At 44.7% G+C, this 71,431-nt stretch overlaps 4 protein-coding genes and 2 non-coding genes across 7 annotated transcripts in view; 2 read left to right on the top strand and 4 right to left on the bottom strand.

The window, feature by feature from the left end:
• Nucleotides 1–1,048, bottom strand: part of LOC131272028 (alpha-tocopherol transfer protein-like) — an 8,798-nt gene extending 7,750 nt beyond the window's left edge. Inside the window, exon 1 of the mRNA XM_058273636.1 lies at nt 992–1,048. Within this exon, the coding sequence (XP_058129619.1) occupies nt 992–1,048 (57 nt within the window). The remainder of the gene's footprint in view (nt 1–991) is intronic.
• Nucleotides 1,049–11,327: 10,279 nt separating this feature from the next.
• LOC131259302 (odorant receptor coreceptor) lies at nt 11,328–20,144 on the bottom strand. The gene is made up of 8 exons (XM_058260759.1): nt 19,700–20,144; nt 19,266–19,426; nt 18,021–18,119; nt 17,699–17,816; nt 16,023–16,230; nt 11,986–12,190; nt 11,643–11,798; nt 11,328–11,378 (listed from the first exon to the last, which is right to left on the bottom strand). Exons 1-8 carry the CDS (start codon nt 20,142–20,144, stop codon nt 11,328–11,330), a joined length of 1,443 nt encoding a protein of 480 aa, XP_058116742.1.
• Nucleotides 16,425–16,497, bottom strand: Trnaa-agc (transfer RNA alanine (anticodon AGC)). Its single transcript has one exon. It is a non-coding gene; the product is annotated as a tRNA-Ala (tRNA).
• Nucleotides 20,145–30,115: 9,971 nt separating the features above from the next.
• Nucleotides 30,116–30,188, bottom strand: Trnaa-agc (transfer RNA alanine (anticodon AGC)). The gene has a single exon. It is a non-coding gene; the product is annotated as a tRNA-Ala (tRNA).
• A 2,433-nt stretch (nt 30,189–32,621) lies between these two features.
• LOC131259343 (ras-like protein family member 10B) lies at nt 32,622–33,605 on the top strand. Its single transcript, XM_058260812.1, has 5 exons — nt 32,622–32,768; nt 32,861–33,097; nt 33,174–33,281; nt 33,343–33,410; nt 33,485–33,605. The coding sequence occupies exons 1-5, from the start codon at nt 32,703–32,705 to the stop codon at nt 33,603–33,605; spliced, it is 600 nt and encodes a 199-aa protein (XP_058116795.1). The 5' UTR covers nt 32,622–32,702.
• A 2,230-nt stretch (nt 33,606–35,835) lies between these two features.
• On the top strand, nt 35,836–55,176 carry LOC131261228 (fructose-bisphosphate aldolase). Of its 2 annotated transcripts, XM_058263201.1 has the most exons (7): nt 35,836–35,936; nt 38,766–38,931; nt 39,011–39,254; nt 41,829–42,019; nt 42,102–42,530; nt 45,193–45,285; nt 54,151–55,176. In XM_058263201.1, the coding sequence occupies exons 2-7, from the start codon at nt 38,797–38,799 to the stop codon at nt 54,241–54,243; spliced, it is 1,185 nt and encodes a 394-aa protein (XP_058119184.1). In that variant the 5' UTR covers nt 35,836–35,936; nt 38,766–38,796; the 3' UTR covers nt 54,244–55,176. The 2 variants fall into 2 exon arrangements, with proteins under 2 accessions (XP_058119184.1, XP_058119185.1); XM_058263202.1 differs by lacking the exon at nt 54,151–55,176 and having other exon boundaries at nt 45,193–46,387.
• The last annotated feature ends 16,255 nt before the right edge of the window (nt 55,177–71,431 follow it).

The following is a 71,431-nucleotide window of genomic DNA, read 5'->3' as shown; positions in this document are numbered from 1 at the left end:
AAAATCGGCCCGATCGATCAAACACCACGCTGACTGGGCGGGCAGTTAATTTTTCCCTCCCTGTTACGAACCCGCCCGAATTTTCTTTTCCGCGGTGAAAGGCGTTGGGAAATGGGCGATCGCCTGACTCCAGTGGTGATCGTGGTAGAAGGGAAGGTGTGCTGAATGATGGGAGTAGGTGGGGGGGGGGGGCAAATCCGGTGGCCTTTTTCCTCGCCAAAAAAACGCTTTTGCAAACCGTGAAAACCACGGAATCGAAAATTAGCGCGCAGAAACGGAGGCTCGGGGAAGCTATTTTGATTGATTATCGGTGGAAAGCTGTCTGCGGCTGACGCTTCGCCGAGTTTCCACGGGCCGAGATGGAGCACGCGGGCTTTCTTCGGGAGATGGCTGCTGCAGCTGCTTTCTCTGCTTCGTTTTCTGCCGCCGCTGCAGCGGATGCTTGCCATGCCGCTTGCAACCGTTGCGATGAAGCGAAGTGAGCGTGATTTTCTTTTACATTCCATCAAACAAATCTGTAGGACACTTCAGCAATTTTTCCGGAGAGAAACATTTATCTATTGGAGATCATTATTAGAATAAATCAGGGGTTGAACGGGGTTAGCTGAACGAGCGTGGCAGATTATGAGTCAACAGAAGCGTATGGTTGGGTTTTACAGTTTCTAAGCGGCTGTCAAGAGGTTAGCACTGCAGTTTTCGTTAGGTTTAGTTAGCAACAACGAACTATTTTCTGCTACCTATAATAATTCGGACTAGGTACTCGTAAATAAATCCCGTATAATATGCCCTCAGCTCATTTTCCCACCTGATTGTTAGGCTCGGACACCTTCGGCGGACGGTATTAGTTTCGTTAATCATAACATAAAAACCACGGATGGCCCCGAATGCTGTTTCCCCCATCGAGCGAACCAATTAGCGAACCGACCATGCGCAACCGACATGCCATATATGCTGCAGCCGTCCGCACGGGACGGACGGCTGTCGAACGTACCTTCCACTTCAGGTCGGTGGTGGAGAAATTGGTCTCCTTATGGACGGTGGGTGGCATCTTTACTACAAATTTTACGCTTTCGACTACGGTCGGAGTGTGTGTGTGAAGTGGAAGAAGAGAAGAATCAATAGATTAGATCGTGAATGATTGAACGGTGGTGGAGAAAACTAAAGCAGTGCGACTGAAGGAAAGACCTAGAAAAAGATATAAGTAAAGTTGGCAACAAAGGCGAGAAGAGTCAAATGCATGGAGGAAGGGAACTGGAAACGTTGAAACGCCTTTGTATGATTTATCAAAGTGTTTTTAAAAATAAAATTAATTTCCAACAAAAATGCTACAATTGACAAATAGAAAAATTGAACAGAATGTTTGATGTCAAATATTTGATATTTAAGACAGAACTAAAATGAAAGGAAAAGAAACGATGATCATGTGAAAAGCGTTGTAAAAGAAAGCAGAAAAAAACTATCTCTCTTTATTGCGGTGAAAAATATTTTCCACTGCTGTGTTGGTTTTCCTGTCCTCGCTCAAACAATCTCTCATCTTTTACCGTTTGTGCGCACCATAAAACTAGTTCATCGGTACGGTATCGTCTCGGCATTCGCAGCCCGCCTCAAAGTGAGCAAATAAAAATCGATCATCAAACGGTGAAGCGTTTTCGTCCGTTCAATCCAGCGTCAACCGGGGACGGGTGTTGAAAGTGAACGGAAAAGCACTTTCATTTCCGAAAAATGAGCGAAGCAGAAAAAATCGTCGTCTCGATACCAGTTTGCCCGGTGGAAAACGGGCCCTCCTGGTTGGCCCCTGGGGTTGTATTTTGTTGTCGTCATCCAGGGGACACAGATTGTCAAAGAAAAACTGGTGGGAGGCTGCACGGTGCTGGCGAAAATTGGCCCACCACTGACAACAACGAGTAGCACCGTTTCAATCACCATTTCTGCAGCCGATGGCGAAATCCGCTACAAGCAACACCAAGCTCACACTGTTGCGCGATTCGTTCAAATATCGTTCGACGTCTAACGGCAGACAGTGGTGCACCGAATGCACCGCATGCCATGTTTCGGCTGCACCCGTCGGGATGCTGGAAGCAGTGCTGGATGGTGTCGCAATCGGTACAGTGAACCGGTTTTTCAACCAAGTAGGCGCTTTTGCCCGTGCTGGGGGGGGATCACTGGGAAAAGCAGTGGGAACTACTAACTAAGACGCTGCGGAGCAATGTGATTTCCGCGATTTTGTAAACCCGCTGCAACGAGCTGCATCGACGGCGATTGTGTAATGATGGGGGAAAAACTGTTTGTTCACTAGCTCCGAAATGTATCGGTTTCGAAGTCCCTGTATTCATTGTATCCTTCCGAGGCTAAAGTGGATCACTTGCGGTATGATTGTTCTGGTACAAAAGTCTTTTGCGGGTTTTAGAACTTCGAACTGCTACACAAAACAAGTTTCACTGCAAACGGAACCGGAATCGGGGCGGGCATACCTTGGTTTGGTTTTGGGGTTTTGTCGGTTTCACGAACACAACGGGCTATGCGCACTCTTTGGTTTTTTTTCCGGCTGCCGGATTTCTTTGGTCGGGACCCTGCCTGATCGCTCGAGGAAGGTGGCTCTGGCAGCAGCAAACGGAACGGGGCTCGATCGGATCGGAACGGTCTTTTGCGAGATCTTCACTGGCGAACCACTGGAACCACACTGAACGATGTCTTCGGTGGGCCGTGAGGGTAATATTTAAAGAACTGCGCACACCATCAAAGGCCGCTCGCACACAGCGCTGTCTCCAGTGTTGGTGGGGGGGGAACGCCATGAAGATCACGCATTCGCGTACACGGCTTACGCAGGTGGAGCATAGCGCCACGGCAACGGACGGGCCGGGGGTGAGGGGCCGGTTTTAGCGGTAGTTTTGCCTCCCTCCCTCCCTTTTGCCGCCCGCATTTCTCCGATCGCTCGCACGATGTGGGAAGTGGGCTTAGCGGAAGGCAGGTGATGCGCGAAAAATTCATGAAGACGCAACCAAGCAACACACCACGAAACATCGCGCGATACGCGATGGCCGGCTACCAGCACATCCGCAAACACTCCGGCAAACCAACACACACCACCGTGCCATGGTAGGTAGGAAGTTTTCCACCTTCGCCGAGGAAAAGCGCCGATGGCTCAACGCTCGCAGCATACAAAGGCCCGCACCTACACAGAGGCACACGGGCACGGGTACGGGCGTGTCGGGCGGTTGGATGCGCGTAACGCACCGCACGCGCGCCTCACTTGTACCTCGTGCCGTGTTGACGCGTGTTTTGTCTGCAAGGAAGCCCCCCCGTTTTTGCGCCAGGGACACGCGATCCGCTTGCAACAATGCGCCCTCGGTGCATGTCAGTGGCCAGAGGGCGCCAAAGGGCGAAACAGGTGTTTGTTTGTGTGGTGGTGGCGGGGTGAGGGAAGGGGGGAAACGCAACGCCAACAGGGAGTAGAAATAGTTTGTCGCTGTTGAAGGATGCTCGAAGCATCGATAAGGCTCCGGGAAGGGGCCTGCAGTGGCTTGTTGGAGTGATTGCACATGCGTTGGTGATTGCGGAATTTGGAAAATGGTAAACATGCGTAAACGGGCCTCCCGGTGGCCTTCAGTAGCATCTGGGCGTTTCGAATGCGGTTCACATTCAAGTACGGCGAGCTGTTATCCCCCTCTGCAATGACCCGTTGCAGAGTATTTAGGACGAAATCCGTGTGGTAGCCTGAAAAAACTGAAAAATCCATCATTTGCGTGCGAATGAGTTTTAATTAATTTTCGACGCTATGGTAACACATTATCCCCACGGTTGCTTTTGTTTGGTTTCGATTCTAGATTAATTATTGTTTTTAATGAGAAATGGGTCAGGTAAAAATCATTGCTAACAGTCAGACGCTTCCAATTAAACTCCAGCTACCCATCATAATATTTCCATCAAATAAATCGGATATAATCCTGTTTTAAAGTATGCTTTAAATATTAACTTACTATTTAAATTTAAATTAATTACTTTTCTACAAACATATTCGGGTTGGCTCACGTTAATATAAAAAAAAACCTTTGAATTTTCAATGTTGAACAATTTAAATGAAATAAAAATAAAATCCGCATTCACTATTTTTCTTTCAAAGTAATGAAAACATATGACTTGTTTTTTGGTACAATATTGTACTACAATTTTAACTTTGTTTCCATATTGACAATCATAAAAAATGCATGAATCGTCGGTCTATGAATATTGGAGAGGCAGGTATGGAACACATAAACTATTTTTTGGAAAAATATTTTGAAATTTTAATTTAGACAGCTACGAGAAGTGTAATACAGTTATTGCTGCAAACATTATTTTTATGTTTGGGAACAAGGCCCAATTTCAAAGTGGTCCTCCAATAATTACTAAAAAACTGAGACTATAAACTAAATTTTGTCATATTCTCACATGTTAAGCATTTTAAATTAATTATGGTACACTTGTAAAATCGTTTGTGTTTTTTATTGGAAAGTAATTAGTAGTTTCGAACTTCGTTCATCTCAAAGTACCCGTGCAATAATGGTTACTAACTTTCCGGGTACCGGTTCTTCGGCTAAAAGACAAAGCTACATTCTTCCTTTTCATTGGCGCAAAACTGGTTTTATTTCCACCGACGGTGCAATTAAGGGACCGGTGGAAATGCAGCCCACTTGTCCGTCGTTTTGTCGCTGACTTCCGAGCGCAAGTTGAAAACTTTTGCAAGTTCATTAAATCAGCCACACACCGTACGCCCACACCTTTCCGGGCGACAGAAAATGGAGAAGGCAGGACAAGCTGGAAAAACTTTTCCCAATGACACCCATACGCAAGCGTTAGAGGAAAAAGAAGGAAGCAAAAACGCATCGCTTGGTGCATCACAGCGTAGTGCAGCCCATTTGGTTTGTGCCGTTTGATCGAAATTTAATTGTTTTCGTCGGGGTGTCGCTGCTTTCGCTCGAAACTGCCAGGTCCGTCCGACAATTTGGCCGGGATCGGAGGTACAGGGTGCAGAATCATAAATGCCAATGATTAATTAATGCAGCTGATAAAGTTTGTTCGTGACCTGCGAGGCGTGTATGTTGGGTGTTCCTTCATGGCTGTGTTTTAGTTTTTCCATCCCAACGGTAGCCAGTGCCGAGCCGCAAACTACATTACGGTTTGATGAGCGCCCCGTGGCGCGCAGCTCGCCGGCTCTCGGCGTTATGCAGACAACATCTACCGTCTACCCTTTGCCGACTCGGTAAGGGAAAGCATTATAGCCACGGTCTCCCGCCGCACGAATGCTGATGCTCCTCATGCTTATGTATTGGTAGCTTACACCTGCTTGCTCCGCTGCCGGCACGCGCACGCACTGTTGGGCTATCAATTTTATTCCAAAAATGCACAACCTTTATCCATCCTTTTCGCAAGAGCCCTGATTTTCCCGGCCTCGTTCGGGCGGCTGCAGGCGCTCGTTAGCGCATCGTGAAATTTGGTTCAGTTGCTGAATTCGGTTTTATCAAAACGAATGATAAAATACCGACGAAATAAAGCACGCGCTTACAACGCGCGCAGCTGATTGAATCAGAAGCCTGGTGATGTGGCTTTATATTTTCATGCCGAGAGGGCTTTTCCGACGCTGGTCGCACGTTATGAATCATTCAACAGAAGTGTAAAATTCGTTGGAAACTGTACAGGTTATCATTTCAAATTATTTCTTTATTACGCAGAATTACGGTCGTCATAATTTTTAGGATGGAAAATACTTTCGTTTTTGTTTTTCACACATCCTGAATTACATTATCTCTTCTTGAGCGGGTATCAAGTCAACTGTCATGGAGTTTGTTAGAAAATTTACCCGTTTTTTAGTGGTAAGAGATGTTGTTGATAGCTTGGTAGAAATTAAGTGTCTGAAGTGAAGTGGAGAGAAACTCTTTTGGGCTTTCTGTTGTAAAACAACAATATAAGATCACTGTACTGAAATGCATAGTTTTGTGCATTGAGTTTTACAATCATATAATCATGTATATTAAATGGTTTTCGTGTTATGAGCCTGTTTGACACCACGATTTTCGATAGTAACAAAACATTTCTATATAAATTATCCCCTATATTAAAAAACACTACGTAACGTCTTCGATTGATCGAATTTGATTTCGTGCATCACTCGCCGTTCGCAAGTCATTAGTCACTTTTGATCGGTTTCATTGTCTGCGCCGCGGAAAAGGAAGCGGAAACCAGAGGAATTTACGAAACAATGGAAGAAGCGCGTTGACCTACGCCCACCTCGCGCCATGGGTTGAACTTTTTCCTTTTCCTCTCCGTTTCTGGCAAATGGCTGAAACACAAAGTGCAACCGTACCGTCGTAAGTGCCGTTACCGCTGGACGGCCTGTTACGGCCCGAAAAGATGGCGTACGGTTGGATGTGCGAACGGGTCCAAAAATTTCCACTGTTGGAAGAAACCATTTTGAACATTTTTCTTTTTCTTTACCCGCCGTTCCGAAGTGATTCCGAAGGAGAAAGTGACCCATGTTTCGTATGCGCGCCAAACGTCAACCCAACGTTGGTGTGCGTTGGTGGAAAATTGAAAAAAACGTGTTAAAAATTTTCGCCGTTGAATTTTGTGGAGCCTTCGAACGGAAGCATGGACCATGAAACGGATGGTTAGGTGCTTGGAAAATAAAATTATTATACACCTATTTTAGGAACATAAAAATTCGACTTTTCACATGCGCATGCGAAATAAATAAAACAGGACCGTCTCGTAACCGCAGTGGAAAACTGGTTGCAAATGTAACTGCTGGGAAAAGTAATGGCCTTACAAACACCCGAAAAAAGCTCCAAAGTCCCATCCGAACTGGATATCATTTCAAAGGAAAGCCGGAACGTTTGATGCTGTTGTTGAGGTGCGGGGCGATTTTTACGTGCTTTTCAACATTTGATTTTCAATTTCAACAATCGCCCACGCGTAATCCTATCTTTCCACCTCTCCCTCCAATCCGTCTCTTTCTCGCTCTTCTACCAATTTCATTCGTGCATCAAACCAATCCCCCGTTCTGGCACGCAACGCAGGTCGGAATTCGTTATTATTTGCCCTGTGGTGCGATCGGTATAATTACACCTGAAAGCTTTACGCTTTTTCACTATCAATTAAAATTCCAGTATCATTATCAACTATTGGTTGTTTTATTTTTTTTATTTTTCCTCCATCAATACCCACCCACTGCCACCGCTTGCGTGGGCTCACGAACCGCCAACGACACCGCGTTGATGTTTCATCAAATTTATTTATTTTTATTTTCAACTGTTTCATTCACCGCCACCTGCGAGCTTTCTTTCCGTTTTTCACCATCTCGTCCTCGTGGTGTGGTGAAGTTTTTGCAAACTTCATCCGGCTACCCAGCCGCGGTCGGTGAAATTGGGATTATTTATTCCGCACGGAGCCGGCACGTGCAGCGGCAGCGTCGATGCCCACTCGGACCGGGATTCGTCATGGATGCTTGAGCTTCTGCTGCCATTGCCTATTATTTTGCACGTCCCGTAGCTTCGCAATTAACGGCGGGAGGATTAACTTTTGGGCCATCGGTTTGATGAAGCTCAATTGAAAGAAAACGAACATCAATCAGAGGATGATTAAACGAAATCTTTGTGCGGTGTTACTCATTAGTGGAATGAAAATTTTATCTTTATGGGTAATTTACTAAAACCGATAGGAAAAATTGAAATGAAGTTGCCTAGAATGAAACAGAAGAGTTGATTGAATATAATTTATTTATCCAAATTGAGGTGGCTGTTGCATGCATGGAAAAAGAAGCGACCTGTGTGTTGTTCTAAGTATCATCTCAACCCCGACATGTTGCAACACACTTCTTGGATGCTCGTCTAGCAACTTACCTAGAACGAAACGATAACCTTACTAATAATATTGCTCAACAAAGATGTGTGTGCAGCGCCGAACGAACTTTGGGGAAATCGAGCAACTCACCTCGAAGGTCGCTGCTACATATCACTGAACCATGCTGCCCTTCCAAAGACGCCGCCAAGACGTTCGTATGTTCTATCGCTGGGTGGTTTTCTTTTTTCCGAATTGAATTTGCCAAGAAAATATAGAACCATGATGCGTAACCGTGCAATCGCAAGCGCGAGGAAGCAAATGGCATCAAAATCGACGTGAAGCCCTTGAAGAACTGTGTATAGAGAGAAAAAAGAGAGAGAGGTTGTGCTGGTACAGGTGCGGAAAGGTGTGTTCTCATAAAGTACGCTTAAATGTGCGATCAAACGCAAAAAGGGCGCGCATGAAAGAAAATCGCCCCACCCGGTGCTTAAAACCAAAAACAAAACAAGAAAGAAGCAAACTATTGCAACTTATCATTTCCTTCCCCTGGCAGTTGCATGTTGTACGGCGCTATGAGCCGATGGAAAATGGGTGTGCGTTGGTGTTGGGTTTTTTTCCTGCTTCAGTTTTCTTTGTTTCCTATCGTGTTATTAAAAAGTTCGTTGAGAAAACGCGAAGCCCAGCCAGTGCTTGATAGCCACGGCTCAGTCAGTCCATTTGGTTCGCGATGGCGATGGAGTGTTCGCGAAATAGAACACTCGCTCCGGGTTTTCTTCCATTAATCGATAATAAATTCTGTTTCGTTTGTTATTGTAACTTTCGTGACGGTTTGAGTTCACGCTTCTTGGGAGACATTTTCGGAAGGCAACACTCAGCACACATCAGCAGCACAACGCTCACTTCCCCCCAGGTTTTAGTGTGTGCGAGCCCACGCTTTGCTAACGAGATAATTATACCCCGATATATGCTGAAACATTGGTTACGGTCTGGCGGGTTTTTTCTTCTCCACCGCGCCGATATGTTTTAGTGGTGCACGATCGCAGCTTCCGGAGCGGCGATCTCATCGCCGAAATCACGGTCTGGCTGGCGAAGCATCCGACAAACGGTCTCGGGCTATCTTGCGGAGCATAAAATGTTCCCTCCATGACGTGAGCCATTACCAATCTTCCGCCCCCAGTGCGCCCCGGGCATCATAACACATGTTTATGATTTGTTCATCATATTCCGAAGCGGGTCCCGCGAGTATACTTTCGCGCGGATGTAGATGAATAAAACGGAAAAGAACGACTCACGGACACAAAAACGGCTCACGGACGGGGAGGTTTGGGATTTATGATGCAACGGACGAGCTTTACGTCATTGGTTACAATTTTTGGGTAGTCGAACGCGAAGATGGTTCGTTCGTATTTTCTTCACTTATGCAGCACGAGCTGATATAGCAGCAGCGAAATCAACTGGAAAAGAAAGCACACACAAAGAGCCGCTGCTTCGGTCGATAAAGCATTGATTTGCGATTGCGATCGCGATGAAAGGCGAAATGAAACCTTGAACAAAGGTATTGCCAGCAATTTTCCAGATATCATTCGATCTGGCGCTGAAATATGGTTTGAAGTGGTCTTGAGTTTATTTAAGCATGTTCTGTGTTGGAATATTCCGAATGCATTGAAATTTCCCGCTGGGTTTCATACTTTTTTTAAAGTTGAAGTAATAAAATATTCCGATTCGTAAAGCATTAACTCGAAACAAACTTTGATTTTGCTTTTTATTCCGTATTTTAAAATAGTTCGAATGGTTGTAATTACCTTTTTCACTGACTCCTGCAAAGTTATAACTACCAAAGTTTCCTCCAGCATCGTTGCAGAAATGGACTTACAGATTGACTTTTCTTTTTTGTTTCGCTGCCGAACATTCCAAATCGTTCGCCTATTTACAGTTTTCACTCAACTCGGACCCGTTTTCGAACGGATTACTGTCGATTGGAATTGATAGACGCAGAAATGGGAAGAAACAAAGAGCCATTAAAATTGTGGAAAATGAGTGCACTTACACTGCCAACCACGGAAACAACGACGGAAGGCTGCGATGCAACGCGTTTGCCGACATAGCGGCACACACACACACATACGCACACAAACATACAAGATTCGCTTCCGAAAGTTGCTCCACCACCGATTGCCGTTGCATTTTGCAATTATATTAGCCTCAGTTAGCAATTTTGCGCTAAAACGTCTTTTTTTCGCACTCTCCTTTTCCCCATTTTCCACCGCGCGTTGAGAAAGTTTTCATCCCGAACCATGGCAACGGGCCCGCGGGTGTAGCGGATTCTTTCGCCAAAAGGAAGTAACAACGAAGGAAGCAAAAAAAAAAAAAAAAAACCGCCCGTTCGTTGTCGGGCGTTTGCTTTTGGGTTCGCGAATTTTTGTTAATTTATGCATTTCTAATTTTTCTTGCGAACATCGCTGGATGTTTCTGTTTTTTCCAATTTTTTTTTCTTCTTTGCTCTCCTATGCCGAGCAACCAACTGCAATCTCAACAGATGCGCAGAGAGCAATAAATCCCCCCTGCTCTTCCATTTTCCCCTCCCAATCCATTACGGACCAGACAGGAAGAAAGCGGACAAGAGGAAATGGACAATTTTACAATTTGAATTCTTGGACCACTATCTTTTGGGTAACATGGCTTTGGCGTTCCGGGGCGTGGAAATTGATCTGCCTGCCAGTGTTAGTGTTCACCCATGTGATCATTAATTACCGGAGAGGTTACGCTGTCCGGATGCAGTACGTAAGCGTCTAACAGGCGAACTCACTGAAGATGGGGTGTTCCATTGCGTGCATAATAAAAAAATAGACTTTACTATACTTACACCTTGTTCTGTTTTGGTAATTTTTCAAAAATTATAATCAGCCAATTTTTTGTTGAATTATTTAAACTATCACACTTTACGGAATACAGTGCGTATCTAAACAAACCAAGTTTTCACATCATCCTTTCAACTCAATGCAAATTTGTTTAAAAACAAATAAAACAAATTTAATCGGTCTGAAAAGTTCAAATACTTCAAAGAAAACAGGAAAATAAATAAAGAGCAATCTTTATTCTTCACTGTTGTTTATTGTTTCGTAAATTTGTTTGAGTGCTTTAAAAAACTTGTACTTTTTCTTCACTTGTATCAGACTAGCAGGCACAGAGGCAACGCCACATTAAAGACCAAATTAAACAATTTTTGCTTTCTGAGAGTTTATGAAGTTAACAGGTCAATTGTAGTAATTTTGCTCTCTCACAAACAATCATCTTTCATTCCAACAGCAAATGCTTCAGCTTCAGAGAATCGGTTGCATATGCCGATGGTCGCTTCACTTTACCTTTCGATAACAGCTCCAAACGTGACCATCCCTTGTGTTCGGTAAAACGTCAGAAGAATGGGACAAAAGTGAGGGTGTACTAAATGTACTAAGGATGTCGGTGGGAGGTGCGTGTGCGTGTGGTTGGATGTTTTCCTCGCTTCGAATCGATTACTTCAGCTGCACCAACACCATGAAGTAGGTGACCACGGCTCCCAGGACCTATCACGACGTTCGGAAGAGAATGAAAAAAAGCAAACACAACACGCCACATCAAAGATCAGCAAGTGAGTTTTCGGCACCGCGACGTGACGAAGGCAAGTGTCCGAATGGTGCGAGTCAGATCCTTTGTCAAGGCGTTCGTCTCGCACTCGCCTTCGGGTGGGAAATCGTTTAAGGACGGATTATACACCCCCCCGGGGAGGAGGCTGGAGCATGGTCGTCCGAGCATTGACTTTCATTCTTCTTGCACCAAGCCAAACTTACCGATGCGAACAGATCCAGCGATACCGTGAAAAACTTCGCCCCGGAAATGGTCATCGCCTTCTGGCACTGCTGGCACACGATCTGGACGAAGGTTTTCGCCTCCTCGGAGCCATCGTACCAGTGGCACGAGTAGGCCGCTTCCATCACCGATGAGCTCTGGAGGCGAACGTCGAAAGAATGTAGTACGAGAACATCGAAAAATGAAAAGAGAAAAACGCAATGGAAACCCGTCAATGTGATGCTGAGTAGGTGGGAAAGTGGCGTGCTATTTTTTGGCAGCATCGAATGCAGAAGGAAAACATCGTTCTCCAGCGGACGATTTTCGAGGTTTCCCGGCACGTACCTCCTCGATGAGCCGATTGCCAAAGATGCAGAACAGGAAAACCTGGGCCAGGGCGTAGCACAAGTATCCGATGACGGTCAACCCGTACACGTTGACGCCGCCGATCTTGGTGGCCTGGTACGCGAGCAGCGTCAGCTTGATGGTGGAGGTCAGCATGTGCAGCAGGAGCGCAGGACCGTACGTATCTCCGATGGCCGACACGAGGCTAAAGCAGAAAGGAAAAAAACAACTAGGTCACAATCCTACGAAGTTTTTGTTCACACTTTCAGCTGAAGAAAATACTTTTAGCTGTTCGTTCAACAAAAATTATAACTTGTACTTTTTTTCCACTTCCTTCAACACGATGATTTGCTTTCCAACAAAAAAAAAAGAACAAGTAACATTCTGACAACAAGTCGCTTCCCCGCACTTGTGAATAATAAAAATATTTATCAATTCATGCATGATCGATATTAGGTCGGACTGTTTGGATTCATGAGAAAAATAACTCCCCTTCCGGTTGGCGTGTTCCGGTCGTCGCTTGGTAGCTCCATCCTCCATATTCATCCATCATTCAATCTGTCATGCAAAGTAAATAAGGGCAGCATTAGCTGATGGGACACCATCGTCTCCTGATGGGAGTGGTTTTGTTCAGCCTGTTTTTCCTGCTGTGAGCAATAAAACGGGCGCCCGAAGAATACTTCAATAAAATGATACCCTAAAGTGATATCGAAATGAAATTCAGTATCAATTGATCATAATCGAGCCTAACTAAACCCTCTATTTGACAAGTACAAATGATACGAGCACAATTCGGATCTGATGAGCTTTGCAAACGGAGAGAAGTAAACCGAATTAAGAATACCGAGTGGTTCCGGTTTTCTCTATCATCCTCAAGTCCTATTAGTGGTGAGAATCCATTTTAATTTCCATCATTAAAATCGTGCCCTGAGAAACTCTATAACTTGATTGGACTTCCCTTAGGAAACTTTTAAACATCTCTTTATGGTGCAATTGCGAGAAAGTTGTTCACTTAATGGCTTCAAATTGCTGCCATTGAAGCTGAACTGATTGCTTGCATGGACACTCCTTTTATGCCGAACTTTTGGGTGGGTATTCAGATTAAAAATTCACAACGCCGATGTTCAGAAAGTAAAACGATTTGAGACATAATTTAGTTAGCTAGAAACACACCCTTAAAGATTTTATGTCACATGCTTTGTGCTGCTCGGTTCGAAATCTCACGTGCTGTTAACACGTATCTCCAAAGTCATTTTACTGCTCTGCACATGGTCCAAAATAAATGAGCCTTGAACAACGTTGGCAGAAATGCTATCAAATAACATTTCCTCCAATGTGAAAACATTCGATTCCCCAATGCATTCGAGGCCCCAACTCCCAATTCAACGGAACGAACGAAACGCGCTGCTTGCTCGCCACCTCCCAGTGTGCGTCCTACGGGCGGGGAAATTTGAAACTTCGCGGGACGCAACCTCTGAGGAACACTCCTGAGGATCAGTGCCGTTGGAGGGAAAAAGTGAGACAAAAAAAAATCACAAACACACAAAGAAGAACCAAAATCACACATCCGCCGGCGAAACGCCATTCAAATCACGCCGTTGTCAGACGTCGCTGTGTTGTCGGGCGGAATCTTGTTTCTGTTAAATATCCCACGTGCCAACCGCCAAACCCCAACACACTCTGTTTGTCGAAGTGTCGTTTAAAAGTACGCGGAAAACCAGTCAGCACAGAAAATTGTCCCATCCACCGGCCGGCGGCCCCGAATTGAAACCCCCGAACTGTGCTGGGAAATGGTAGGCCAAACAAAAAGCTGGCCTCGGGGAAAACGACACAGGCTGAAATGATGTTCTGAGTTCTTCGGTGCACCGAGCGGCTCAGCGTTTGAATGAAAACGGCGTGTGTTTTTTTTTTTTTTTTGTCGCAATCGTGTGGACGGAACATTCGCAAAGCCGAGATCATTCCAGGACGTACGTTGGGGCGTATTGCGTCAAAGAGGGCACGTGAACTGGTGAGGGAACGTGGAGGCCATCGTGTCAACCTCCTTTAAGCAGATGAAGGAGGGCACTGGTGGCAGCCCGGAAAACAGCACCACTCGAGAAGGATTTTCTTTTCATTTGGCGCGTTCATTTTCCGACCCGTTTCGATTGCGTAATGCCACATGGCTTTGGGTTTCGTAGGTTCCGGGTGGGATATGGAGACGCGGCCGGCGGATACGAGACGGAGCGCAATAATAAAAGAACACGACCCTTAATTCCTTCGTATGGTTCATTTTGCATGCATCACCGATGACGGCTGTGCTTTAAGGGATCAGTTGGCCATAAAGAAAAGCTTGGTATAATTTGAGGAGGCGTCGCCGGGTTAACATATTTGCATAAAGCGCGAGCACCCTTTTGCGATCAAGCTTTTGAAAATAAGGAAATTTTAGTCGTGTCTTAAAATAAGTAAAACAATTCGAAAAAATGGAAGAAAAGGCAGAGGAAATTGATAAAAATAATACCAAATCCGTAATAAAAACTCCATCCGATCGATGCGTAAGCTTAACTCCAAGCTAAATCAAGCCAATTGCATATCGATTAGGCGCCAAATGCCGCCCGAAGATGCGGCAACAAACAAAGCGCCTACATCGCACACTGGAAACGCTAGGAAAAAGTTCGTTAAACGCTTGGCACTCGCTTGGTGCGTGTGGTTTTGGCACAAACCGGGCGTCGTAGCGCTGGGCCAAAGTTCTCGGTGGAAATTGGCAACGATTGGGATAACGATCGGCGAAAAAACAAAGTGTTCGACCCTCCAAGAAGCAGAAGTGGGTCATCGATAAGGACGCTAGGGAGCCCCGAGCGTTTGGTCTTAAATCAGGCACGAAGGCAGAATCAAAGAATAATACCATTACACCGGCGCCACTTCCTACAGCGGCGGCCTACCGATACATCGGCCTGGTATTACAAACATCAAGACGATGTCTAACGAAATTTACAGCTGTATTAGCCCGGCCAGATGTTGGAGCAGTTATCCTTCGACGCTCAAGCCCCACGCAAGTCATCGCGTCCAGATGATTCAATTTGCCCGAGTGGCATCTAAACGCTGTTCGCCTCTCCTTTTTCCCGCTACGATACCACGACGGGTAATGTGCTGCCGTCAGCGATTTATGGCAGTGTTACGGAGGAATCACAATTTCTATTTCCACAAGCCCGCAAATCCGGGATTTGAGCAACCGACATCTGCCCACCTCCGGTTTCGCTAACCGTTTATTCGATTTCGTGGGATTTGACCGCACGATGCTGGGCAAGCATTCAATATGTCGGGAAGGGTTTTTCCTTTCATTCGTACTGCGGTTAGGATGGGGAAGGATTTTACTTTTCACATTTTTACAAATATGTTTGGTGATGCTTCAAATTAGTTTAACAATAGTTGAGGACAAAAGAACCAATAGAAGAACCTCATGGAAAGTTGAAAGCTGCCGATAAAGTGTTTCCAAGTTTTCAAATTCTTCTTTCAATTCAATTTCACTTATGAAAAAGTCATGAAAAAAATCCAATTTTACAACGTCCTCAGAGACGTTTCATGGTTCGGTTGACATGAATTTGATGAGCAGTGCCACGACATCAAAGCTTTAAGGTGTGCTTCAGGCAGAGACAGGAAAATTGTATTCAACCTGTTGACGCCTGGAGAAATTGGTGCAATACTGACGCCCAGGATTCGCCCTCGTGCTTATCAGTCAAGTGGATGTGTTGCCATGGGCAACCTGAAAAGATACTTGGTCGCTTTCCTTTTGTCGTTCGGTGAAGCGTCTTTCATCTGAACCGAAGACGAAAGCACCGGCTGCTGCTCTTGAAGAATACTTAAGGTTTTCTTGAGCACATCCAGCTACCGTTGCTGATCGCGAAACCAGAAGGAACTGTCATGAGTTGGTTTTCGGGAAGTTTACCATATTAAATTCAGTGATGCAAAAAACACCTTTTGTCCGTTGAAGACGTACATCGGAGCATCCGGAGCTACGCATAATTCATCAACAGAATTTCTACAACATTCGAAACACCTACCGTACGACGTGCTTGTGCCGCTCAACCCAGTACTTGATGGCGCTGCGCACCATCATCTCCTGCTTGCGCGTAAGTCCGTTCGGGTTTCCGTTGCGGCCATTTTCATCGAACGTTTGCAGCGTCGACGGCGCCCGGAACTGGGCACCCCAATCCGCCTTCGAGCTGTAGATGCCGCTCAGATCGAAGTCCTTTACGTCCGGATTTTTTTCTGGGAAAAAACCAAGCGAAAGTTAACTTTTCAAACAAAAAATGTTGTCCGCGCAGAATAAGAGTTTTCTACATCTAGTAGTAAACAAATATATTGTGTCTCTACACACGGATAGCTAGGTATAAAATCTCTAAGATAAGCTAAGAGCATGGGTCAAGAGAAGTTTGTAATTTAAAAATATTAAAGAATATCCTTGGAGATGCCGGGTATCGATCCCGGTACCTCTCACATGCTAAGCGAGCGCTCTACCATTTGAGCTACACCCCCTTCGGTGAGTAGTTGCGGTTGACCGGCGTTCAAAAGCTCCACCGTGGCCCACTTCTTTTCCGGACGGCGTTGCGAGTAAATCCTTGGCGATCGACATAAGCCCCATAAATTACATTTAGCTGCTATTGCCCCCCTCCCCTCGCAAGGTGGGGATAAACGCCAAAGCTGATAATAAACCGGCGCGGCCAAGTTCACCGAAGCATACGTAACTGTATCGCTTTGTAAAAAAAAAAATAAAAATGGAAAAAGTAAAAACCAAACCAAAGACCCCCACTTAGTTCAAAGGGATGAAATGGAAGCGAGCTAAAAATGGATACGCTAGTACAGCAACTAGCTGTTGGTGAAAGGTACGGTGAAACCTTGGCGGGGGATTTTAATATGCATTTCGCGTACCAGCCTGACAAACCGAGCCACGCCCGTGGCAGTTCGTTGGAATTGACTCTCGAAAGTTGAGTGATTTTACAGGGCAGCCCATATTTATGTGTAAGACGAGAAATATTTCTATTTTGTATTTTAAAATTGTGGAATATTGCCACAGATTTAAACGCAATCGCTTTCTTGTGTTTTCAGAAGTGACGTATCAGTAGAACATAAGTGAAATTAGTAAAACTTTTTCAAGTTGACATAAAATGCTTGTAAATGTAATTTACAGATGCACTCTGGATTAATGTTTAATGAATGAATTAATGTTCAATTACTGTTTAACGAATTAATGTTTAATTACTTGAATTAATGTTTGATTACTCTTCGTTGTCATGTCATTAATGTTGACTTTCTTCTAAACATTTTGACACTAGTGTAGCCGCATATGAACTGGTGGACTGTGAGTTTTCCAACCAAACTCCCACCCAGTGCCACAACGGTCGGCGAACATTGAAAGCTATTTTTAAAGTTCAATTTATAGGATGTTTTTTACGCCAAAGTCTAGTCCACCGGTGTCGCACGTTGTTTTATCTGTCCCTTTTCGTGCACCCTTGTTTTTTCCTCGCTTTTCATTTTGATCCACTCAGGGGGTTTGGTTTCGGGATGTGGGTTTTTTTTTCGTGCTTCATTTCATTTGTCTCATCGTGCCAGCTTTAGCGTCGAGGAAAGGTCAAACGAGAACGATGAAGACGCGACCATTCCATCAGTATTCGATGAATACAGCAGGTTGGTCCTCGATTTCGGACCCGGCTTCATTCCTGCCCCGCACACCACCTACCTTCGTTGATGATAAGCTCCGATTTGGAGCCGGCTGAAATTGCTCGGAACAGAGCGGCCGAGTTGGGCCGATAGGTATCCAGCGAGGCAGACAGCTCCATTAGGGGTCGCATGATTCCCTGCGCGAAACGTTGCGAAACGGCCGGTGGGACAACGGAGCGTCCGCCAACAATTTAGGGCACATTGTGGTGTTGTGAGCAGCATGGTGGTCGGAACGAGAAAGGAAGGAAAGTTGTGGTAAGTGAGTGAAATTGAAGAAAAATCAAATGCCCCACGTTCTACCTCAAATGCCTCCGACCGTCTTCCTGCAGCTGGCCACCTACCTTCAAGTGTTGCAGCTGCTCGCAGGCCAACAGCAACCAGGAGCAGAACATAACATCCGCGAGATTGCTCTGGACCATCGAGAACAGCAGGAAGTAAATCTGTGGAGCGTTAAATTGCGCGCGGAAAATGAAGGAAAAAATCAAAAATACATCAGAATTGCACCCGTCGGAGGGGGAGGGGAACGGTCCCGTAAGACAGACTGGGAACCCGATCGGCAACCGGGCAGCTTAGCCTGTCCCGACGGATTCGGGAAGAAATCACTCAACCCTCGGGCAGCGTTCGGGGCGAGTTGACTGCAAGTCTACCCGAGCATGAAAAGTCCATTAGTCGCTTACGAGCGGAAATAAAATTAAAAACAACCCATCAAAGTTTATGAGAATGGGAGCGCTGGGGCAGGTTTCCGGCTGGAGCAATTCTTGAGGCCCCGCGGAGCCATTTTGCGATGGCAGTTTTGTGTGTTTTTCGCGCCAGCTGGAAACAATTCAACTCCATTATGCACTAGGTTTTAATTGTCCGTTTGTTTATTGCGCCAATTGAAATGGACAAATAGTTCAATTAGACAAAAAGGATATACGTCTTTCTTATTTGTTGCTACTTTCGTTACTTCGTTACGAATATCCTAAATAAGTTGATTGAATAATGCATGAATGCTGTTCACATTTAATAACGTGGCATGAGAATCAAGCTTACCTATTTATTTAATGAATATAAAATGAATTGTTCTCATGGCTCTCGTCTAATTCAATTGTGCTACCGATCGTCCAGTGAAAGTTAATGGCGCATCGTAAGATTTACTGAGTGTTCAACATCATTATTCAATCGCGTAGGTGACCCCGACTGCGCCATATTGAACGTAATTGCTTCGGCTTACCTCCAATCAACCGTTGTCCATTAGTAATGGAACCTGGCAAAAAGGATGTCCACCTTCCTCTCCAAAACCTCCCCCCGAGATCCCTCCCAAGGACCAACAATGGTCGCAGGGCTATCGACCCACCAACTGGCCACGGATAATACTTCGGACGAGAAAATGGGTCGGACATTTCCATAATCGTCTTTTTCCCTCCCATTTAATGCCATTCCAGGGTCTGGCACGTTATCTTTCCACCGTGCTGGTCGCGGGAAAAATCGCGCACCCCTCGTGGTCATAATTTAACCAGCGCCTCTTGTGATACCTTGCGACCACGACAAGGACGACGATGATGATGAAGATGCTGGACTCGCGGCGGACGGTTCTACGTACGTACCTGGTAGATGAAGGAGAAGATGTACGCCGGTCCGCTCATGGCATTCCAGGGATACCAGGACTTGATGGGCAGCCGGGGGATTTCCACCGTGTACGTCTCGTTCGTTTCCTTATCGAACACGTTTATCACGCTTTCGCCGAAAAACGTTATCGTTACCCAGGCTGCAGCGTTGGCAAGCGGAGGAAGAAATAGCAATGGCGTACGGTGCCGAAAATTAGCTTCGCACTTCCACACGGGAGTTTGTCGAAAAGAAGGGCCGAAAGAACGATTAATCAACCGCAAGTTGGAAGCCACGGATTTTCGGACTCGCGTTCCCGATGGCCCAGCAGGAAGCACCAACCATCGGCGCTAACCTTCACGGAACCACATTTTGGCACGTACGGCATCGACTTTCGGGCCCCTCCTTCGCGGAAGGACACGCTCACGATACTCACCGACGACCGAGAGCACGGTGGTGGCCATCACCAGCACGAGCAGCTTCCGCATCTTGGCCAGCGCAATCGAGTGATAGCGCGCGTCGGACTCGGCGAACAGCGGATGGGAGTTGGTCTGGTTCCAGATGCCGAGCGTGCGGTAGAAGTTCTCCGAGTTGAGCGCAAAGTAGATGAACTTCGTGACCGAGTGCGTGAAGAACAGCGTCGTGATGGTGTTGGCCGTCAGCTCGTTCACGTCGTCCGCGTTGGTGGCCAGGTTGCCGAGGATGGCGAAGAACTGCAGCAGCACCATGGCGAGCGTCCACCAGGAGTACACCTTCCGGATCAGTATCGGGCCGGTGACGTAGCGAAATAGGAAGTGACCGCTGGCCTGCATGAGCCGAATGTTCGGCATCAGGTCCGCGACCAGCCCGACGTATTTGGTCGGTTGGACTTGCATCTGCATTGTGTGTTAGAAGAGCGGAGAGAAAAGGAACTGGTCATAAGAGGATTTGCTCGGAATTGGTGCCAATGTTTGCCCAAGGACGGCGCGATTCGATCAAATGATTTATCGAATTTGGCAAACAAACAGTACCCAGTCTTTTTTGCAACGGCCAACGCGAAAAAGCGAACGGAAGAACTTGCGAAACGCTTTATCGTGCCTCGATATCTGCTGATTTGAAAAAACTATCAACGATCTACAAATCAAACATACCTCGAAAAGGCTTAGTTTAGTTGCAGTTCAACTTGTGTGCCAATCCTATTTAATTCCTTTATTCATGTATCACCTATTTCAAGGATTAGAGTTTTTTTCTCCTGTTTTTTGCAAACCGAAGCGTGCGAACTTGTTGTTTATAAATATCCTTTACGACAATAGTACGTTATTCAATCCAACAACGATAGTTGCATGCACTTTAAAGGTACTATTCACCATACACATTTACATTTCTCTATTGCTAGCAGATATATCACGCCTGTTTTTTTTTAAAGGAATCGATATTTAAACCTTTGAAAGAGATTACACAATTTAAATTAAAAAGAACTATAAGAGTTTTCAACTCTCTTTCTAAGGGTATTCCGAATAAATAATTATTTTTATCGTGCCATTCTTTGCCAATTGTTTCAACTTTATCGTATAACATATATTACTTTTATAAGTAGTGATTTATAAGTTTTTTCGTCTTAGTTATAAGACTTGAACAATTGACTTAGCTTTTTTTACTTTTTTTACTCATTCATCAAATTTTTATAAAACTCTTTTTCTTGTACTACACTACGATTGACTTTTTCTCCAACTTTGAACTCCAACTATTTGTTTCTCGTTTTACCTCCATGAATACTTACTTTGAAATAGTTTGTATTTTATATGTATCCTACACAACACTGCTCACACAACTTTATTCCGAGGGACGGGTGTTCGATTTCGATTTCGATTTAAAAGCGATTCCCAGAAACTTCAACTTGGTGAAAGAATCCTCCACCGGTGTGAAGGTCGATTTAGTTTGCGAAAACTTTACACATTCCTTGTTTACTATTTGATGCGCTGCTCTGGCAATCAGAGGGGCAACATGACGAGCACTTCCGCTTGTGGAAGGATGCCCGAACGCGGGGCAAGTCTTTCGCTTGCTATCGCTTGACTTCCCGACCGTTCGTTTTGTTCCGAAACGGCGCAGAACTTTTTCCTTCTTTCGTGTACGTGGCCAAACTTTAACTATCACAAACTTGATCGATTTATGAACGGTTCGAGAGCGCCCGCAAAACACAATATTCTATTGCATAAGGGTTTGCAGTGCCGGTTGAAAGCTTTTTCGGACGAAACAATGATACGTCTTTCCCACTCGACGCATCAATCGGGTTTAAGAAAATTGTTTGAGCCCCCCGGGGGCGACCGATCGTTTCCTCGACGGCCTTGGGGTGTACGTGGCTGCCGGGAATTCGTCGTCCCGTCGTCCCAGCGCGTTTCCGGCCAAGCAAACAATGAGAACTTTCGGTACAGCTGTACCGACCGCGGTGCTTCTTGATTGGACGTCTAGGTTATGGAAACGTGTATCATCTTCGGTAGCGCCAACCCACGTGCAACATCTGTTCCGCCGCTAGAACTTAACGCTACAGTTCCCACCATCAGCCGGTATGAACTTGTGGTACGAGTGTGTGTATCGTTGCGGGTAGCTGTGTATGATTCGTGGCGATAGGATAACGAAGGGGTTTTTAAGTGCGTTAATCTTTAATGCTACCAACCAAACGCTGGAACGATACTCTCTTTATACATAACACAAACACACACACACAGACAATCTAAACTGTGTATGATAAATTTCTACCTTCTATCATTCACCTTGCCTTGAAGAACCCTGATTTGACGTGGCTGCCATTGACACTAAGACCACGATGAAGGACAAAATGATTAGTAAATCCATTTTATTGATTAAGGATGATGTTGGCTGGTTTACGTCTCGAGATGCAGAGAGTTTCAAAACGCGTACGCTCACTTGCATTCACAAAGCAATGTAAAAGCCTTATTTTGAAGCATAACACTGTAATATTAGCAATATATTCAATCGGCATTGGAACATTCGATCGAAAAAATTAAAAAGAAAACAAACGAAAAACTCTAGCAGTGACGTAAAGTTGTCACCGCAACCAGCACATGACACTTTCGCTCGATTATTTGCGTTCTGCTTAAAGACCAAGTGCCGGCACGATGTCATCGGTTGACGATCTCACGTTTAATTATTAATCAAACCGCCTCCCAAACGGAGGACGTGTGCTACCGAAAGCGTACCGAAAGGGATAAGTATAACGCGTTGAACGATGTGTGAAACGATGATTCGTGGGTATATGGAGCGAAACGGAAGCCATTGCGGTCTACGGAGTTGTGTCAATATTATGCCCTATGGTAGTGTGTGCGCTTGGCCTGTTTATCAAAATGGTTGTTTTGTAAAGTTGAACAAGATGCATGGTTGAAAATATAATTTAAGTTTGAATTTTTCAATGTGACCTTGTACCTTTATTTGGTACAATATGACGATTCGGAAAGTACGTGGAGAAGGACGAAATTAGCCTTGAAATAGATGTGAAATTTTCCGTCAATGGCAAAGCATGAGTCCAAAAGAATGTTTTACATTTATCTCGGTCAATAAAGTTCCTCAATGCATGATTATAAGTACACACTTACAAAAATAAAAGTCGTGCCGGAAAATCTCTGCATCTGATGAAGGACACTAAGAGATAATGATAAAAAATGTTCTCGGGCATGGCATCAACAAAGGATAATGGTGCTCAAACATCTATTTAAAATGCCATCTAAAAAACCATACATTGTTTGAAAGAGTATCCATCCCGGGCTGGCTAACCAGCCGTAAACGCTCCCCGTATCACAATCACCAAATTATCATTTTCTGCCAACACTTTTCATCCTCGCTGGCCTCGCACGGCAGCGGAAAAGTGAGGGCGTGTGGGGTAGCAGGAGAACCCGGGCGACAATTTAGGACCTTCACGCTTGGCTACGCTTCGGGACGATCGTCTGTTGAGCTTAAATAAGCATATTTTATACACCACCTGGACGTCGCAGCAGGGAACTCGATGACATTCGAAGGGACTGAGCAAGGCGGAAGACGGGGGAAGGATGTTGTTCGACCTATTTCATTCTGTCAAACTCTTCCCACGAGACTTTGCTCGCTTCCTCGAAAGTGCGGGTTCGGGGGTGTTCCCTGCAACTTTCACTTTTTCCGGCTTTACCGAACCGGTTTTCCGCCGGTTTCATGCTTCGCCATCCTTCGTGTGAATGGTCCGATAAATGGCACCCGGGGTGGCGTTAGTTTTACGAGACACTTGAAGCCAACCATAACTATCATCACACACACACACACACACACACAGATACACACGCATACACAAAACGGCACATTCCGATGATGGGCCTGCCTTTTGCCAGGAAGTGGTGCTGACGTGTGGGAATCTCGGAATTCCTCACCGCACGCACCACACACCACGAAGATCGTCGAGCACGAGAAAAGGGACAGATTATTCTTTCATCGCTTGGAACCACCCCGCAACGATGGGTGCGAAACGGATCCGGATGTAATTTTACCACCCAGTCCCAGATCGGTGTATGATGAAGGCGAAAATTGTTCTCTTTAGCGGGCTTCGTTCATAATCGCTCGGGCTCAACAGGACGGAGGTTCGTACAGAAGCTCAGAAAATTAATGACAAGCCGGTCGTGTCGATGCGCTTACTATACTCCATCACGTTTGATTGTCTGCATCGGGGGGGGGGGGGGGCATTTGTGAGGGGATTTTAATTAAACCAGAATGCCAGAGCTCCAAGAAGGCAAAACATAAAAAAACATATTATTTTTCACCACAAAAGGAAATGGTTAAGCAATGCACCCAGTCTTACAAGACGTCGTGAATGAAGAGGCCCGTAGAAAGCCACCGGAATCCATCGTTTGCTGTTTTGCGTGAACATCGCGCGGCCGAAGGATAAATGTCACTCAACGAAGGGAGTTCATCCGTGACGGGCGCGTTGCCCTCCGTGCTGAGTGTGGCTTATCGATAAGCTGGAAGGCTTTTTGTTTGTTTTATTTCGTCAACGGAACCATGGGCACATCGTTTCGTATTTTCCTATTAGGAACCGGTATGTTGGAATAGATTTTGAAAAATATCATCCCAAATGTAGGACTATTGGAATAGAAATCTTAAATCGAAATGCTTCAGTAAAATATTTTCTTTAATGTGGTAAAAAATCTCAAGTGAAATATGAAATTGATAAACAAAAGAAGGTGAAAATTACCAGTGATCAAAAATCAATTAAGTGTCATACATTGCGAGCTACACTAGCAAAGTAATGGCATGCAAAAATACAACATGAACCCATACCCGATATTTGCGGGCGAGCAACCGTTGTCCTCAGCTGTTTTCCGGGAAATTGTTTGAGTACTTCTTTTTTATTTTAGTTGTTTATATACAGCTCGGTACGAGCGGAATTGGTGTGACTCACCAACATTGTTTTCCCCTCCTGCCAACATCGGCCCGTGAGAGACTGGACGCCAACGTCGTCGAACTCCCGCCACACGCAACTACCGAGAACTCACTCTCCGGGATCCACTATGAAAAGGCACCACGCGGAACCGGGAAATGCTGAGTGGCCGGGAAATGCGAGACCCGATCAGAATGGGGCTTCGGGAGTGGGTCACTCTCCGTAGCTCGGTAGCCCGGTGGATGCTGTGCCTTTGCCGGACGATATCGCCCGAAAGAGTTTGCCAAAGTTGGCTCGAGGCAGCGCCGTTCAGTCGAAAATGAACGTTCCCTTCGTGCGGATGCTTTTCCACCGGTCCACGCGATAGGACGCGAGTTTTGCGAAAAACGTCTCGGTCGGCTTCACACACCGGTGTGTTCGTTGTCGAGCCGCACAAATACACACGCGCACACGCGCGTCGTCGCATCCGTTGTGCGGAGCGTCCCGGTTTTTTGTTCGCAACCAACCGTTTTCCCGACCCACACAGCTCGAGCGGATTCAATATTCCATTTTTCCGCTTTCAATCGGCAGAAGGCAGCGGTTCGGGATAGCAGAACGTTTGGTCGTAGTAGCGAGGGCCCGTTGCTATTGGCAGCGGCAGGGTGTGCTGTTTAGAGCGTTGCTCGAGGGAAGCTAATCACAACACATATCGATGGAGACGCATGGTGGTTCACTGTTTCGCTGAGTGTTTCGTTGTGCTTTTGCTGCGGCGTGCAAAGTGTGGGCCCGTAATAAAAATAATAATAAAAAAAACAAGTGTCTAGCACGTGGTGTGCTCGATCTTAAGCGGCCATTAGAGTTCAGTGTGGAAAAACCCGTGACCAAAATAAGTGTGGATATAAATGTTAAATGACAACGACCGGAGAAATGTGACATAAGATATTGCAGAATCGTAGTTCCAGTGTTTCCATTCTTCGCCAAACGCCACAGAAAGCCACAGTCAGAGCAAACAAAAACACAGCGCCATTCTTGACTTGTTATTTCAACCGTAAGTGTCTCCACCGTCGACGATGCTAATTTGAGCAGAAATGAGGAATATTGTGCGGCCAAACGTAGGCGAACCGAGTCGGTGGGAGAAAAAATCGCCCTACAAAGCAGACCCAATCGAGGGTGGAGAAAATAACAAACTAATTAATCGTACAACGGCCGATGCTTTTCTGTGCGGCATTACATCGTGTTCGGAATATGGCACTTTGGGGTAATCCGCTTATGTCACCCCCCGAACCGTGCACGGATGTTTGAGCACGTGGTAGATTCCTATGCTGTAATGCATGATTGACGGTGGTTTTTTTCTTTTCATGCTACGCTTCCAGCACCGTTTTTATTACGGTTTTCCTTCGGCTGCTCTCCGCTCCAGCGCTTTCTTGTCATTCGCGGGAAGATTATGGTCGTGCGTGCGGATAAACGCAAGACTACTGTGGCGTTTGGAGCCGCTAAGAGTCTAAGAAAACCTACGGACGGGGGGTGGCTTTTCTCGTCATAATTTACAAGGGGGAGTGGGGGCAAACGAACGGAACGATCTTTTCCGAACCCCTGGCCCCCCGCTGGAGGATGGTGGGGAAATTTATGAAAGAAAATAAACGAATCCCGGTCGCTCAGACGCCCGAACCCAAAAAGGGCCTCACAGTCACTCACCGAATTTAATGCGAGAGGTTGGGGAAGAACGTTCAAGGAAGTAGACACACCATCTCGCTCCGCTGTGTCCCGCACACCGTGCCCTGTCAGGGCTGTTATGCAATCGAACCGACACGGGACGAGACAGAGTTTTATTTTTCCACTTTTGTGCATGGAACGGGGAACTACCTAGACCGTTCCGTTCCATCGTGTGGCCTCTTTGCGTGTAATAGACTTTCCGATTTTCTTCGTGTCTAGTCGTCTACGTCACGGTTGAACCACAAATGATTGTTGGCCCGCTTTTTATCAAATGTTATCTTCAAGTGTGGGAGTATTTAGGAAAGACTACTTTGTAAAGCCTTGCCGCAGCTTATCAAGGTTAACCATTGAGCTGACATGTGGTCAATAACGAAAGCCGCCAGATTAATTTTGCTATCCAAAAGCCGGCAACCAATTTTGTCGTTCTTCTTCATTTGTCCTTGTTGGTTTCCGTACTGTTCTATTTATTTTTCAAATGCTTACCCAACTGAAAACCCTCTAAACATGTTTCAATTTTAATCTTCGTTCAAAGCACTTTATCTATGGTGTTCCGTTGCAACAATACAGAGGAAAGTCATTGATATTCCACAACATTCGAACATAATAGCACAAGTGTGCACGTTGGAAGCATTCTAACCCACTTTCCTCACACCAAACCATTGTGCTTTGGTGTCGCAGCACATTTTATCATCTGCCGTCCGCATTCCCTCGCATAAACAACGCTCAATAATTGATGTTCGCTTAACGGCATAATCGAATTTTCATGCTCTTCCCACCGGAACCGGTACGAGGGTCGCGGCGGTTTTTCGTGGGATTTTTAAAATAAAAGGCATAATGGAACCCGACGTCCAGACAATGGGTTGAAGCTGTGAAAAGCCATCGAAAGCCGATCGAAAGCCGTTTGGGGGTAAATTTGTTGCCAAAAATATCGAAAGAGAAAAACGGACAAACACCGAAGCAGAACCGGAGTATGTCCTTCGTGACGCATCCAATCAAGGGCGGATGGAATGTGAACAATAGGTTCAACTAAATGGATCGAGAATTAACAAACATTCCTCGTACCGTCGGCAACCGAAAGGATGTACAAAAGGAGGAATATTTCACATGGGATAGTCATAAAACTAGGATACATTAGGGATTGAGTTGTACTGCAGGCACGAACACTGCTATTTCATCGCACAGATCGATGGCCAGAACGTCCATGCTGCCGGTGAATTGCACCACGCTCAGAGGCAATAGTACACGGTTTGGATTCCATCTAATAAACATTCTCATCACTTTAATGGACGTGGCTCCGATGCAAAGAACCGATAGGGTGATGAACAGCGGTCGCTAGTGGGCCATGAAGCACATAAAGGCTACCGGCACGGCTTCAGGTACATTCATCAAACCGCTTCTGGTTGCTAGTGGCCTATTTTAGAATGAAGAGGAGCACAAACAGCTTCAAAGGGGCCCAGTTGAAGCACAGCTTCAATTCCCTTTTTCCCTGGATGTTTTCAATTTTCCTACTCCACTCCGTGCCAACGTGTGAATGTCAATGCGACGATGACCGTGTACACGACCTCCTGCTCACGTACATCCACACATCCACACATACACATACACCAGAGGGTCTAAGTAGCTCAACGCAATGGGATTCCTGTGATCTGCTTACTTACCCCTGGTGGAGGTTCCCGGTTCCAAACGATGCGGTCCGACATTGCTGTCGAGCGGCGTCTGAGACGTGTCTGTGGCTCTGACGTTTGGCCACAGTTTGACGTGGGCGATGCAACGAAGATCCTTCTTACGCTCGAGAACCCAACCCCGGACAGCCGGACCGAAGCCGACGCTCCGGAAATCCTTTCATCTAATCATCGTTGGGATGGATTTTGCAATCAGCGCTGTGTACCGTACTGATTACTTGACAAAACCGACCGCTCCCGTAGGCGACCTTTGTCCGTCCGTTGGGTTCATCCCTGCGATCCGCTTCCTGCCCGGCACAGGAAGGGGCCATGTTGACCGGCCCGAGTCCGTGGTGATGTAGAATTTCGTCGCATTCGCTTCTACTTGAAATGACTCGTTTTTCATTGTGCGTCTGCCGAAGGAATGTATGCCTGGCGATGGTATCGTCCCGATTGATCGCCTATCGCCAATGTTTACCGAACAATATTCATAATCGTTTGTTGGAGAACACTGAATGCGGGGCTCGAGCTATCGATGCTTCGCTCATATCGGATCGGTATTGCCTTAGCTTTATTGAAAAATCAATAACGAGACTAAACGGTCTCATATTAGAAGGGAGCTTTAATTTTTAGTACATTACTAAGCAGTATTAGGAATGGATTTTGATTTTCGAGTGAAGCTTTGTAAATTTCTTATCTTGTTTTCTTAATTTTGCTCATAAATATTTAGTATCAACAATTTCATAAAGTAATAAACAAAACTCATCTGTTGTGAACCGGCTCTTCTCATTGATAATGATAGGATGATACCATAGAAGGAAAGTTTTGTTTAATAGTTCCTTTCGATTTATTGTTTTATTTGCGACCCTTTTTATACCGTACATAAAATGCACATACACAATGAACTCACCCTATCGTCCTGTGATGAAAATTTATTTGTTTTCGATCCTTTACACAATGCCATATCCCCACGCGTGCCGAAACTGATAAGATCGGGGAAAGCCATAGGCATGTTCTGGACGGCTGCGGTGTTATTTTTGTTTTGTTTCACACGTAACCCATCTCTCCATTCCGCGGCCCCGGCCCCACTCGCCTTATTGTCTTTCAAACACCTCTCGAGGACTCTTCAAGCATCCCAGTAAAGGACCTTTCCACTTTTCCACTTTGTTGACATCTTACAGGGTACCTAACGGGACGGCAACAAATAACGAACACCCCCGACGAACGATGTACTCGCCATCTTTGGGCAAGTACCGATTGAGAAAAAGAGCTCCCAAATGTTGGATGGTATTTTAATTAAGTTAACACCATCCGAAACGGAGCCTCTGCCGGCAAAGAGAGCCTTTTTTGTCCAACGAGTGTACCAGGAAGATTTAGTGTTTTTTTGCTCGTTACTGTCGTTCACAATTCGGTTCGAATGGTGATAAATCATAATCTGCTAATCGCTAGCTGGGCGTTTCGCTGTAAATAGGTACAGGAAAACGGGAAGATTAATTAGCTTAAACGGCTCGTTGACATCGGAATTTTGGGGCAGTTTTTGCCGACTGCCCAGCAGGAAGTGACCAGGGTCTGTTACCTTTTGCCTGTTATCTTTCTGGTGTGTTTGTGTTTGATTCGTGGAAGTTAATGTTATTTCTTGCTTGTTATAATGGAAGGTTAGACAATGCATTCGTGACAAGAATCAAGATGTATGAGATAGAAAGTTGATTAATAAAGAAGAAAGCTTAATTGGAAAGACATGCGGTAATCTTATTTTGTTAAAACCTGGAACAAGAGACCTAGAATAACCGGAGAATTCCTACAAACTTTTCACAATATGTTTAAGCAGCTTAGCAAAGGAGAAAAATCAAATAACTCTGAGTTGAAATTTGCTTTCACAAGTGTTACCGTCAGCATGGCATCAACCATTAATTTGATTAAATTGGGAACAGTAAAAACAACTTTAAAAAGCATAAAATATCGGTAAATAAATAAAAGTTGTTTGATCAATAATACCGCCATTTTCTTTATATCCGTTATGTATTTGACAAATACCAAAGTCAATCACCAACGAAAGGATGCATATGCTTGAATACCGCTTAGAGAACAGTTTGCATCAAAAAAGTACTGGAGATGCCGGGTATCGATCCCGGTACCTCTCACATGCTAAGCGAGCGCTCTACCATTTGAGCTACACCCCCGTGGTACGTGAGGACCGTTGGCCAAAGTACGGCTCCTTCAAAACCGTGCCCACACTGGCCTCCTTTCACTTTCCGAAAAGGCCTATTACGGCAACCCTAGGCCACCATTAGCAGCAGCGTGGGCCACTGGAACTATAACTAGACCATTTTATCATTCATGAGTGGTCCCCCCCACTCCCTAACCGAAGAGGACTGTTGGATCCTAATGGTCGAACCGCAACAACTCCATAAAGACATCACTCGCACGGAAGCACACGACGGGTGGACGAGGTATATTTTTAGGCATCACCGTGCAACACATGCACCTCTTGTGCATAACGAGCCGAGGGTGGGGTGAAAGCTTTCCGGCAACGTACCGGCAAGCGAACCGACTCGTTCAGGCACGTAAACATATTTATGCTCGTTGCTGCCGAGCGGCGGCACTTAAGATGTTGGGCCGGATAAATCGTAGTCGAAAGACGTCGGTCGAGAAGCAGAGAGGAGAAACCAGGATGCAAACAAACCGCTACGTGGTGCATGTTGAAGTGAGTTTGATTCTGCTTCCAATGCGTGGTCAAGTGTTATTCCCATATGCGGGAAGAAATGCGGGTGAGTGTGTTCTAATCTTGTGCTGTTGACGAAAGGACTTTTAGCATTTTGCCTTCACGCCGTATTGGCTTGTGTGTACAGAGGCAATAAAGCATTCTAGTCGGATGGTTCGAACCAGAATAACTGTATTTTGTTTCAACCAAGCATACCCAAACTCACGTGAGCCAGTTTGCTTAAAGTGGGATATTTTTAACTAAAGAAACACAGCAATAATTTAGCTAGAAACATTAAAACATGACACAGTACTTAGTATCTGAAATGTCGCTCTCAAACACAAAACAAGGATCAGAGGATTACCATAACTTTGCAGATGATAGTACGAAAAACCCCCCATCTGACATCCATTTATCCTTGTGATCGTTCTTTTAATCTTCTGGTAGACATTTATAAAGTGTCCTAGACGAAGGCACCGGGAATGGGAAACCGTTTTCCATTATAACTCGTACCGCTGTTGCTTCGAAAAAGTGTCGAGGTGGAAAACCGTTCCAATTCGCCGTAACCGAACCCATCGCCGTCCGGCTTATCCTGGACTGTTGGCCAGCGGCCATTAGAAAAATTGTGCTTGTCTCGTATTTCAAATTTTCCATTTCCCTTTTATTGTTTTTTGTCTTCCGTTTCATGTCTCACGCCGTGTCGCTCGGTACCACCGGACGCAGCCGTACAGCAGGATGTTGCCGCAAGGAAATACCTGGCCCGTAAAGCATACGATATCCAGTCGCCATCGGACGCGCCCAACTCGAAAGCATCGTAGTACCCTACTCCAATAATGGTTTTAGCCGACAATAACGTGTTCGAAGTGGACTAGCGATAATTAGAGTAGGGTACCTTGGGTGTGTATCCTTGTCCTTGTGGGTGCTCTTACAACCGGGGCTCAGGCGGTGGACAACATTGAAATTCCATTTCCAGCTCCGAAAAAGTAGACTCACCAGCTCGAGCAACGAGTTCCAGCGGAGAAAGCAGGGCATTAATTCAAAAACTAATTCAGTAATAGAGTGCCACTAGCAAACACAACAAGCGTAAGCTTGTTTACTACCAATCGGTCCGCGTAAGGGAAATGTATCCGGTGAATGTATCCACTCTGTCGGGAGGGTAATCGAGTGCCAAAACCATCGTCTACTGCCAGCCGTACGTCTCCGGAGCATCGTAAAGCAGTAAATCGGAATAAAAGCATTACCATAACTCAATACGAGCTCGGGCAAACTCTTCAGCGGAGATATTGCCGCAACAGACAAACGGGGCTTCCCGAACTACCCAGAACCCGTAGTAGTTCGTAGACACAAATACTCAGTCCAAGCGTAACCGCACTAATCTCGGTGCATTGCATAGTTGGAGCGAACGGCGCGAAAAGTGTTTGCCATTAGCCTGCTCAAGCTAGTCGTAAAAATGTGGAACCGTCTTTCGCCGACCAACTCCAATAGACTGTTGCACGATAATGGTAATGATCATTGCAATAACCCCCTCAAAATCAGTCATAACAGTAAGTCCTCGGATAAGGCCAGAATGCCCAAACCGGCCAAAGCGACCGCGCAGCCGGCCCGTTCCCATCCAACAACCTCCAGAAGCTCCCCCCAAACTAGTAACACCAAACCAACCTCTATCAACATCAACACCACCTCTACTTCAGCTTCTACTTCCTACTTTGCAACTACTGGTACTACTACTTCTACTACTTCTACTATTGGTGCGGCTACTGTCACTTCCGGCGCTGCTAGAACTTCATCTTTCTCTTCTTACTCTTCCTTCACCACCAATACCAATACCAACACCACCACCACAGTCACCTCCATCAAAGCAAAACCTTCCTCCATCACAGCTACCGCTAGCAATAAGCTCAATAAGATTCTGTCCATCGACATGGAAATTCGAATACAGAATAAGTGTATTTCAGCCTAGCGTATCACTCTGGAAGGCCCGGATCCCCCCTGGATGCAAGGCCCCCTCAAGGTTGCGTTTCTGGGGGCCTCCGGCGTTGGTCGTACCAGTATCTTACAGGTAACTGGCGTTGTGCTGGCTATATGTAGTGGCGCAAGTATGGTAATACATTGTTTTTTTTTTATTTTATTGGCGTATGTGTATGATTACAGCAATTTTTTAAGCACGACTTCCCAAAGGAACACATTCGTACCGCAAAGCGAACCGTCTATCGGAGCTGCCTGGTCTGTGATACCTGCATCCGCGAGCTGATGGTACTGGATGTGCCACCGCAGAAGTACTTCCCGATCGATAATCTGGCCGAGTGGAATAACGGCCACCCACTGGGACTTCGCACCGTTCACACGTACGTGCTGGTGTACGACATGGGGAATCTGGAAACCTTCCAGGTAATCAATCCGGGTTGTGTTTGAGCGCCAGTGCTAGTTCCGAATTCAATTAAATGTTTTCCTTCTGCCATTCCAGTATTGTCGCAATATGCGTGATCAGATTCTTGAAAGTTTCAACCACCGTGATTTTAAAATAATGGTTGTGGGCAATAAATTTGACATGGTAACCAATCCTCACACTCAGGTGAGTCGACAGCAAGTGGGGGTCCGGGCCCGTAATTAAACTTTCATTTGCTTTCCCCCAGGAACTGAAGGACATTTCCACACTGGTTCGTAAACACTGGCGCTGTGGATACGTGGAGTGCTCGGCAAAGTGAGTGGACGCACGACTCAACGAACTTTTCTCACCCTAACTAATCCACCGCGAATGTTCTTCTTCCACCGTAGACACAATTACAAAGTTGGTGATATTTTCAAAGAATTGATGGGCTACCCGGTCGGTGGCACAGCGCCGAAGCTCGAGTTTACGCAATCGATTGGGTCGAAAAATCGCTGCACGATACTCTAGTAGTAGCTGCCCCGGAGGGTCCCTCCAAAGCTGCTGACAGCAGGAATCATCGAGATCATCGCAAAAATTAACGGAACCAAACCGATCCAAGCGCTGGGATCGTACATCCGGAGGCGGAACACGGTGTAAAGGAATCCCCGGGGCAGTTCAATATCAAGCAAGTTTCGTCCGCAAACGTCCAGCCATCTGTCAATGTGACTGCTATTCTACAGCCGTACAATGTGGTTTACTTTAGGCTTGCATCTGGTTTTTTACTCCTTGAAGCTTCATCCCGTGGTTGATGGTTTAATGTTCTTCTTTAGTTGCACATCATGCCATTTTGGAAACCACGTGGGCAGCCACGTGGTCAGTCATGTGTGAAGATTTTATTGAATCTTCTTCAACTCATCGTGTTTCAAAAGGTAGCCACAACCTCTGCAACAGGTTCAGGGTGTGAGCGGTGAGATAAGGGGGTTGTCACTGCAAGTTACATTGTATAAAATAATATAAAAAAAATTACCATCCGGTGTGGCATGATCCCCGTACCTAACCTCAATGTGTTGCAAATGAAAGTAGCCGTAACCTAAGGGTAATCGAAACCACGTCACATCGATGTAAAGACGTATTTTACCGTTGTACAAAGGACCCACGATTTTACGTGATTTAATGAGCGATAGACAATAACAGTAACATTATACACAAAGTACGTAGTTTAGCACCTCGATATTGATGGCGAGTAGGATGTCTAACCGTCTAGGCATATATATATATATATATATGTGTGTGTGTGTGTTCACAGTACACTTAACATTGGAGTTGCAAAGTGCTAGATTGGATGCTTCTATTGTGTTTTAGTGTATTTTGTGTGGATAGGAAACGGTGCAGGGTGTCCTGTGGCGGCAAGGAGTGTTGCAAACATGTTGTTAAAAAAGTTAGACTTTGCCAGTTGTTGTAGTTATGTTCCAATGAATTGAATCGGACCGTTAGCTGATTGGTAGATTCGTAGAGTTGATGATGTAGCGTAAGCCAGTAAGCTTGGTTTTCAGTTAAAACAATTAGTTAGCTTATACTAAGGTAGTTTAGGGGAAGGAAATGTAGCCTAGATGATTTTGTTGTAATTAACGCAAATGTACATCCCGTGTAACATTGCAGGGCCTTTATTTGCTAATACCTGTGCGTTATTTTGAACAAATTTAATGAGACATGCATTTGTAAATTTAATTTAATCTTTAACTTATTCCATGTCAATCTGCGTATTTTAATTCTACCACACATACAAATGTAATACAGTGGGACTTAAAAGTATGTTTTAATGTTTAAAGCACTTCAATGTGATAAGAATTTTGATGAAAAGCACTTTGCTCTTCCATGCAAAGTGTTGTATTTGTGCTTATGATATGAATTCTACCACATGTTTCAACAAGGAATGTTGTGTTGTTATGTTTATGTTAGGAGCTTAGCGCTATGAACTATTTACATATAATTGAAGTAAATAGACTTACGTTCAAGGGATTTGCGAAAAACCAAAAGTGCATATTAGTATTTATGTTCCGCTGATGCAAACAAATGGTGATTTGGGGTAGATTAATACACTATTACCGGTTAATCAAGCAAGCAATGTTAGTTTGAAAATAAAAATAAATTAATCAGTCGAAACAACGGAAAGAACAAAACCGCTGTACAGTTCGTTAGTAACGAAAATTGAATGATCCATTTACAATCTGGAACTAATGATCAACCATTCAGAGTTTTAAAGTGGTCATTCATGTAGCGTCTTGATTCATGTCAGTTGTTTCAGAGTGAATCATTCTTATTTGGGCGAAAGAAATTGCATCATTATTTTGCAACCCCTTCAATCCTCACTTTATAGCTTGCAACTATTGCATCAGACTTGAAACTGCCTTTACCCGACGCAATTATGACCTCATTACAGATTTATTCATAGAAAGATAAATGAATATGAGCTCATCTGAATATTTATCTTTATTGTCTTTTTCCGTTAAATTTGCTAAACGTTTTTATAATTGTTTACCGAACCGAATATTCATATTTGAAGAGACCTTACGGACCGGTAATTGCCGATTCGCGATGTAGACCGGTAGTTTTGACCTCTGTACCACAGTTTTTGTGGCTGTGAAGGACATTGAATCGGTAATTAGAAACCTAACGTCAGCCCGTCGCTCGTTATTTCACCTGAATATTTAGTTTCCTTGATTTAGACGTGCACGACCTTTATTCGCCCTTTTGACGAGATCAAAATACAGGTCTCTTGCGCTCGGCAGCTTAAAGTGTGTTTGCAAGCCTTCCAGTAAAGGTCGACGAAGTTTTCAACCAAAGCCGGTTCAGTTTCTAGTGAGTATTTTCTTCCTTTCAACTTTGCCCTGTGCTTGGCTGAGGCCACCAAGGCGGAAAATCAGCATTTCACGGTGTACAGGAAGTAGCAGTGTTCCGTGTTTGGTGCATAAATGGTTTCCTGTGGCGCGTTAGGCGGCGATAAAATCACGTAGAAAAGTTCTGCTCGGGTGATGAAATTCACACCACTTCGTCACTCGATTGATAGTGAAAACGTGATATTGTGATGGGGAGTAAATCAGGCAATCGTTGTTCGTAATTAAGGCTCGTTATGTTCAAAAACTCGGTGGAAAAGTGCCATATTGGAGGCAACTTTTGATAGTTGCACAACGACCTAGAACGACATTGAAATAACCTTCGTGGGAAGATTTTTCTTCGCGGATTGGATACAGGATGGATTTTAGTCCTGTATACGTCTTGCAATTGTGCCTCCAGAATAAAACCAACATAGTTAAACCAGGTTTTACATAAGACCACTTTCTTCCCGTTCGGTAATCGAGTGAAAGTGTCATTGCCCTTGCACCTTTGAAATGACCTCAAAGGAAAATGTTTGGGGATGTGTGGGGGGCTCCATCTTCTCTAACTTCGTTGCTTAAGTTCCGTTTCAGAACCAGTTCTTTGATTTCATTCCAACCTGTTTTGCTTTGGTAATTCGGTGGTGAATGTTTCGATGGGACCACTTCCTTGGTTGAAAGTAGTTTGGAATTTCAAATCGCGTGGAGTTTGCCGAAACCCTTTCGACCCCTGTGTCGGTGTTCGAAAAGAACCCCACATGTCCAAAGCGTTGTGCTGCGCATGACGGGGGACTTCATTGCAATTTGAAGTTCTCCTGCCTTATCATCAAGAATGGCATCATTCATAATTGCAAAACGCCCCGATCGAGTGCATGCTCACTTGCACTTGTACTCAAAAGGTGTACATGTGCCGACCTCGGCTGCAGCGCCATCGAGATCTGCGATTTGAGCTGGCCCAGCGATCGATTTGCTAAATTTAAAATCAAATCAATGTGAGAAGATATGAGCACGTGTACTTTCTCTTTCCACCAACGGCAAGCAATGGGAGCACGTCCTTTCGGGCTGCTTCGATTGACCCGTCACACGATCCGCGATCTTGGGCCCGTTGAGGTGGCGCTCGGAATTTGCCGGTGAAGGTCATTCACGTGTCAAGGAAGGCATCTGGCGAAGATGTCGATCCCAAGCAGTTTTATCGCGGTTTTTATTTACCAGCCGCTCACACACCTTTGCTGCGATGCACGCAATTGCGCAGTGAGCGGAAGGTTTAGTTGAACGAAATAACACAAAGTAGGTGCCATTTTCGTGACAACAATATAACTGATTTGATAGCTAATAGTGTAATTATGAAACATCCTCTGACTTGAATGCTTTCATGGCGCCCCGACATCCGCCTTATCTATTGCGAGTTCGTTTACGTCGACCGAGCAATTCACTTTCCGTTGACTTGGAGCCACGCAATCCTTCGGGTCATCTCATCATGCGCTCTTTCATCCTTGGCACAAGTTCAAGGACGGCTTTCACTTTTCTATTGTTTACAATTTACTCTTACGTAATGGTATTAAGCTGTTCAGCTGGTGCTGCTTTTTCTGCCTTCGACGGTGCGTGAAATGCAAAAATAGACTTCAACAATATCCCATTGATACTCTTTGCACAGTCTTGCGGTGGCAATTTAATTTAGTTACATGTATCAAAGGCCATTTTTATCGAACGTCTCGAATAATGGTTTTGTTTAAAATTCGCAAAAACTGAATCAATTATGATATTTATTAACCATTCGTCTCTTTTTATATATTTTATACTTTATTTTTGTTTGACAACAACATCCGTTTACGACATTGGTCAAACAGCAGATCCATGTGCTGACAACGTTTCAACGTGCCTATTGCTCCGTCACTTAAATTACTTTACTCGAATGGGGGCCAGGTACAAGCATATTTTGTGGCGTTGATAACGTCCCTGGCATAACCTTTCCGTCATAGAGAGCCATCGTATGTTCGTAATGATTATCAGTGGCATGAAGCTCCAATACAACGCGTTCGAAGTGGAGTGGGGGCTCGTCTAGCAACCGTTTAGTATTGGCTGCTGGAGAGTCCAGACAGATCCACCAAATGTGAGTGCTTGTTACCGTTGGCAACAGAAGAACGCGTCTCAATTTTCGTCATCTTATCAAGCTTTCGGAGGACAGTATTGTCGTTACGGAAACCGAGGAATATGCTCGCTGAGCGGCCAATATTTATATAATCAGGCTTATCGGAAGAGTCTTGTCTTATTCGAGCTCACTTTGAGGAGATACGGAATAGATTAAATGGAAAGTTAATGCGCAGTCAGCGTGCATTTGTTGTTACACGAAACTTTGGAACACTCTTGTTTACACATATTTATTGGATTGCCAGATATTTGAACAGCTAACTGGCAGAATTAGAAGAATATTTTCCATATAATTAGGGATAAAAATGCAAGTTATCCTTTATAAATCATGTTTTCTTCAATAAATTTATATACTCTGTAGATTTCAAAATTATTATGCAACCTGTTGTTTAGAAAATTGTTTTGAACCGGTTGAGTTTAAGAATCTTGGTCGCAGTCAGCCGAGCATTACATATCTTGGTGAACCGTTTCGACTGCGCTGAAGGTCGCAAGATGGCGCTGGTAAATACTACAGATCACTACCAACTCAAATCAACGGTTAAAGCGGTTGCAAATCATAAAATTTGAGCTTAAACCCACCGTTTTATTTCTACAGGCGATGTTTATTAGCATCGTATCAAAACATTTGTAACTTTTATCTAATTTTTTCCTTTATTTTTATTTACAGCTTGACCAACACAACACTTACCTCAAGCATCATGACCACCTACTTCAACTACCCATCGAAGGAGCTGCAGGAGGAGCTGGCCCGCATTGCCAAGCAGATTGTTGCCCCCGGTAAGGGTATTCTGGCCGCCGACGAGTCCACGGCCACCTGTGGCAAGCGTTTCGCTGTAAGTGTCCAATGCAAAGCAATTTTCTCCCATTTGTTGCTATGAATGTGTAATATTTGTTCACCTTTCCCTGCCGTAGGATATCGGTGTTGAGAACAACGAAGACAACCGTCGCCAGTACCGTCAGCTGCTGTTCACCGCTGACGAGCGCCTGCAGGAGCACGTTTCTGGTGTGATTCTGTTCCACGAGACCCTGTACCAGAAGGGCGACGATGGAACCCCACTGGCTAAGCTGCTCGCCAACAAGGGCATTCTGGCCGGCATCAAGGTCGACAAGGGTGTCGTCGATCTGATGGGCTCGGAAGGCGAATGCACCACTCAGGGTAAGTTCGTTAGCGTTCGATGATTGGCGTTAATTTGTCCGATTCGGGTGGGTAGAATCGCGCGCTGCGTTCCGTAGTAATCAGTAGGCCTCCGTAACCACCGTCACACGAGCGTGGTATTATTCAATTAAAGTATCCTTTCTGCTCGGCTGGTATTGGTGGTGGTCACGCTGTGCACTCAGGATTGAACGCCAAGTTGCGTTGTTAGTAAATAAAACCTCCCTCTGGACTGCGTCTGCAGATGTATTTAATTAAGGATGAGGGGCTGGTCAGGTCCATGTTTGCGTGACCACTCCAAGCATGTTAGACGCCCGTCGCATACCCTCCACGCAGCGTCAAGTGCGGCAATAACTAAGCGCTCACTGAAAGGGTAAATAAGACAACATCCTTCCCACCCGCCCGTTGATGTACTGCGCAAGGATGGGATCATTTTTCCAGCTCAATGGGACAACGTGTTTTGTTCCGGTCCACCGACCAGTCACAGGCCGGCGGCAACTGACACAAGCTTAAAGACGTTTGTTAGTAAACCGGGGTTAAGAAGGGGCAAGACTCCACGCTGTGCTGGATGTAACAGGAAATCAAGCTTATTATTTAGGTCAGCATACAGCAAATCCTCCTCCTGCGTTTGGAGGAAAATGTATTATCACCCTTCCCCAACCATGTGGCATGAAAAGAGGGCGGGTGTAGAAGTGTTTTTGCACGCCTCGAAAATGAAGCTTTACAAGTGGGTTAATTGAAGGGAGTTTTCTTGCGCTCCAGTGCAACGCAGCGCGCTGGAAAATTGCGTTTTCAAGCGTTAGTGCAACAAAGACCTGGGGTACACACTTGTAACGAGCTAATTTTCTTTCGGCGTGAGGGTGAGTTGTGCCCTGTGCGATGGAAAACCAGCACCGGCACCATTTAGAAGACACTGGAGCTGGTTAAGGTCTTGGTCTTGGGTCTTGAGGCAAACGGTTAACAGTGCCTCGGTAGCAATGTTTTGTGTGCTTATGACGTTAAATCCGCCCCGTCGCACTTCCACCGAGTGACGAGTGGTTCTTGCTGGGTGGTGACTTAAAGAAATTGCTTCGCACTGCAAAGGATTGCACGAAGCTAAGGGCGTTCGCCGTTGCTTTTTTGTCTTTTCTTACCGCTGGCGCTCTTGTAAGCGAAGAAGTGTTTGACGAAATTTCAATTAAAATGGTTTGGTAAAGTCGACCAGTGTGACTGTGGATGGAGGAAGCCGGGAAGTGCCAGCGCGCACGGATGGCTACTGAACAATCTACTTTTCTTTATTGCGCTTCCCCCTCCTCCCTGTACGCATTCTGCGTACCGTCTTTTCACAACGTCTCTTGCTTCCCCGAGCGACGCTTAGGATCGTTTCTGGTTCTGCTTTTTTCTCCCAACGAAAACAATTAATTCCACCAGACGAAGCAAGTTATCCATTGCGCGAATGCACACGCTTAACTGGGTCAATGCAACACTTGGTGTATGGTATGGTGCCCTGCACGTGGGCCAAGCACTCGGCAAAAAGTGGTAGATCTTCATTACAACGAATCTTATCTACTTCCGACCATCCCGTCGAGTCGTCGTTACCCGGAAGGATAGTTTTTTTGACATCTCGTTCCAACGCAAGTAACTCAAACAGAAACTGTTGAGAAAACTTACCTAAAAGACGCCACTCGTAGTTTCCTTGCAATCTCTCACCGACCACATGAAGGATGCACCGATGTATTTCCGCTTCCATTTCCGTGAACTTGATTTTGCTTATGATAGTGGCTTTCTTTTGCCTTTGTTCACCTCTTTTGTATAACTTCACCACTTGTCTGGGTACACTGGGAAATCCAGCATTCCTCGAATCCTCTTTGTATGTGTATGTGTGCATTAATATCCTACTGCGCCCCAGTACTCCTTGTTTTTTGAGTCATCTTCAAACGGGCACGATGTCGACACCGTTCGGATAGGGCAGCTCTTCTGCGCCCGTGTTGTTGTTGACATGCCCTACCGATATGCGGCGCTTTTTTCCATCCACCGAGTTCTGCATTCGCGCTTATTGTGTGGCGGGATTGATTTATTTTCATACCGTTTATTGCATTCAGCCCTACGCTTAGCGCTTCCAAAGCGGATTGTTGTGCAACTTCCTGGTAAATGGGATTGAATTGGAAAGCTATGCACTTTCTTTATGTGGATTTGCTTTGCTGTTGAGAGGAAAAACGGTAGAAAAGTCAACTGAATGCCGTTTATCGTTTGTTCGGGGAAGAATGTAGTTTTTCATGCAGTGAGTATGGATTTGCAAATGGAACAACGGAAAATGGGACATAATTAACCTTTAAAATCCTATAGAGCTGAATTTCACTTATAATATAACATGACATTAAATTGAATATTATCATAGATGATATTGTTGTTTACAAGCATGGATTTTTATAACCACTTCCAACACTATCGATGTTGTAATACAGTTCATTTAAATAGATTCCTATGAAAAGTAGCGTTGCAATTGAAACTTTAATTAAAATAATTCATTTTTAAAAGTATCATTTTCTCTTAATAAAATAATTCACTTTTAAAACTATCATTTTCTCTTTACATTAGGTTTGGATGATCTCGCTGCTCGCTGCGCTCAGTACAAGAAGGACGGTTGCGACTTCGCCAAGTGGCGTTGCGTGCTGAAGATCGGCAAGAACACCCCGAGCTACCAGTCCATCCTGGAGAACGCCAATGTGCTGGCTCGCTACGCTTCCATCTGCCAGTCGCAGCGTATCGTCCCGATTGTCGAGCCCGAGGTGAGTGTGTTTTGCCGGTGAACCGACGTCGTCATCAATTGTGTCGTGCTCATAAACACCATTCCGTTTCGGCTGCTTTCAGATCCTCCCCGACGGTGACCACGACCTGGAGCGCTGCCAGAAGGTCACCGAGACCGTGCTGGCCGCCGTCTACAAGGCGCTGAGCGACCACCACGTCTACCTGGAGGGTACGCTGCTGAAGCCGAACATGGTCACCGCTGGCCAGAGCTGCGCGAAGAAGCCATCGGCTCAGGAGATCGCCCTGGCCACCGTGACGGCCCTGCGCCGTACCGTGCCGGCCGCCGTGCCCGGAGTCACCTTCCTGTCGGGCGGTCAGTCCGAGGAGGAGGCCTCGGTTAACCTGAGCGCCATCAACCAGGTGCCACTGCTGAGACCGTGGGCGCTGACCTTCTCGTACGGTCGTGCCCTGCAGGCTTCGGTGCTGCGCGCCTGGGGTGGCAAGAAGGAGAACGTGAAGGCCGCCCAGGAGGAGCTCATCAAGCGTGCAAAGGTAAGTCCTACCCATACACTCCCTTGTATGTTCCTTCCATATATCCTCGATGTGGGATCGAAATGCGTCAACAGTTGATTATGTCCAAACCGTAGGTGTTTTGTGCACTGGATAACAGTTTCTCTTCCACTCCTCCACTCCCATTCTCTGGTCAAGGGTTAACGACGTATGGGTTTGACATTATAAATGTTTACTGGGCATACATTTGATGGACATATTAATCATTTGCCAACGACCAGTCGTTCAACTCGTTTAGCCTTCTGAAAAAGGATCCATTTAATTAAATTAATTCCCCAGTATTGGATCGGGCAACATGTGATCCCATTTACTCATTTGCACTGTTATTTTTTTTTTTTCTATTTTTAAATACACATATTTTCCTTTCTCAGACGAACAAAACTGAAACAGGCTCGATTAAGGAAGACAAAACCCCATCGATGGCTAACTAATCGATTAATTACTAATTGCTTGTCCACTCCCGGACTCGTTGCCGCACGGCGGCCAAGGTCGAGCTCCTCCGTCGCCGCAATCAATCAAACTGATGTTTGCATAATACTCTTTCCGTTGTTTGCTAGTACTTGCCGCATCCTGTTTGTCCGGTGGAATCACCCATCGAGTGTCGATCGATAGGTGATATTTTTGTAACAAAACGTTGCCCCTTCCCACGTAAGAAATGGGAAAGGATCTGAATCGTCAGTTGGTGGTGGTTGTACCATTTTTTCCCTCGTCATTTATTTATTACGACCGGGAGGATAGTTGCCGTGCTCTCGGTGCAAGTCGCAGACGATGCCATCGATTTCCTTTCTACACGTCCGTTTATGGGAAGGGAAAGGTGAAACCATATTTTTCTCCTTTCACTGCGAACGCCGCCGGTTGGCGGTCCTCCTCTTGCTCCGGATGGCGGTTGATTTGTGTTGCCATAATTTATCTGCCATTATTAGATGCATCTATCCGGTGCGTCGTGCTTTTTAAAGCGTACCCGACGAGGGCAACTAATGCGTTTTTATTTAAAGGCTCGTATTTCCTAGACCACAGCACCATAGAGCTCAGTTAAATCCGCTTCCAGGAGCGTCGTGCGACCGGGAGATTGGCACCGGATAGACGGTTTATTATTTGCACTGGTCGCGGTAAACCCCTACTCACTTTGGGAATTGGTCTCGGCGCACGGAGAGGCTTCATTAGCCGCACAGTCTATGGCGCGCGTAGGTGAGGGAATGTAATGTCCCGCCGTAAACTAGCCGCATTCCCAGCCGGGCAGGACTTTCTCAGCGGTTGCTGGTTTAATGGTGGCACTTAATTCATTTTGTTGCCCACTAAATTACCCATAATCCGGCACGAAGCGGCGAGTCCCGGCAACCCAGACAAACCGGATTCGGTTTCGGCTCGGGTATGCCACTGTCGTACGATCGTTCCACCCCCGTGTCGATTTAGCGTGACTTCATCTGGCGCGACCTCGATGCACCTGTAGGAAAGGTTTGATCAAAAATTAAAAAAATAAACCCCCTCAGTGGAGGTAGTTGAACGATTGAGTATATTGGCTAGGGTGTCCAGCTCTATCCATCCAAATTAGGAACCCATCGGTCGACCACACATCGCCCTTGAACTCCGCAGATCCCCAGTTTGGTGGTCAAGTTCAACAGCCCTTTCGGGCATAATCACCGCGAGTCAATCGTTGACCCCGAAAAAAAAACAATAGCCTATGACCAAAGAAAGGTAGGACAACTTTCGAAGCAACCCTGCCGAAGGAGTTCAGCGTGGAGTTTTGCTAGACGCGCACGGGTGACATAATATCGAGCGTGTTGTTTGGGCCGGGTGGGGGTGTCCCCCTGGCCACACTCTGATGTCATGTGTTGCGGCGATCCGCCAATCCATCTCATCATGCTCGCATGCGAAGTTCAATGGCACCCGGGGTCCGGTTCTCCAGTCCTAATAGCGCCGTCACGAATAATTGCGCCATTGTGTGGCCATTGTTGAACCGGTGGGACCCCGCGTGTGTGTGCGCCTACGAAACGTCCTTCTTACAGAATACAAAACGGAGATGGGGTCGAACTTCCTTACTGTTTACTAACGCTTAGTGTAACACACAATAGCAAAGATATGTCGCCCGGGTGGTTTCGGGGACGACTACGCGAACCAGTTAATGATGGCCTTACGGACGCAGCACTGCAGCGCTGCACGATCTTTGGTCCGACCGAAGGTGCACGGGGGCGTCGTTCATTAAGCTCTGATTTATCTAGCTGCAAGAAATAGCCGCGTTCCGGTCTCCGGTCCCGGGCGACTCTGTCACTATCGAAACGTTATTCCAAAAATGGGAGTGAGAAATGGAGTGGAGGAAGGAAGAGGGGCGAAATCTAGTTCATTTGATATTTATTAATACCGTCGGCCCCTTCAGGGTTGTATGAGCAATTTAAAATGTCTTCGTTGTTATCCTAGTTTACGTGCTTTATTTATCTGTCATGTCTGTGTGTTGTTTCATTGCTTGTCTTTTCGATCTCCTATTGTTTGAAAACTAATTCCTCCCTGTAACTCAGTTAATGTGTATGTACTAATCGCCTTGTTTGAGTGTAAATTACAACCGCTTTGAAAACACAAAAAAACCACAACATTCTCCTCAATTACACCCTTACTCATGTACAATTGCAAAACAAACACATTTTTCTAGGCAAACGGATTGGCATGTCAGGCAAAGTATGTCCCCGGTTCGATTCCCTCGTACGCCGCTAACGCTAGCTTGTTCGTGAAGTCGCACGCCTACTAAACCTACCGCGACCAGAAGCACCTGGACGCGCACAACGCCGACACGGAGCCACCGTATCCCAGGAGCAATATGGAGCGTGCGTGCGACCGATGCGATCCTCACTCTGCCTTCAGGACGTGATGATGGCAGGATAGCTTAACAGCAAACCCAACACAAACCCGCACACAATCGATTGATCACACACACCACAACCACAAACACACAGACACTCGATCGCCCTCGGATAAGCTAGTGTTTAACGACATTCCACGAACGAAAGAGGAGGGAGAGAAACGCAGGGAGCCAATTGAACCGTGGACACCGTTGTTTCGTAAACTCGCACACAAACGATGTAGAAGATAGATAGATCGATGTGCAATAGCAGTGCCATGCTGAGTAGATTCCCTCGATTTTTTTGCCACTCCACCCCACGAATCAATAGAGTGCTCTCGTACAGCAAGTTGCGTTTACACAGAACCACTCCACCAACCAAAAACACAGGCGTACACTTGTTGAATGTAGTTCGTTTTCCTTTTAATCATCGTCGAATTTCCAAGCATAGCTTTATATTCACGAATGTTCAGCTTTTTTTGCTCTTTAAATTTTTTTTTTATAATTTCTTATTGGAAACTTGTTTAATTTTTGTATGTTTGTGTGTTTACCTTAGTATAAAAATATATACGTATTTGTTCCTAATCTCTAACGCCCGAGACTTATCCTCAGTATGCTATCTGTGGCAAGATCAACCGGTTAACTCATATCAAAAGCATTCTGTGGTTGACTGTAGATTAGTTAAGTAACTGGAGTGCTCCACGAAATAATCAAAAAAAAAAACAAGAAAATCTGAGCGCAGTGGAGCAATCCCCGTTTAAACTTAATCTGCAATCGTGCTGCTGCTTTGACGAGGACGCCATGCTGTGTGTACAAGTGGAATACGAATATCATAAATTCGGAATGAAACAAAACAAATACTAAAAAATGGTAAAGTAAAACAAAACTGAAACGAACGCACAGCAGGGAATGGATGTACTCGGTAGAGCGAACCGGATAAGAGTTACGATTCGAAAGCAAACAGAAACAAAAAATACTGTATGAAATAAATTCGTTTGTCAAAAGTGAAGCTTCTTGCACGATCTCCTTGCCACACCAGCCGCAAGCAATGCATGGTATTGCCTTCTTTTCTTCTGAATGTGTTTTCCTTCTTTATTGATTTCTTTTCTTTTACAAATTTTATTTCCTTATTAGGTTTAAGTTGTGTTAATATTTTGCATTATAAAGCTATTGTAGAAATGATATGCCGAATTGCTTTGCATGTTTAGATTGCACTCTTTTCTTTTCCATTGAAATTTCTGACAATAGTTGAAGATAAACTTATTTTCATGTTTTTACGTTCTAAAACCATGTAGTGTAGAACGTAATTTTGTTTGAGTAGAACTTGTAACTTTTAAAATCTGCAAAGCTCTTCCTCATAAGATCCCATTGTACACATCAATATAGTACCCGAACCGGCATTCCATTGGGGGCCGACGTGAGCGGGATTTCGAATCACGAAATCGAAAGTCCTCCTTACCGCGCCGTGTTGTAAATGGGCAAACTGTCGGCCTGACGCCTCGGGGAGTCATTTCACAATGGCTTTCTAATTGTACGTAGCATAAATATTTGAATTAATCACCTCTCTCCATCGTGGGGCCCCCCATGCCGGGCCATCCGAAATAGTGAAGCAGCAATTAATTTACACGCCACTCACCGTACCACCGTGCCGAACATTGACGAGAACGTGACGTGACGCCTGCCTGCTCCGGTGCGTTTTTATCCTCGCTCACCTCACCGAATTAAATTTGAAGGCCACTGTGGAGGAGCAATCGCAAACGATCCGTTGCGGGTGTTTTAATGTTCACAGACGATCACACGGAATGGCAATGACGACGGCGGCGGCAACGATGATGCTGATGATGATGACAAATGATAACACAAACCGAAGGGAGGCGAACGTTTGTTTGGATAAGGAACAACGCAGCTAACGCTGGTGTTGACGCTGGAGAAACCACCCTTTACACGGTTGAAGCTATTTTTCCAGCTGGCTTGTGTTTTTCCCCGAAGGATCTTCGGCTTTGCTTTGAAGAAGGAATATTCTACGAGACTGAAAACTCGTGTCCTTCCCTGCCACCCTCATTTCGTTGCTTTTACGTGGTATCCGGTTTTCCAGATAACCACCGCAAGCCAGGCTCATTAATCATCGGCGATGGGATAAATTCTAGGCGTCGGTGGGTTTTGTTTTTTGGCAAACGCCTCGAAACGACTGCCTTCCCCAGGGCAAGGAGAGACGCTAAGGCGCCATGGGAAGCGGGTAACATTTTACACAACACAAGACAAACCCTAACTAATTAAACCGCAACCGTTTATTCCGATCTCCGGGTTTTGGCACTCTTGCGGTGAACTGTGGACTTCCTTCGTGTACCAATCCACCCACGGCAGGAAACCGACCGAACTACTAAATATTGCCCACTTCAAAAATGCATGACGTTACAGGCCGATGCACAGACCTCCTCCATCGTCGGACGGTCGCAAGGTTCAAGGCTGGCTCGGGTCTAATTAAAATTGCACCACAACACTATCGTTGGCGCCGGGTTCACCCCCTGACAACACGGACCGGAACGTTGTTGGCCACATTCTTCAGTCGCCCAGTGAGTCGTTCGGTGCTAAAATCCGAACCTACGACATGTAGCTACCGGTCCCGAAGGGAATGCTGATGGCAACAGCATGCTACCGGCTGGATTTATATTTGTGGTTCCCGTGGCTTCCGGAGCCAATGGTGGTGGTACCCCCGAGGAGGGCCTCCTTACGAATCGCCAACCGAAAACAACGGCGTCGGGGGTAAACTTCAAAGGTCGTTAACTTACCGTTTGACCGGGTGTGTTGTTGTGGTTGTTGTTCTGCTGGCAATCGGCGTCGTTGGCCCAAGGTGGTCAGCACTTCCCCGTGGCGCGAGAAGCAAACGGGGTCCATGTTGATCGATTTCACGCGCGCCGCCGTGTCCTGCCGCGGGCCAACGTTGGGTGGTTTATGGCCGGCAATTAAGCAATAAAGTGGGTTTTGATGGATCGATCAGAGCGGATCGATTCTTGAAAATCGACTCGAATGCACGAAAAACGTTTATTGAGTTCAGCGAGGGTGAGGCATGAACTCAAAACGGAGATCTTCGCGCGATGAACTTATTTGTGGGCGGTTAATAAAAATATGTGTTATGGAACTGTGTTGGGTAAATTATTAGCAAACATATTGTAAAAGTAAACGGACTCTCCAAACATAAAAATACTTACTTGTCCCACGGGGTGTCACTTTGACGGAAATGGCCCGTGTGATGTGCCTTTCTTCCGTATGCATAAAACCTCTTTATTCATGATATTGACATGCGATTTAGCAACTGTTTTCGGAGAAATATCTAACCCAATGACAGTGCAGTTTTCTTTATCAGTTTGCCAGTTGAGCTGCGAGCATAAACACGCCAATCCCATCAATAATCTCTCACGTTCCAAATGTTTACCCTTCTTGGTGTACGTCCGATTTGTCACACTTCGTGAGCTGCGTTTGCCAACCATTTAAAGGGGAACTGTAGGGTTTGCGGTTCCCGGAAGTAATTGCTTTTGGGTGGGGAAGGGTGCTTTTTTAGTTTGTGGCGCAAGATTCTTTTGCATAGGAAAACAGTTTCGTCAGAGTTGGCTGTTGGAAAAGGTTTACAAACAATTCTTTAAATCATTGAACAGATACGCAGCACTTAAAAATGTTTACAATTGTTACAAAAAAATTAAAAGGCCGTGTCAAATATTATGGCAAATTTCCTCATCAGATTTTGTAAGTCAACTTGAACTGAATGTCTCTTTTTTAAGCAAATTTTCACAAAGTAATGAAATTTTAATATTTTGCTCACATCAGATTTTACTTTCTACATTTAGGGTTTAAAAAGCTTGATTAATACGGTGTTACTTTTAGACAAACGTAGGACAAAATTATTTAGAACCTTATGTTTTGCGAACGACATAGTAAAATACTTTTGTCTGACTGTTTTCCTAATATTTTTGAAATCATGTCATAACGTTTGTGTAAGTTTACGTTTATTTTGTTTTTTTTTTTCAAATAAAAAAATAGGATAGCTGATTGTTAACAATTATTAAATTTGGTTTAAACAAATTTTTTTTTAAATTTTTTTCAATGTTTACCTTGTTTAACTTGCATGAAAAAGATGGAGAATCATTCTGATTATCCACAAGTTCCGCATCGTGCTTGCTGACTTTTCTACAAGTAGAGGTCCTTTATCAGGGAAATTAAAATTGGGTAATGAGACCAAGGACATTTATTCAATTTTCACCGATTTATATTAACGATTAGAGTTGATTGTTTTGTATTATCCTTATGCCATCGTTCATTACAATATCGGTGGCTATTTTAGGAGCGGTTTTTGGTGTGAACTTTTCCGTCATTTCAAAACGTGAGCCACATTCAACGTCAATGTATTTGAATTTTGGTGTTGTTGAATGTTGATTGCTGGAAGGGTGTGCACCGGTCAATTCCATCTAAATGATATCCGGTGGTATTTAAGGCCGGCTCGTCGCCTCGAAAACGCGTCCAACAACCATTCCAATGATCCTGTGTAATCCGATCCGAGTACGCGTCATTAACGGCATCAAAAGCAGGCTACTAAGCGTCGCTAAAAATGGCTGTCGGTTTAGAGCAAGCGATTACGCGGGAAACCGTTAAGCCCCTGGACCGCATTACATACCGCTGCGGATAATGGCGATTAACTGGACGAATGTTCCTGCGCTTTCGTATTCATTTTTCCTGCCTGTTATAATAAAACGACAATGGAATGGCTCTGCCACCGGTACTGGTGCATGCTCCGTCCGTGCTCGCAAAAGGATGGCGGACCGCATCGGTCGCTCCGATCTGGCATGCGACCACCAGGCAGGATAAACAAAGCAGTATCCGGCTGAGGAAAAAAGCCATGCTGCTGGTACGCGCGCAATCTTGATCCGGGGCCGGGGAGTGAACGTAGCCGGACCGAAGCTGGCCATTCTGCCGGGCGACCGTTTGAATATTCATCAACGTCGTCAACCTTGGCCATTTGCCGGCGGTATCTCACTCCCGCAGGCAGCCTCCTCGGAATGTCGACCCGTATCTTTTTCTCCACCGGTGGCTTCGCTGGCCAAGCGCTGGACCGACCCCAAGGTACGACAAACGATGCAGCTAGGAGCGGAATTAGGTGAACCACTCGTGCGGGAAGGTAGAGATAAATCTGCCCTGTCCTTATCCTATCCAGCCCGTTGTCCACGAGTTTTAGTGGGAAAACCGGGGCGAGCAAACAGGCGGAAAATGGAAATGTTCAAATCGTGTTAAAGAAATGAAATCAGTCACCATAAGTCTTGGATAGTGCAGGGCTGCGCTCTAGCTTGGCCGGGAAAGCCGAGATGAATCTTCTGGCTGCATTTCTTATCCGGGGCACTATTGAAAATGAAATTATATTCACCGGCCATTTTCTTCGTTGCTGCATTGTTGGGTCGCTTGGTTTGGGTTCGTATCGGCGCTAACGTAGAGGCGGAAAAGCTGAGAGAAGCTTATTTTAATCCAATCAGATTCGACTTGGCTCGCGTGATTGGTTTACGGCGCTAATTTCTCTGTCCGTTTTTACACGCCGTTTTCAACAAATTAGTATTGTAAAAATAAGTAAAACATGATGTAAAAATTCAATCTAGTTGGAACCTTCTTGAAAATATTTTTGAGTAATAAATTTACCTCCGTCAACACTTTTTGCATCGCCTTATTTTAAAACTCCACATCGTCGTCGCGTGTTGGCGTGTTGGAGATTGTGGAAAAAAGCTTCTTACGATATGCAAATCGGTAAGCAATCCTAGGTGAGCCGTGTGCCTTGCCCGGTAAGGTGGCACACCGGAGCGGTGCCAAGTTTGACAAACTGCTAAAATCCGCTTCCTCTGCCGTACGGCATTCACACATTCCGTGTTTGGAACGCTAGCTCGACGGCGATCTTCTTCGGCCGAGGCACAGATAAACATATCACATTTCGTGACAGTCTCGATAAGACCCGGTGTGTGTGTGTTGTTGTGCATCGTCGTTAGGAGGGCGTTTGATAGGATTAGGTGGTCCATCCTATTAGGAGCGCGGTTCGGATGGATGAACAACGAGCGATACGCACGGCTGAGCATAAGCATATTCTTATCGAAATTTGGTCATATCGACGCAAAACCGGTAGTTTGGGTAGTTCGAAAATCGAACTGATGACAGCCTCGACCATCCTGGGAAAACATGGACCGGACGTTTTCAAATATTGCCTCGTTCGTATCGCTTCTCAGAAAAAAAACCCCAACACCACAAGCACAAGCGTGAACATGCTAATCTGGCAGCCTTTTGATGGCAGTTTTCGACCCATCTGTCTACGGATGGGGTGGCCTTCCGCCCGGGCCGGAACTGCCGTTGGATGAAAATAAAAGTGTCCATGAGTGTAATGTACACACCTCCTTCGCTATCGCCATCCGCAGTGTGAAGGAGTGAACACTTTACAACCCCTTCCCATTAGGAGAGCCCTATGGCCAGGCGGTTCAACGTGCACGCGGGGGTAGAAAATGGCGCAACGAAACCTTGCCCGGTGGCAGCACCATGCCGATGGAGGCCAAGGTGGCGCAGTAATTTATCCCTTCCTCCTCCAGCGATGCCTTGCATAACTGCCGACGGTCGAAGCGGGCGAGGGCGCTGCAGAGTTCTGGCCCTCGCAATCGAGCGGTGTGTCGTTCTGGCTTTCCGACACCGATTACCAAATCGGGAGCGCGCAGGTGGGCATGCTTCACAAACGACATCACCACACCACACCCCATGGCCATCCTCCGTGCGGCGAGAATTCGTTAACGAGGTCGAACGATGGGTCCGAAAGCGGCCGAGCGGAACAGTTGACACCTTCTGGATGACGATGACGAAGCCATCGTCCAAACCAGCATCATGGATCATCAACTACCGGATCGATCCCGGTGGTCACGGTCTCGTGCGGACACGGGAATCGGCGAGAGCAGATCGAACCAGACAGAACGAACTCTCGACGATGGTGCGAACACGTGCCCGATGCAATTAGCAGTTCATTAGCATCGTTCGCGATTATTCATGCGCCCTCCCGGCGGTCCATGCCCCGATCGATGGTCGGTGAAGTCGGATCCATCAGCGTTCGATTTGTTTACACATCTGGACGCGTGTTTGGATTTTCATTCAGCAGAGAGTGTGATCACGTTCGCACTTTTTCGGAACGGAAGGACCGACCGTTGGCCGCGTGGTTGGGTGTAATGATTTTGGGGGTGGTGAGAAGCTGCTAAGCATCGTGAGCTCATCCCGGGGTGGGAGGAAATTAATTTATTCATTGTCGCCACAACGTTGGATATGCGAAACATTTTGAGGGAAATTATGGGGCCGAAAATGTTAATGAACGAACACAATACATTTACCTGATGTTGGCTTTGCATTGTTTAATTTTACGCAAGAATACCTTCACGGGTGCATGTTTTTATGTTGAGCAACATAACCCCCTATCGAATCTGCATGAAATAAATGTTCACAGTTTTGAAAGTTTGTAAGGCTCAAAGGCAATCAAGTATTTTACTATCGAAAATATGATTTGACACGTATTCTAGGGAGCTCATTCACCTGAAGTTTGAAATGGTGTTAAAATTATGGAATAAATAGATTTTATTTGCGTAGTGATGTCGTTCGTGTGTCGGCACAAATAAAATAGTGCTTCAATGTTGGTGGGAGAAAACAAAACGTTATATTAATGTGTTAGGAGGTTATAAATTATAAGAAGAAACATTTAAAGAATGTTCGAATATATAAAAATTCGATAAAATTAAAAAAAAATAAAAACAGCATAGGAAAAAAAATCAAAAGGTCACAGAAAACTCCCTAAACATAGTTGCTTATCTTGTCGTAAAGATATTATAATTTTACAATTGAAACTCAGTTTTACTAACTCAAACAAAACAAGGATGTCTCAAGATGTATCTATCAAAGTGCTACAACAGGGTTTATACAACACGGGGAAATCGTTGAAACCTCAACCATTTAAACTATGCCGGTATTGTAACTATTGAATTAAAACATAACAAACAAGTAAAGAGCCCAAGTAAGTTATTAAGTTTTATCATGGTTCTAACGATGCTGTTCATGCTCATCATTAAGTCTCATCTTAAGAGTAAAATATCTTAAAGGCTGTGATAAAACCTTCATAAACCCGTTTTAAGTGTAAGAGGGCCCACTCTACAGAACGTTGTCAAAACCATCCCTTAAAACCTTTTCTAGACCAAAAATCACACTTGGACTTGGTACACCCATGTTAAAACATTGATAAAACTTGTTAAAGTTTATTAGGTCTTGGAAATGTTACTTGGGTTGGGAGTTCACTCTCTGTTCACATCATAATTCTTTTCTCAATCCCTTCTTTACCGAGCATCGGCGGACGACTTTCTCGTTGATAGAAGTTGATCAAACAATATCAGCATACATAATTATGAGAACTGTTTTGTAAACCTAATATAACTGTTGAAGTTTTGGTATTTTTTTCTTGTAAAACCGATAGACTGATGTGTGGTTTCCTGGTTCATAATGGGAATGAAAGTTCAACCAAATATTTCTACAGCTTCCCTTTAAGCCTCTAATGATAAATTCAACTATTTTTTCTATTTCGTGTGCCGTTATTATTTTCAAATATAATTTGCTCAAACATGTTGACGCACCGCGAGCCATTTCGGAAAACGAAACCCACCAAATTCAGTTCTTCCGAACCCAATGTTAACTGTTTGATTCTTAACTCTACTCTCTCTCCCCTCCTCTCCGCAGGCCAACAGCGATGCTGCCCTCGGCAAGTATGGCGGTGGTGTCTCTGGAGCCGCCGGCGCTGGCAGCCTGTTCGTCGCCAACCACGCTTACTAAGGCGCGTCCGCTGAAATCTGTGCATCTACATGAACTCGCATCCTACCAGCGCAACCCATCCCCATCTTCCACACCCTCCTGTCTCGCTTTCTCCATGGTCCATCACCCACGACACCTTCCCCGACACGTCGCGGACACCGTTTGCGGATCTACAAGTCGCCACGCCGGCACGTGACCATATTGGTAACGGCGTATGCAAATGTGCATATCCCAGACGGGTCCGAGGTGCGGTAGTTGCGGGATGGTCGGACGAAAGGTGGTCCGGAACGCACACTGCACTCGGCCACCGATCGTTGGACGTTTGTTGATGGAGTTATATTTTCCCTTCCTTTCTACTTTCCTCCCCCACCTCCCTTGTTTCATTATCTGTTTCCCAAACCTCACATCGCGTACGTGTGTGTGTGTAAGTGTATCTCGCCATTAAGGACAAAAGTGTCGCATCCAAGCGTCCGTAGGGAAACGTTTTCAAGCAAGAGCATAATATTTCGATGTGTCCGGGGCGGGTCCACATCCTCCATCGCGGAGGGTTGTGTGACCGTTCGGTCCACCGATTAGTGTGTATTTGTTGAGCTCATAAGATCTATCACCGTTTAGCTTTTCGGCGACGTGTGCGGTTGCCGTGCGGGAAGGCGGGTGAACTCACGTCCACCCGTTCTTTGGCGCTCCCGGAACGCTTGTCGACCGTTAGGAAATGCTTAGCAAAACAATATAAAATTACCGAAGAAACAACTCACAACTTCTGTCTGTTGCTGCGTTTTGTTGTTTATAATTTATAATCCCTAGTTTAACATAATGCTGGATTTCTAGAATGACAGCGCGATGGTATGATAACTACATGTAACAGGCAAACAAAACCAAAACACAACTACAGCAGCGAATTACCATGCTATGGACAAATTAAGCGTATCTTATAATGTTACAATAAAATTTAAACCAAAAAACAAAAACCGGTCCATCGTTTCAGTTGCTGCAGGATATCCGAAAAATGAAAGCACAAATTTTGTGCAGTTGAAATTTTAAATTTTTTGTTACATTCTCAACGGGCAATGCAACGAAATGTTAATAAAACATTAATTATTGACCAACTTGATGGTATTGAAAACGACATGTGAATAATATGTGTAATTGAGCAACAGTTTTTAATTTCACTTTGCTCATTCGTTACGGCCAGGCTTCGTTTCATGGGAACATAAAAGAGATCTCTTTCATGGACGATTCCAATTTTGCTTCCCCCCGCACAGGTGGGCGTAATTATTGAAAAATTAAATATTGATCCATCGTCCGAACGCTTCCCCGGACACCGGAGCGCCGTGCGTTACATTACACTTGATTAATTATTATGTGCAGAAACGTAATACAATTGGAAGGCTTTGCAAAAGTTCAAAGAGACATGGTGTACGGCCGGGCAAAAGTGTAAAGTGTGCTCGACATGATTGGGGTTCTTGTGATTCGGGTCACGCCCGTGGAGGGGTCGTGATGAAAAATAAAACGTCAAATGATAGTCGGTAACAAATGGTGGATGAACGATGAAAAATTGGCCCAAAAAATAAACGCACACCGCACACGGTAGGGACCGATTGGGAACGGTGTAAATTATGTCCGGCAAATATGTATCTTCACAGGACGCAATAATTCACGCTAGAGCCGCAATGATACGGAGAGTGAAGTCAATAAATTATGTCAACTGTTTACCCGGCGTACCTGTTGGCATTCAGCCGGGGAATTCGGTAATTAACACTTTCATGTTTATCTTGAATTTTTATCACAGTTTTATGATTGCAGTCGACTGATCGGTTAACGATTACACATTTTAAATGAAGTATCTGAATCAGTAATGAATAATTTACTGCTCGGTGATAAAAAGTAAAAAGTTATTTGCTAGTTTTAGAAAAGATTAACGCTGAAATATGTACAATTTTTTGTCGTATTTAGCTTCAACATAAAATGGACGATTCCACAATAAATAGATTGGCAACTTATTTTCGTTTCCTCTGCATCTCGTGTATGTAAAATTTATTCTAGCATTTTTCTTTTTTCCGGATTAAGTCGATCGGTTCATCAATAAATGAATGCAATCAATTTTCGCGTCATGATATCCCATTTGAAATGACATAACTTTGCTGAAGCGGAAAATGAAAATAAAACTGAATGTTTACAAAAGCTAGGAATTTAGTCGGAATGAATGTGAAACTATTAAATATTAAAGCATTGTTGTCAGGAGTTGATTTCTTGGGTATTCAAAATAAAATGTAATATTCTTGAAATTATGTACATCTTATGAACTAAATCCAAAAAAATCGATTTGATAAATCGAATAAAGGCACAGTTGAAAGCATATATAGAGTACATTTTCGTTATATATCGTTTCACCTTTTAAGTGGTCGTCGTAAAATTACAAAACACTGTTTCACTTTCAATTATTTGTAAATAAATAACTACTTTAATCATTATTGATTGGTTGGCCCTTCGGGGCCTTCCAGAAAACAATCGCACTCAAACTGGCGCCACGGTAAACGAGTTCTGCAGACAACAAACGGAATCATCGTTTGGGCGTTAAATTATAAATCACCGACCCGGCACACACCGCGGACCACAAGGCCGGCCATTTTCTGCCAGCTTCGTTCGAACCGGCAACCCGCTGGTGTCGGCCTCCGTCCGTCAAGTCAAGGTTACGGGGTGGGGACAAAGGAATGACCTTCGGGGAGGCCGGGACATCGCTCGCTTGGGGAAATATGTATCGTTCGGTGGTCTTCAAAAAGTTCACATCTGAATGATGGATGAGCCACGCGGGGGGGTCTGTTGATGTGTTCCATTTGATCCTTCGCGTGCAGAAAGTTTGCGTTTGGCCGGAAAGTATGGGAAGGTTCGTACACTTCCAGGCGGATGCCCTTTGCCGTGGGGCATGTTTCATGAACACACATGGTGAAGTCGACTGCATATGGCTGGTGAACTTGTTCGGTTGGTGGTATTGCGTTTTAGGGCAAAGTCAGCCTCCTTAAAGCCCAATTTCAAGAATTTTCACCTTCCTATAACAATCCTCCACGCGTCAACCGTGTTTTATGGGTTTCAATTTTCTGGTACAAAATGGAAAGGAAAACATAGGAACTCATCGGCCATTCCCAAAGGTAATCTACTGAAGCTACTTTAGGGCGATATGTTCTCGCACAAGCAAATATTTGATGGGCCTTTTCCGTGTTGACCGATATTCGCTACATCCATTTGCGAGCAGGGGCGTTCCAAAAATTGGCAGAAACATTAGCTACGCTGGTTGATGCTAAAAATATTGTACTATTCTTTGTTGCTACTGTGCGGTTTATTTTTTCTTTCCACGGAAACATCGTTCGTTCCTAGTAAATAATAGAACCAAATGGGTCGATTTGAAATCGAAACAGTTTTTTACTTCTTTCATGTTTGTAGCAAATGCCTTCGGTCGATTCGTGCCCTGGTTGATATTGCAATCATCGCAATACGGTTACGAGTACGAATCGTATTTATCTAATTTGAAAATTTTCTATTCCTGTCGCGGCGCCAAGGCAATCATTGGAATCGCGGAAAATGTAAACCGCAAACGAGGGAAAACTCGAGCAAGGCACATAGTATGCCATAGTATGCATCCTACCGGAAAAGGCCCTTCCTCGGCGCTGGCTCTTGGAGGTAAATGTGTTACCCTCCTGTGCCCTGTTTTTCCCTTCATTTCCATGTTTTGCATCAACAGGAAAAGCGGTAACCGCGTATCTGTTGGTTGCTATGGAAAGGTTTGCATAAATCGCTGGTCTCTATTTTCTCTTTTTCTATTTCATTTGAATTACCGCAACACCACACGGTTATGATATTGAGGATTGCTTGGATTTGTCGCAGTTACTTATTTGCATAAGGACCAAGGGAGAGCAATGTGGTTGGCGATTGCGAAAGTTTTGGCATGTGGTGATGTAACAGCACATATGCTGCAAATACTTGATCGTTCGTTTTTTTTAACCACCACTAAACGGATATCAGTGAAAATGAGATACTATCTCAAACTAGTTTTTTTTTCTTAAAATTAAATAATTTTTTTGAAAAGTGTTCCTACAGCGAAATCTATGAGCACCTCTAAAATGTGCGAAATGCTGGAAGGTAAACCAGGAGACATTTAAACAAAATGTATAGTTGTTTCAACTGACTGATAGATTGGAATCTTTTATACTTTAACGTGTTTAATAGAACTGTAAAATATAAATTTAAATTAGAAAATTATTGAGTTTTTTTTCATTTAAAACATTTTTTTAATTTTATGACGTACAGGATGTGGAATGTTAGTTGAGAAGACAAAAGGTAAATGAAGCAATAGAGTGTGCTTAGCACACATAGACTGTATACCTACATTTTGTGATGAGTCCAATTAATAGCCTTTATTTTATGATGAGAAAAAGTTTCCGACATGTATAATTTTGCCCTCCTAAAGTTAAAGTTTTATTATTTATTATTTATTATTTATTCATTGGTTCGCGTTATCTGGCATAGTTTGCCTTCATAACAAAACATAAGTGTAGATAAAACGTGGAAAAGTAAACCTAGGGATCGTCAAACAAGCTGTCTTAAACAAGTTCTAACCTGGTTAACCGTTATATTCATATCAACTAGATTACTTATAGAATTATACGCCACCATCATTTGTGTTAAAGGGTCTCTAGTGCTAAGTACTGTGGATCTGTATTCTACTCGTAAAAGTTGTCTGGGTCGTAACTGTCTACTTGGAGCTGGAAGGTTGATTTTGCTCAGAATGAACGGGGCGTCTATGGTTCCTGATAAGGACTTGTGTAGAAATATGCACTGTGCCGTCCTTCTTCTGTGTTCTAATGAATCGAGTCCAAAAAGTAAACATCTAGTTCGGTAGTCAGGACAGGCAATATTACTAGACCATGATAAAAGATAAAATAATTGTTTAATCCGAGTTTCCGAGTAAAAATAATATTATTTCTGTTTTGGTAATGCACAGCATAAATAAATTTGTTTTCGTAATTTATCTCTATTGATACTTTACATTACCGGTCCATATGATTTGGGAAAATCATGTAAATTTATCACAACCCCTCCTGATGACTGACTCTTATCCAAGCCGCAGACGTAACCTCAGAAATAACTCACTCACTTGAGCTATTCCGGTCGATTTTGGGGAGGTCCCATAAGTAGATTCACTCGCACAGCGCAGCCCAAAACGTTGTGCAATCGTTCGCAGCCAGGCAGTGCTCGTGAAAAGGTCAACATCGGATTGTGAAGGGTTCAACACGACGCCATCGTCTCACTATCCACCAGCGGCGGCAAGTATCTCGCTGCAGTATCCAACCAGATTTCGACCGTTCTTCGGCTCAGCCGTTGCATCAGCACCCCTAAGCCAGGGTTACACACTTGATACTGTGCGCGTTATGTTAATGCTTTTAACGATCCGCGGAGGTTCTGGCATGGCGCGGTGGCTTGGGATGGATTCGCAATGGAAGGGAGCCATCACGGCGAAGGGTCATTACGTTGAAAGCAATCGGGGCGTCGTAAAAGTGAAGATCCGGGATAGGGTGCTAAGAATGGAGCAACCGTCGACGGGTGCAGCATAATGTGGCGAGTCGGAAGAAGAAAAAACAAAAGCGGCAAATAAGCTCGCAATATCCTCGCCTCTTTTGTGGCACGCCAGTGTGGTCAAGTGGGAGCAGCTGTTTTTTTTGTGATTTACCAAGGAGTGGGATATGAAATTTCAGCACGTGTGAAAATGTGCAACCTCTGTTCGGATGTCCATTTGCGATGAGAGAAAACGAAAGGGGTGCTGAATGCTGAAGGCGTAAATAAAATGAAACCAGATTGATTAGTGGCAGTGGTTGAGTTTCAACTTAATTCGCCCATTTCTTTCGCTCTCCTTCATACGATCCTTCTGCTGAAATCCTTCTCGGCACCGCTCGGGATCTCAAAAACAGAAGAAAAAATCCGACCATCAACCACACCGCTGGCCATTAATATTCTACTGGCGAAGTTTATTTCGGTTCCGATTCATGTGGCCGCTCGGCACGAAATTCATAGAAATCCTGGTGCTCGGGTGGGGGTGGTTGAAATTTTTCAATCTGTCCCTGCAATTTGGACCATTTTGTTCGTAAGCGGTACGCTGTGAAACGATGAGTGGAATAAACATTCCCTGCGGATCGATTTGCGAACGATCCCCGTGATTTGTCATGGCTCGGTGCGGGAGGGGCCTTGAAATCCAATCAACCCCATCTGGAACCAGGGGTCAGTGGTACCCCTTACGTAGCGGTCATCAGATGGCGATTGTCCACGGGGTTTCTCCGCTGGCTGCGAAATGACAACAGCTTCTCGGCCAAATCAACAGATTGATCGAATGTTTTTCGACCCTTTCTGAAAATAAAAAAAAACTCAGAAAAGGTTGTTGATGTTGACTTCCCCTGAAGGGTGAAAAATATATTTCATCCCAAAAGGGAAACATGTTGAAGTGGAATCATCTGGTGGTGCTTGAAATAAAAATCAAAAATCAAGTAAAAGAATAAATTGTCCTCCATATTGGATGCTCATAATTCGCCGGTCGGGTTGCCACTCGATGGAATTTTATCGCAAAAAGGAAACCCTCACCAAGAAATGAAGCGTAAGGTTCTGTCATCCCTTTGATGTTGGAAGGGAATGCGTCACTCTCGCAAGTAACGGCTCGTAACGCGAAGGACGTAATGGTAATTACGTTAGCCGATTTGTTTTCCGATTTCGGTTCCGATAAAAGAAAATGTACAGCCTTATGAATAATGCAGTTTTTCTTTGGAACTTGAAACGGGTCCTACTGAAGGACGTGTAACTGAGCAGAAGGTCAGTAGAGTTTCTTGTACAGTGACTTCTTAGTTGGAGTCAGCGCAACAGATGTGAATAAATTTTTCTCGAAGATAATTGGATTTAGTGTAACATTTTTCTCTTCCGAAATGTAACATTTTCCTTCTCTTCTTCTTTTTTTATTACCATTGCTCAGTACCGTTTATGAAAACACTCTTCAGAATAACTCAGTTTGAATGTACCACTAGTACCAAAACTCTCCCATAATATTTCGCAAGTGCTAATCAATTAATTATACAAATTCCAAATGTTTGTTCATTAAACTTCCTGTAAACCGTTTACTGAGTAATTACTTCCAGCAGCAATCAGCATCCGTTGCCAGTTCTTGGAAGTTCGTTGCAATATTTAGATCCCCTCACCATAATGGTTCTTCCCCGTGCCGTTTGGCACAACACCAAATGTCCTACTATTGAAACTTCTTGCCAATATGGGGGCGCCTGGTGGTTTGTAGGTGGTTTGGAAACTGCTCACTACGAGCTCTACGCCATCTTCTGCTGCACCAGCTAGGAGCCGCATGGTGTAGATGTTCGGCTAGTGCATTGCTTTATGCAAAACCTGGAAATAGTTCGCTGTCAGAAAAGGCACTGTACGAATGAAACTTTTGCCCGCATCTTTCGGGTCGCATAAGGAGGCGCCTGGTGCCCCGTAGGTAATCGTTTTCCATTTGTGGTTTTCTATTCTTGTAGTTGGTATATTTTGGAAAAAAAAGGATAAAATGCAGTAAAAGAAAGGCCAAGTACAATTTTCTCTTGTTGTCATCTTTTGGTTGATACGAATGCACTAAATTGGATCAGTGGAACGATTACACTGGAAAGCGTTTAGCCGCATTCAACATAGCGCGTTATGTTTTGTTCTCGTGCATGACGCTCTTCTCTTGTACTGTGAGCCGAATGGATAGGAAGCTTGTGCTGGGGAGCTTGTGCTTGAGTGCATCAAGTTCAGTGGGCGCAATGTCCTGGAAAGTGTGTCTGTATGTCGCTAGATTAACGTTTCTTGATGCTTTTCCATTTCGACATCTCCAACAAATTAATCTCGCCAACGTCAAGAAGTGTGTCACGCTCAGTAAAGAACTTATCTCCGGTAAAGACCCACATCTTCTTGCTAAAATGGCAACAATAGCGAGGATACCGATTGGCGACTAATCTACCAGAGAGGAGATTTAGCTGCCCTAGCAGACCAATTTATTGCGCCACAGGTTGCTCTTGACGGGGCTACGGATTTCAACTAATTAGATAATTCAATATCACTAACACCCACCTCAATGCGATATCTCAGACGAGCCCCTAACTGGTGATGGCTACCTTGAAGCAGACCTCCCGAACCTTTGTTCTTACAATTAATATTGTCGTGGCGTGTCGGGATTTGGTTCACTGTAGTGTTGTGCTTAATGAATCTTTTGGCGAGATTCATTCATATGAATCTTTTACCTAAGATTCATTCAGATGGATTCATGAATCTTTGCGGATTCGAATATTCAAAGCTTAATGAATTTTTCGAAACCTTAATGAATCTTCATGAATCTTTCATGGTTCTGTCATGAATCTCCCCGATTCTGTCATAGGCGTGGACAATGAGACCAAAAAAAAAAAAAAAAAAAAGGTGGTCCCTCAACCGACTTCTGGTTGGTGACTTTACATCATTTGGTGTGTCTTTGGGATTCATGAATCTCGCGGCGAAAGATTCATGAATCCCTTATAAGGCAGAGATTCATTTAGATTCATGAATCTGAATCCGATTTACACAACTCTAGTTCACTGCCTCATTTCTCACTCCCTCTAAAATACTGCTGGTACTTCGTCCTCTTGAAGACTGCTAGCGAGTTTCACACTTTCCGCCCCAGAGTAATTTCCCAGCACACGCAAACTTCCATCCGTCTTGATCGTGGGTAAGTGAGATAAACTTCGTGGAAGGAAATGACCTGTTTACGAAATGCTGCTACGAATCCAGGACGCTGTTTAAAGGCAGGGGACGTAATTTAATTGCGTTCTCCCTTCCAGTTTCCACGATGGCTTACGATGGGTTGCATGGGCGCTAATACAAGGCCGATGCTTGCCATGGGGGATAAAGACAATCTGGAGAACTAGGTTAGTCACGCCGACCAGCGCAATTAAACAGCACTGTTCGGAAGGATAAGATTAACGAGATGGTGTCAAGTGGGCGGGAAGTGCACGTGCCATTTGTGACCATGAACCGAGGCAATCAAAAATATTGGTTTTGCAATCAATACGGTGGTGTTTCTTAGTGATGTAATATTGCCTTCGATTGAAGTTAAGACATATCAATTAAGTTTAGTGTGAATTACTTATCTTTAGGATACTACCGAAAATATTAATAAAACTGAAATAATAAAGTTGTAAAATATAACGCTTTACCACCAGTTCTTGCAAGGTTATTTCAAAGTTTTATTTCAGTTTTCACACAAGTTTTCAAAAAACTACAGTTTTTAAAGTCTGCTAATGAAGTTATATTTTTGGTAGTTTTATTTAAGTTGACCCACATTTCAAAATAGCAGTTGAGAAATATGTTTTTACGGTATTTAATTTACTTTTCCTATCGTTTCCTATTCCTTTACTATCTCTTTTGAATAATCCCATATGCTGGCCTACAAGATATTTTTCTCTTTTAACAGAAAATCATATATTAAATATACCTTACTATTCATACCAGCTGTGGATAACTTAATTTTTTTTACATTTATTACCAAAAAAAAAGTTAAATTTAGAATTGTTCTCAAAAATAATTATAAATCCACCGCTGTTAAGGTCATTCTTCCATTCTAGGGTTTGAATTCCTTTCACCGTTTAGCAGCTTATAAATTATCTTCATTATTAACCTACCAAAACCGCTAGAAAGAGTGTATTAATCTGAATAGGCGTTTGGTGGACCAAGCAAACAATCCACCCACAAGCTCTGCTGCGTTAAACTTTATTTTTAGCAAACAACAACCACCTCACCTGATTCTACCGTGGAGGTAAGTTTCAGTTCGGGAGTCTATAAAAAGAGATACGATTCAACTGCTTTTCGATAATGGTATTTACTTACGCAGCGAATGAATTACTGCCGACCACATGAATCATCATGTTTTATCATTCTTCCACTTTAACGAGCCGGAATAGCCGTTTTAGAAGCATTCCACGGACGTTTCTTCCACCAATTTACGTTCGCTTAATTTACACAATTTTCGGTCATTAAATAAGGGGCACGAGAGAAGCGTCTACCATCCACAAATTGTGCAATTCTGCGAAAAATCAACCATCTTAACGGGTGAAACGATCGGCAATCGAACCGATGCTTCCACGTGCCTTCTGCAAAGGACATAATCTTCCACGATTTGGCCCGGAATGGTTCGCCATTTTCGTGCCGGAAAGTGACACATTTATTCATCCGTGGTAACATCTCGAGCACATGAAGGACGCCAGCAAGCGGATTACGGTTCGAAGTATCGCAAAATGTGAGCCCAGCGTTGCGCTGTTGCGATCTGTCGCTACTTGACATTCCATTATGATATCCATTAGCTCAGCTAATGGTGCGATTAGTGTTAAGACGGACGCCAAATTGATGGAAAATTACATGCGGGATTAAATGGGCTGCAAGATTACGATGAGTTCGATGGATTGCAGAAATAATGTTTCGATATGGACGAATACCAAGCTGTGTGCTTCGTCATGTGCTCGGCACACCCATTTTGAGCATGGAATAACCAACCAGCACTACTTTACGGATATCTTGCTTCAGCCATGGCCCTTTTTCCATTACCTTGCTATTTTTCCACGAAAGGGGCAAAATCAGGTAATGAAAAACCAACACAGCATCAGGTTACAATGAATAATTGAAAAATAATATTTTTTCAGCTATGTGGTATAACATAATAATAGCACAGACACAGAGGTAGGCATAATTGAAAAGAAGTAAAATGGGCTCATCAAACCGGGACGAAGGATAGTTTTCTTTTCCATATGTTTAATTTAATTTCACAATGCATCACACTTCTGTGGCCGAAACGGTGAAACCCAATAGTAAATGTATGCAAAGAGTGATTTATTTGAAAACATTCGCTCAGAAAATGGGTGCCAGACTTACTGTAACATCTTAACGAACCCCGCTGTATTTATTTGGGCTGGTACTCTTCAGATTAATACCATCTTGTTTCAGTCACATTTGAATTTGTAGCACAGCTCTCCATCGAATGACAAAAAATGAGCCGGAATATGGTTTTAGGTTTTGTCTAATGAATCTTTCAACCGAGATTCATTCAAATTGATCGATGAATTTTTGAAGATTTTTATCTCAAAGCATAACTGCATATTTCAAAACTATTATGAATCTGAATGATTCTTTGATGAATGTTTACAGAATCTTCATCAAAGGAGTACTACTTCCAAAAGAAATAATTTCAAGTTTGTTTGTAAATTATGTGTCAGTGCATCAGTGAAAATTCCAGAATCTAGTTACTATACTTGGTATATTAAGCGTTTTAGAACTACAATATGTACGCTATGTGGTTCTCGGTACATAATTATTTTTGTTAAATTTACGGTAAACTTTTTTTTTAAGTTTTCGTTTTTAAACTATCTTGAGATACAAGATTATTTTCACCACAAGACGAAACTAATACTTACGCCGCTCAAAAATTCTTTTATTACTCTTTCTGGCAACAGTCTTTTTAAAAATATTTTTGGGTTTATACATTATGTTGAGATTTGAAAACTTGATTCGTAGTTTTAGTTGTGATTACTTTAACACTGCTGTCTGATGTTATATGCCAAATTTCGAGTACGTTGTGGTTGTCTTCTTTGCCGATAAATACAGACATCGATAGCACAACTGCATCGTGCATCCGATTTCACCACTCCGGTTCGAAAACGAGGATAAAGTCGTCAACATTTAAAGCAGGCCCGCTTTTGTGTGCTTAAAGGAGGTGGAAACGGAAGCTAGTGGTGGTTCGATGATACGATACATGTTTCGAAATAATAAAAAAAAACTCCACGAATCCATCGTTATTCACATAATAAACGTTTTATTACGCGGTTTCCTTCAAGAGACCGTCGCAGCAACTCCCAAAGCCACAGGGAGCCTCCAGTTCGGGCACTCACCGAGAGAAGGGAACGATGGAGCGGAGGTGCTGCGGTCTATTTTGTAATACCATCGATACCGATCGGAGCCAACGAAGTGCGTGGTCTCCAAAACATCCCCAAGTGTTGTGCCGTGCGCGGAGGACCGGTTTGGAAGTGAGGCCCGCGACGACCCACCGTTTGAATGTCAACCGCATGCCGACCGAGGTTGGTAATCGGTGGTGGTAACGATTTCGGCACCGTAACAGCTTCTTCCGAACGTACTGGAAGCGTTTCCGGGTGCGGGTGGCCCGTCGGAAGTGAGCCGAGCTGACGGATGCGGTGGGAAGCCAAAGCCGGTCCCAAACAAGCACTTCCAGTGGGAAGCATCTCCGACGGCAGGTGCTTGACACCATCTTCCACCGAGCCGGTGTCGGTGGCCCGAAGTAACCGAAAACCTATTCCGCGTTACGTAACACGTCCAGCGTACGGTGCAGTAGAGATGGAGGAATATTTGGAGCGACGTTTGAATGCGTGCCCTCGGAGGGAGAAGAAGCCCACCGATGTTGGCTCGGATGAATCGCCCTCTCCCCCCAGCGGAGCGGAATCATGCGCCGGAAGAGTGTCTGTGCGAACGAACGGGTGCGAAGCGGAAGCGACCACCAAGGTGAAGCGGTTTTATGTAACGGCAAAATTAATAAATTGCCGCTCAGGCCGCGCCAGCGCGTCTCACGGCATCTTCGTATGCCCCGGCAGCACCAAAAGCTATCCGGCGAGATCGATCGGCATCCAAAAGCCGGCGCTGCGAGGAAAATAAGAAAACATATCGCGATGGAAAAGAGAGAAAGAGAAGGCGACTTTGGGGCCATCGGTTGCCTTGGTGTTTACTTGGTGGCCACCGTGGACCGGCGAGCCAGTGTTTCGATTTTTTGATAGTTTCGGGCGCTAGTGCTGCGCAGAATCCGGCCGGTGCCAGAATGTTTGGCACCAACGTCGGATGGCCGGCGTCTCGAGGTGCGAGAGTCGTTTTTTTCCGCTTCAACTCGTTGTTGTAAGACCTTGCCGGCAACCGGATGCCGGTACATCGGGGATACAAAGGGAACGACCCCGGTTTATTTCACCCGGCGACCGGTCGAGGATGTTACCGGTTCGAAGTTATTGTATTTGAACGGTTCATGGTGATCATATCATAGAACATTTTATAAAGTAAAAGAAAAAGAAAAGCCTCACCAAGTGAACCTTCACATGAACAAATTTAACACGAACAACAAAAATAAAACCTACGACAGAAAAAAAACAACAGCATAATATCAGAGACGCAGAGCGATGACAAACATTTAAATCCGTCACACATTGCTGGAAGTGCACTCGCCGCACGATGGAATGTAAACATAAACACGGGGTGCTTTATGTTTTGTTTTCCGTGACGGAAACGGTACACTCACTCAGCAGTCCAGCCGCCTGGTGAGGGCGAGATACGAAAGGTGGGATTGAAGCGAAGACTTCGCCTCAGGGTCAAAACAGTGGTCCTTCGGGATCAAGCAAGGTCAACAGCTAAATCAAGTTAATGCCACACGGACGCACGTGCGATTTGCAGGGAGAATGGTTAATATTTTCTCATCATGACATTACAGTTAGGTCACGTTAGTCTGCTGTTTTTTGGGATGCTAAGTCTAAATTTCTTGTGAGGATTTTAGCATTTTTGGAAAACATGTTTTTATCTTATTATATCTTCTTTTTTCTGTCTTATCGATACTTTACGGCCATGCGTACTGCAAAACAGTATGTTTGGTTATTTTTACTTTGTTCCAGTAGATTTTGCTGTTTTTTATAGAAAATTATTTTAAAATATTGTTTTTTTGAAAGAATCGCATTTATGTAATGAAGGTTAAATTTGTCGAAAATTTGAAACAAAATCAGATTTATGGAATGCAATGAAAGAAAGGCTGTTTGGTAACTAGTTGTTATTAAACACTTCGTAAATTTAAAATTTTATTTGATAAATCATGTTATACAAAAAGAAAAATAGGCTTAATTTTCTGTTTTTATACAAAATCATTTCAAATTATTGTTTATTTGAACGAATCACATGATATGAAATGAAGGTTGAAGTCAAAAAAAATGGAAAAAAATGTATGGAAAAAATGAAAGAGAGCCCGTTTGGTAAGTAATTTGTATTAACACACTTCATAATTTAAAAATCGTCCTCAAATGTTCATTGATAATTCATTTTATACAAAAAGAAAAATAAACTTAACGCTATGTTATGAACAAAAATATGAAATGTTATAAAAGTGAAGTGTTTTCATCATAATTTTAAAGCCTTTTTTCAATCGATTCAATCAATTTGTTGTTCTCGTTTGTCAAAGAATAGAAATATAAAATGAAAGCAAGAAAATGTTGTTCACTCAACCTCAACTCAACAACACAAACTTTACCAAGAAGACTTCTAAAGCACTGCAGAGTGGTTGGCGAAGCTTTGTGTTAAAATTTGTGGTTGATTGGAAGAAATATAAAATGATGGTTGTCTAAATGTTCTAAATTTGTAAAAATCACCATCAGCTGTCGCCATGTTCCACAAATGTTTGATCTAAATATCAATAATACTAAAATGGGGAATGGAATAAATTCAAGAGGAAACCCAAATTTTTACCAGGTTTTAAAGTTTGTTCGTCGAAAAGTTTTCAACACATCAAACAGCTATCTAGATGCGATACGATCTCGACAATGTTGTGTGCCACACTTTGCACTCGATGGTTTTGTGCTTTACCAGTGCACCAACAAACCCAGCCGAGAGCCCGATATTGTTTGTGCATCACCCGCAATGTTTTTGTACTCCTCACCTCACTGCAAACCGCGACCCGAAGGCCAACACCAGTACGGTTGGAGCCCGCGGGTTGATGGGTAAGTTTACCCAACTGGCTGCGTAAGTAATTGAACATATCGATACGATGGGGGAGTATTTCTTCTTTCTTTCCCCGCGGGTTAACCCTGGACATTGACACGCATCGGTGCCATGTTTTCCGGACTAGACGAGAGGTGGGAGGTTTGTTTTTTTTTTAGTGTAGGTGCTCTGGAGTGCAACCGAAGCCGGTGTTTTCTTCAAAGTTATGAAAGAAAAACAGCATCAACGTTGATTGCTTTTCCCACTTTTGACTCGACGACTCGAGCCTGAGAGGCGGGTAAGTTACCGACCAAGTGTCGCTGGTTGGACACGATGTAGTGTGTGTTGGATTTTGCCTCCTCAAGTATTGGCATCATGGTCAATCGAGAAGGAGCGTGGGTTGTTTTTGCACCACTTTTCCACCTCTACATAAATCACACTCGAAGCGAGATGGCAGTTTCCGCATATTGCCTTCTTCTTTCCGTATTTCATGGGTGCATCTTCCACCGGAAGCAAGCGAATGAGTGGTATTGATGAGTTTTTCATTCCCCATCTCGCACATGAAGCCTTTAAGCCTCATCATCATGATCGTCGATGCAAGCACGTGAATGGTTGAATGGTTTGCTTTTCATGCGCTAATCATCCCACTCAGGTGTGGCGTTAAGTGTCAGCTAATGTTTATCGTTATCGGTGCCATTTCCGAGCCCGAGAATGTGTAATTCAATTTAAGATTAGCTCACCCATTCAAATGAGTGTGTGAGACTCCTTTTTCCCACCCGATTCGCCTATCGTTTAACCAATTTCGCCTCGGAGGCACATTAATATTTAATTAGTCATTTGAGACGTGTGGATAATTGTTTCACTCCCGGGACGAATTTTCGTGCCATGCTACAAATAGCACAAAAAGTGAAGGAAATGGAAAGGAAGAGAATATATTGTCTCGATCAAGTGGCGGCGTTGGAAGGTGAACATATTACTGCCCCATAATAAGTGGCCTCTGGGAATTCCTGAACTACTAGCATACATTCCACAGCCGCTCGGAGGCTGCCTGTCATCCGACATGGAGTTAATCGTTCGAATTTCAAGTCCCCTCACGCATCACTTAGCGACACCATGTGTTTACCTCAACCGTTCTAGCTTTCCAATTAAATGGTAATCGAATTCGATCAACAACACTCGAAGCGGTTGGACTTCACCAGTTCCCCGTTTGTCCGTGAACGTAACAATCCGATCGCCCACCGGGCTCGCCATCGCGTTGATTCAAACTGCCACTGGACGCAATGACAATGTGCAATGTGGAACTCTTGTGCGTTCCAGTTAGATTGGACCTTTCGCAACGGTTTGCGACTTGGCCGCGGCGTAATCAGTCCGCGCGGCTTCCGATATCGATCGGCGGCGATGATGATGTAAACGGCGTGGAATTTCTTTTCCGCCCCTTTCTTGGGGCCGGGAGACGACAGAAGGCGCGGCGGTAGCCGAGGTGGCTTGTCACGGTTCGTGGGCTTTTGTGGGCATAGTGGTTCAATTCAACCAAACCGTGTGGGGCCATTGGGGGTGGTGGGCAGGTTAACTTGCTGGTCAGTATAGGGGGGTTGGTGAAGTTTCACGAAAGAGTGCGAACGCGAAGCCGATGTTGAGTAACGAGGCCGTATGATCTCCACCTTCGAAGCTAGGAGATCCTGTTGATAATGAAACATTTGGAACGACGAAACGTACGAACTGACCGCAACTCTTTCCTGACACCGAGAAACTGGACGCGAAACATATACGGTGTGCATGAAAAAAAAAAGGCTTGAGCAAGCATGAAAACACCCCGGCCCAACTGGCATGACTCTCCCCCTTTGCTGCGCGTGCAACTTCAGCGAGAAAGCGGTTGAACTTGACCCAGAAGAAAAAAACGGCACCGAACGAACCGGCCAACCATCGGGCTACGGCGTCTTTCCGGGGCGGGTTTGGCCAGCAAATGGCAATCGCAGCGTGATCGCCAGCAGCGTATGTGTTCTGGTACGTGGGTCTTCGTCTTTCCCCACTTTCCGCTACCTCCCCCCCCCCGGGAAAACGTCGGACCGTTGGCAAACCGTGTGGCTCGCCAAACACCGCACCATGCAGACGTCCCGGGTTCGGACGCTTTAAACACTGCCACGTGCCACGTGTCGTGGCAAACCCCGAGCGATGCCATGGTCACCGCCTGTCGCCGAAGGACTCGAGGCGTCTGGCACATCCGGATGTTGCATCCGGAGGACGGAGGGCGGGAGAAACACAAGCGATTGCCATAAAAGCATAAGTCACGATTCTGCACCACCGTTCGAGTCAGGACCTGCAACAGACACACACACACATAGAAACTCACATGCCCCGAGGTGGAGAAAAAGTGTAAAATCATCGCAATGATTTTTGTTGCTTC

Source organism: Anopheles coustani, chromosome 3 (genome assembly GCF_943734705.1).
Source record: "Anopheles coustani chromosome 3, idAnoCousDA_361_x.2, whole genome shotgun sequence".
Lineage (NCBI taxonomy): Eukaryota > Metazoa > Arthropoda > Insecta > Diptera > Culicidae > Anopheles > Anopheles coustani.
This window is presented reverse-complemented; position numbering and strand designations above follow the sequence as displayed.

Coding starts and splice junctions, on each gene's coding strand:
- LOC131259302 (XM_058260759.1), bottom strand. CDS start 20,144: ATGCAGATGCAAGTCCAACCGACCAAATACGTCGGGCTGGTCGCGGAC. Junction 18,120..19,265: donor TCTTCTCCTTCATCTACCAG/GTACGTACGTAG, acceptor AACGCTCCACAG/ATTTACTTCCTGCTGTTCTC. Junction 17,817..18,020: donor AGCAGCTGCAACACTTGAAG/GTAGGTGGCCAG, acceptor CGTTTCGCGCAG/GGAATCATGCGACCCCTAAT.
- LOC131259343 (XM_058260812.1), top strand. CDS start 32,703: ATGCAAGGCCCCCTCAAGGTTGCGTTTCTGGGGGCCTCCGGCGTTGGT. Junction 32,769..32,860: donor GTCGTACCAGTATCTTACAG/GTAACTGGCGTT, acceptor GTATGATTACAG/CAATTTTTTAAGCACGACTT. Junction 33,411..33,484: donor TACGTGGAGTGCTCGGCAAA/GTGAGTGGACGC, acceptor CTTCCACCGTAG/ACACAATTACAAAGTTGGTG.
- LOC131261228 (XM_058263201.1), top strand. CDS start 38,797: ATGACCACCTACTTCAACTACCCATCGAAGGAGCTGCAGGAGGAGCTG. Junction 42,020..42,101: donor TCCCGATTGTCGAGCCCGAG/GTGAGTGTGTTT, acceptor GGCTGCTTTCAG/ATCCTCCCCGACGGTGACCA. Junction 45,286..54,150: donor TCGTGAAGTCGCACGCCTAC/TAAACCTACCGC, acceptor TCCTCTCCGCAG/GCCAACAGCGATGCTGCCCT.